This window comes from Rhinopithecus roxellana, chromosome 3 (assembly GCF_007565055.1).
Source record: "Rhinopithecus roxellana isolate Shanxi Qingling chromosome 3, ASM756505v1, whole genome shotgun sequence".
NCBI lineage: Eukaryota > Metazoa > Chordata > Mammalia > Primates > Cercopithecidae > Rhinopithecus > Rhinopithecus roxellana.
In genome coordinates, this window is record NC_044551.1 from 119,978,053 (window position 1) to 120,039,000 (window position 60,948).

The 60,948-nt window shown below is 36.7% G+C and overlaps 1 protein-coding gene and 1 pseudogene across 3 annotated transcripts; one reads left to right on the top strand and one right to left on the bottom strand.

Moving 5' to 3' along the window:
• Window positions 1–4,881: 4,881 nt before the first annotated feature.
• PRRC1 (proline rich coiled-coil 1) lies at window positions 4,882–37,301 on the bottom strand. Of its 3 annotated transcripts, XM_030927419.1 has the most exons (10): window positions 37,098–37,238; window positions 36,552–36,796; window positions 31,312–31,434; window positions 29,971–30,360; window positions 28,113–28,273; window positions 24,474–24,576; window positions 21,277–21,440; window positions 15,752–15,855; window positions 12,088–12,190; window positions 4,882–8,268 (listed from the first exon to the last, which is right to left on the bottom strand). In XM_030927419.1, exons 3-10 carry the CDS (start codon window positions 31,412–31,414, stop codon window positions 8,059–8,061), a joined length of 1,338 nt encoding a protein of 445 aa, XP_030783279.1. In that variant the 5' UTR covers window positions 31,415–31,434; window positions 36,552–36,796; window positions 37,098–37,238; the 3' UTR covers window positions 4,882–8,058. The 3 variants fall into 3 exon arrangements, with proteins under 3 accessions (XP_030783279.1, XP_010358496.1, XP_030783280.1); XM_010360194.2 differs by lacking the exon at window positions 36,552–36,796 and having other exon boundaries at window positions 37,098–37,301; XM_030927420.1 differs by lacking the exon at window positions 36,552–36,796 and having other exon boundaries at window positions 37,210–37,228.
• LOC104659997 lies at window positions 37,250–43,330 on the top strand (annotated as a pseudogene).
• The last annotated feature ends 17,618 nt before the right edge of the window (window positions 43,331–60,948 follow it).

The window sequence follows — 60,948 nt, forward strand, 5'->3', positions numbered from 1 at the left end:
GAAACCAAGAGATGAGAACAGGTAATAGAGAAACTGGGCCACAGGAAATTCGGAAGATACAGTTATCAAACATGGGCTTTACAATAACTAGAATTAACATTTTTCAAGGAATTAAGAAACAAAAATGGAGAATCTCATCAAAGCATGGAAACTATTAAAAAATCCAATGGAAATAAATTCTAGAACTGAAGAATAGACCAAGAATTCAACAGATGAGTTCAATGGGAAAGTAGACACAGGTGAAGCTAGAACTTGTGAAGCAGAGGAGAAACCGAAAGAAAATACTCAGACTGAAGTTCAGAAACAAAAGGATAGAAACAGAAAAGAGGCATATGGGAAAAAGGGAAAACGTCTAGCATATGTATAATTACAGTCTCAAAAGAGAAGTGATACAGAATTTGGCAGCTGAACATTCTAATCACATCACAGCATTACTGATGAAATCCAAAGGCATAGACAGAAAATCTCAAAAGCAGTCACAGAAAAAGGGTGTATCACCCTCAAAGCAACAATAAGACTGATCATTGGTTCATGAAGAGAATCAATAGAAGACAGATATTGATAGGTGGCCAGGCCTGTAATCCCGGAACTTTGAGAGGCCAAGCCGGGCAGATCACTTGAGGTCAGGAGTTCAAGATCAGTCTGGCCAACACGGTAAACCCCGTCTCTACTAAAAATACAAAAAATTAGCCGGGCGCGGTGGCAGGCACCTGTAATCCCAGCTACTTGGGAGGCTGAGGCAGTAGAATCACCTGAACCTGGGAGGCAGAAGTTGCAGTGAACTGAGATCCCACCACTGCACTCCACCCTGGGCAACAAGGGCAAAACTCCATCTCAAAAACAAAAACAGATATTGATAGGCTATATAATGAACTAGAACTCTATATCCAGTGAAAATATCATTCAAAAATGAGTATGAAATAAAAACATTTTCAAATGAAACAAGAAAGCAAGGATGTTCATCACCGTAAGATCCACAGTAAAGGACGTTATAAAGAGGTTTTCTTCAGGGTAAAGGGAAAGTAATCACAAGAGGAAGCTGAGAAACACCGGAATAGAGAGCAATGGGAAGGGTAAAATGTAGGGAAATATAAATCAATGTTGACTCTAAACAAAACCAATATTGTATACTGAGACTTTTAAATACATTTAGAATTATTTAGAGAAGGGTGAAGAGGGAACACACATGGTAGAAGATTGTCAACTCAGTTAATGTGTCCAATAAATCCAAGGATGGTCCTTTCAATAAATGATGTCAAGACAACAGGATATCCACTTTGGAGGGGAACACTTTTAATTGAACCCTTATTTCACACCACACACAGGCATGCAAAATAATTCCAGGAGACTTTCCCATCTCACCTGTGAAAACTAAAACATAATAAAATTTTTTATAAGTCAACATAGAATGTCTTTAAGAACTTGGGGTAAGAAAAGGTGTTTTTAAAACAGGACAAATTGCACTAACCATAAAAAAAGAGAGCGATACCACCTGTATGTTATGATTTTAAACTTTTGCTCGCTGAACGATATCACTACAGAAATAAAAAGTGAAGACATCAGCAACTCATAGTACCTAGAGTATACAAAGAACTTCTAAAAATCAGTTAAGAAATAGAGAAAACTCAAGGGAAAAATGGGCAGGAAACCTGATGCCTCACAAAGGACATCCAAATGGCAAATGTATGAAAAGTTGCTCAACTTTCTCCTTAATGTCAGAGAAAAGCAAATTAAAACCACAATATAATTAATTTTAAGAGACTTCAAGTCTTTTGACAAGGATACAGTGTTTACAAGGATATATAGCAAGTAGAAATAACATCATAGTAATGATGGGAGGGTCAATTTAGGCATAGTTAGAAAATATTTTGGCCATACCTAGTAAAATTGACATATGCATACTTTATGCCCCAGCAATTCATCTTATCTGTATTTCCAACACAAATGTCACATATGTGGATCAAAAGAATTGTACAAGATAACCAGGGCTGTATTCATTACAACCAAAAAAACTGGAAACAATCTAATTGTTCAGCAACAAAAGATAAATACATTGTGGTATATTCAGACAACAGAACACTGTAACTTGCATAACACTATGCAAGACAAATAAGCAAATACCACTATATACAACACAAATGATTTATGCAAACGTAATGTTGAAGAAAAGAAGTCAGGGGTAAAAGAATGCATCTTAGGATTCCATTTATATTGAATTCAACAACCAGCAAGACTATCTCTGTTAGAATTTAAGGTATTGGTTATCTTAGCAGGGAAGGTGGAGACTGTGATTTCAGGAGGTCTAACGGTGCTCTGGGATGCTGGTCTATTTTTTTTTTTATTGGAGCAGTGGTTACCTGAGTGTATCCATGTTGTGATAATTCATTTGTGATTTATGTAGTTGCCTACATGTACATGTCAATAACAAAAGTAATTTTTAAATATTTTAAAAGACATGCGTTCAGTACCTTGCTTGAAGACTAGTTTAAGAAGAAATTTTCTTCAAATACCTTCCTGATGTCACTAGAGAACATTTGTGGCTTTTATCCTAAAAATGATACTCAAACCTAGTTAATGGTTTCTCAAATTGGGGAGGATATCCAAATGTCAAGAACATAGTTTCATACCAGCAGGAAAGCCCAAAGCAGCCCTGTCAAACTCAAAAGAAAAATATGGAGTAGAAATAGTTTTCACTAAACATAATAGTGTAAGATTAAAAGTAAACTAAGGAAAAGTCCTCATGCCATTATTTGAATTCACTTACAATCAACAAATATAGGATTAATTATATACCCATAACTTCCTGAAGTAAATATTCAGGATGGTGGGAAGAGACTGGTTCAGCAAGTCACGTACTGTTTAAATTCTCTGTGATTCATTTGTTTTGTGATATTGGGCAAGTAGTTTAATCTAAGTTTCAGTTACCTTATCTATAAAAACAGGAGTAAAAATATCTGCGGGCTCAATAACATAATGTTGGTTTAAGCTTCTACTCCAGTGCCTAATAGAAACTTACATGTTTGTTTCTCACTCCTTACAGCTTTTTTTAAAGAAAATTTTAAAAAAAATTCTTAAAAACGAGTGTTACCGCTATTCTTAAGAAAATGTGAGATTTTTCTTTTTTTTTTTTTTTTTTTTTTTTTTTGAGACGGAGTCTCGCTCTGTCGCCCAGGCTGGAGTGCAGTGGCCGGATCTCAGCTCACTGCAAGCTCCACCTCCCGGGTCCAAGCCATTCTCCCGCCTCAGCCTCCCGAGTAGCTGGGACTACAGGCGCCCGCCATCTCGCCCGGCTAATTTTTTGTATTTTTTAAGTGGAGACGGGGTTTCACTGTGTTAGCCAGGATGGTCTCGACCTCCTGACCTTGTGATCCGCCCGCCTCGGCCTCCCAAAGTGCTGGGATTACAGGCTTGAGCCACCGCGCCCGGCCGAGATTTTTCTTAAAATAAGCTCACTTTAGTATAATTTATAAGATTTCCTTCCTCTGTAAATTTTTAAACTTCCTTGATATCGTTTTGTCAATTTTGTTTCTATTGCCAACATATTTTTTTTTTCCTCCAGTTAATTCTGAAATTAAATATAAGAAACAGGGTCTTTCCCAGGTCCTGAACTGGTATTCTTCTGGTCTATTTAAAACAATATTATTGTCTTCCGACAACCAACCAAGAAACCCCACCCAGCAGCCCGTTCCCCCAATCAATATTCTGTTGTTTTCTGGTATCTCCTGCTCCCCTGCCCCAAATTTGGCCAAATCAAGACAAAAATCTCTTAGCCTGAGATCATAAACTCAAAATACCAAATATAGTACAAAATAAACGGGGGAGGGGGGAACAATACAGCCACTATACAAGACAGTTTGGTGGCTTCTTACAAAACTAAGCATTCTCTTATCATACATCCAGCAATGGCACTCCTTGGTATTTACTAACCAAATGAGCTAAAAATAGTCCATACAAAAACCTGCACACAGACGTTTGTAGCAGCTTTACTCAAAATTGTCGAAACTTGATACAACCAAGATGTCCTTCAGTAGGCAAACAGGTAAGTAATCTGTGGAACATCTGGATGATAGAATATTATCCAGCACTAAAAAGAAATAAATTACCAAGCCATGACAAGACGTGGAAGAATCTTAAATATGTATTACTAAATGTAAGAAGCCAATCTGAAAAGGTTACATCCTGTATTATTCGACTATATAACATTCTGGAAAAGGCAACACTATAGAGACAGTTAAAAGATTAGTGACAGCCAGGGGTTGGGGGACAGAAAAACATGCAGTGTTTTTAGGACAGTGAAAATCTCCTACAATATTATAATGATGGATACATGTCATTATACACTTGACTAAACCCACAAGAATGTACAACACTAAGAGTGAAGCCTAAGGTAAACAATGGATTATGGGAGATGACAGGTCAATGCAGGTTCATCGATGGTTTATTGTTCATTGATTATGGATCACTCTGGTGGGGAGTGTTGATAATGGGGGAAGAAGCTATGCATATGCAGGGGAAAGAGATATATGGGAAATCTCTGTACTTTCCCTCCTTTTAAATTAATTCTGCTGTGCACTGAAACTACTCTAAGAAATAAAACTACTCGAAAACCCAATACTCAAGAAGTGTCCTCATGACCATAGGCCTTAACTTCTTGCCTATTACCTTTATCTCCAATGTATCCTCTCCTCTAAATATTTTGAGTTCTTGGACCCTGAAGTTAACAACTCTAGTATATGTAAATGTTCCAGTTCCACTAGAAATATGGTGGTTAAGTTGCTGTTGTGTAAGAATTCTTGGCAGCCAGTAACAAATTTAGATAAAAAACAAATACGTGTCCTTTCAATATAAACTAGCATTTTAAAAAAATCACTATACAACTTGGGAAATAAGTCAAAGCATTATTTATTTATGACGTATTTACATACTTACAAAACTGATTTTACCCAATACATCATCCTGTGTAATATCATAAAATGAACACCATATCCAGGGAATAAAAATCCATATTTCTTAATAATTTATGTATAGCTCAACAACTTTTAGAACATAGAATATTATCAATTTGGCTTCACGAATTACAAAGTCCTATTTATAATTTTTTCTAGCCAAGGAACAGAGTAGATTCAAAAGCATATTAAAGTAATTTCGTTAACCCTGAGTAATTACTAACTTGCATAATTTTGAATGGATGTATACAACACACCTTCATCTGCACTTTTACTTATACTATCACACTATCTTTTTGTCTGTATTTATCCACCTCAATTTTCAACTTCTTTAATCTTCAGAAGAAAGAGGAACAAAGAATAGGAAAGTAATAACAACAGAATCGGATGAGGAAACTACTAGCACTGCCTAAACATTCAGAAGTCTGTGACACAGTTTAGGTCTAGGGTTATCTCAAAAACCTAACAAAAGGAAGATCCCGAACTGAATAATCTGAGCACCCTGTCAACTGAGGTTGATATTAAATTACTTTTCCTGCATTCTGTTTCCTTTCACAATAATTAAATATATGTATACAAGCTTATAAAATGCAATAATTTGGATTAAAATACAAAATTTTATATACAAAATATAAAATACAAGAGCTCTTCGGAAGAAAAAAAAATCACAAAACAGCCCCAACAGTGGTGAAGAACTATATTAAAGATGGCTTTTCCTAAGACAGAGGGAGAACAAAAGCAAATAGCACTCCCGCTCCACCAAGGCTAGAGCAGGAGTTACAAGGAAACGGGCAGGAAGAGAACAGAACACTTGGGCTAGATGATGAGTGAAGGAAACTGGCCTCAGATTGATGATCAGCATATCTTATGCCTCCACCACCACCAAGACTATCTGGCTAAGCTGCCATGGTGTGTTAGAGATAATGAGTTACTTTTCTTGCCCCTTTTACAACAGGGAAATCTAAGGACAACAAAATAAACAAAAGGCTGAGAAAGCTGAGCATGTGAAGTCAGTCATTCTCTGCTGCTTTTCAAAAACTCTGGGCCAAAAACAGAACCAGAGAGGCCAGACCAGTTCATGTATTTCTCTCTTCCATGTGCCCGTCTCTCATCTTCCTCACCCACTCACACTGTTCCGAGCAGAAGGCTTACCAAGCCACCACGGGCAGGAAAATTATCTAGCTTCAACCAAGCCATGGTAACTCTGCCACTGCTCTTTGGGGATTCTAGGAAAATAATCATCTAATGAAATGTCAATGTTTGTGATTCTATGAGAACAATTCTCAAAACATCAAAAAGACATTTGTGACTTGGTAAAATAAAAATCAAAAAACTAAGATATTTTTAGAATCTGTAAAATTTCCTTACGATAGGAGGGAAAGCAGCAGAACTATTTTAAGTAAGGACATGCTTCCCTTCAGTTTGTAATGAAAGACTGTTTTGTGATCATGCCACTGCCATGATAAAATAGTACTAGAAAAGGATAGCTTTTAAAATAAAGTATAGAAGCAAATGGTAGAGAAAGCTTCTTGTACTTGAAGGAAGGAAAAGAAACTATTCTGTCCCTGTTACTCCTGGACAAAAGTGCACCAAGGCAACCTGTAACCTCTCTCTGCTGTCTCTGACGACTTTTAATGACACAGAAGTCTGATATTCACTGAATAGTCATTACACAGCGCTTGAAAAGTAACATATATTTAATATTCAAATTTAATATTCATTCTTCTTATCCTCAGGTAAAAAAATAGCAGAAACCAAATAATGACTTGAAGTGGCATTAATACAAAACAAACCTGATACCTAAAAACAGTGCAGGACAAGAGCTTCAATAGCTTTTATAAAACTGCCAGAGACTGTGCTAATTCTTTTACATCTAAAGAACTGTATAGAAGAGTAAAAAAATTAAATTACATTTATATAAGAAACTATCTTTGAAAAAGTTATTTGAACTTGTATATACAAAGTTCAACAGTAATAAGAAAAAAAATTTATTTAATTATGATTTATGTAAGTCCAAAAATGATAAAATATATTTTTTGAGGGGAAAAGGCTTCCACTAAATAGAAACACAATAGACCAAATAAACTAGATTGAATATAAAATAAGTTTCTTTGAAAACATCCATAAAAAGTAAAGGCCAAATGGCACAAAGTTAAAAAAGTAATGCTTAAGGCAAACCAAGTAAGTAACCTTAATTAAAGTAAGAGACATACTATCCCATAAGCAATAAAGTAACCCTCTCTCAAAAATTTCTCTATTAAAATGTTCAGAGAGTATGAGTGGAAGCAGAAACAATGGCTGTTGTCAGAGTTTATTCTTGGAAATACTGAACAGCATTATACAAAAATAACTTGAATACTTCTGATTTAAAATATACTTGAATCATTTGCCCTTTAGCTGTCATATAGCAATGAAAAAATAAAATGTGTTATCCCAATGTTCATAGTATAAATCTGGGAATGCCAAAAGTTATGTTTAAAATTGAAAAAGGTATGATTTTCCAGATTATATGTGTACATGATGGCCAAAAAAGAAAATGACCAATTCCATTATTTTGGCCCATATTACTGAAACACGCACGGAAATGTGGAACATCTCCCTACAAGTAAGTGTCTTATAGTTGACTGTTGAGCAGGCTGCTCAGCACCAGCCCTGAGATCGTGTGCACATACAAAAGGCATCAAAAACTGACAGGAAAAGAGATGAAGCCAAAAGAAATCATGCTTTTATAAACATTCAACCAACATGTTCTTTAATAATGTCTTCTTTAAAGAACAAAATAATCAAGTACATGGCATTAAGTTAAATGTCTTTGCACGTGAATTTCCACCTTATAAATTTGGTATGTTAAACTGTGCTGTAAATATATTTGTATATTTTCTTTTTTGAGAACTACGATAGGTGAAATGATATGACTATAAAAAGGATTTGTTTCTTTTTGTCTACTGGAATGACACAATGCCTTTCTAGAAAAAGAAAAATTGCAGCCTACAGGAAAACGATAAGAACTACTGGATTCATTTAGGCTATTCAATTTAGGAAGGAACAACCGCTTCTTTAACACCAAGCTAAAAGTGGGGGGAAAATCTCAGTCTCCTAAGTAAGTCTCCTCTCACACTGTCCTGGGTGGCAGGCGCTGTTTATACATGCCTGCTATTGCTCTGGCTGCACTGTAGATCATCTGCCGACGAGACATCCCAGTAAACGCCATGTGCCAATCAGTCCGGCTGACATTCAGTAAACTCTTTTCCAGGACTTCACCCACTGTCACCAAAAGGCCTGACCACCTCAGATTGTAGTCCTGGGGAGTTAGACTTTGAGCCTATGGAAAGATGAAATTGATATTACTTATAATACATTTAAAAATATCATTGAACTAGCTATAAGTGACATTTCAAAGTATTTCATGTTATTTTAAATATAGATTATGACAAACTCTGAGAAATACAGCTAGGCTGCCAATTATATCAAGTTACAATGCTAGAACACAATCAATGTAATATTACACACATCTACTTTTTAAAAAATATCCCCATTAATGGGGCTAACAGTCGGAAGGTCTAAGTTCCTATTCTAAATTAAGTGTCACTTCAGGTTAATAGTAAGATTGGTACTAAAATCAGTGCTACAGTTATCTTTTATAGTAATAAAATTTCAACCCGAAAGAAGAAAACTGCAAATTAAGGCTTAAATCCATTCAGAAAAGAGTTGCTCAATTATGGAAATTATCTCTGGAAATGTAATTCACTTATTAATATGTATCAAATAATATCCAGTCCAGGACAACATCAACCACTGATGCAACATTCCTAATTGACTCAACTTATATTTGCTCCTATTCATATCATTTATTCATCTACAAAGGAATGAAAGAAGAATAAACTCATTGCTTGATATCCAAGAATGATATGTTTTTTCTGTTTTAGGGTGTTAGGTATAGTCCAGAGGAGTATAGCCACATCTAGAACGGATCTACACAGTTATACGACTACCAAATGTGCCATGTATTACAATCACCTGAGGAGCTCTTGTTTCTTCTTTTTCTTTTCTTTCTTTCTTTTTTTTTTTTTTTTTTTTTAACAATATCCAGTTTCTCACATCCCACTAAGATAGATAACTGACACACCAAGATAACTGAATTGGAAACTCTACAGCTGGTTTCAAGAGAAACAGTACAGTATTACATACATAAAATAGTTTCCAAGTAAATCTTATGCAAACAGTCCAGCACTTGGGAACCCCTGCTCTAGGTACTCTTTTCCAACGTGTATACCACAGTATCAGGATTTCACTATATTTCAAAGAAGATAAACAGCAGATATACTACTAAGGTCCTCAGAGACACCAGTAAAACTGTGCTTCTCAAACTATGGCATGCATATGAATCCCCTGAATATCTTGTTAAAATGCAGCTCCTGATTCACTAGTCCTGTGTTAGGACCCGAGAATTTGCATTTTAACAAATTCCTAGGTGATGCTTATGATGTTAGGCCAAGGACCACACTTTTTAGAAACAAGGTATTTGATATTATTGGCAAAAATCCAGACGAGCTGGGGTTTTCTACGGGGGTGGGGAATCATTTATACTTAAGTTTAACCAAGTACAAATTGTATGAAATTTATTTCCAGATTTTTACTAATATATACTGATAATTCTAATTACCTGAAGGGCTGATTTCTATTCCCTTAAATTAAAAAATTCCAACAAAAAAGTGTAAAACATTTCAGAATGAATAAAAAGAAACAGGGAGGAGAGTTCAATAGCTGAGGATAAAAAGAAGACATTTCAATGCACACAGTTTTGTATCTTCTAAATTTTAAAACCAAATGACACAAAATAAAACAAACAGAATAAAAAGCAAAGTAAAAAGCAAATAACACCCTAAATACCATTATTCAGAATTAACCACTATTAACAGTTTGCTGTGTATCTTTTCAGGCCTTTTTCCCTATTCTTACTAAAATTTTAAAGCACACACACACACACCCCTGCTAGTAAATGGGATCATACTAGATTGCTGTTTTTGACTTTTACTCAGCAATATGTAATAGCTATCTTTTGGTACTGGTACACACAAGTCCACTTCATTCTTTCATGTCTACTTCTTTCCAGTATATATTCCTAAAAACAAGATAAAAATTGTCCTTTGCAATGGTCAGACATCTAACACAGGAGTCAGCAAACTTTTTCTGAAAAGAGCCAGATGGTAAATATTTTAGGCTTTGTGGGCCAGACATTCTCTGTTGCAACTACTGAGTTCTGCTGCTATAGTACAAAAGCAGCTACAAACAATAAGTAAGCAAACTGGCATGGGCGTGTTCCAATAAATTTACTTACAAAAACAGATGGCAGGCCAGATTTGGCTGTAAGCCGCTGTTTGCTGACCCCAGGTCTACAGCAATGTTAACAGTGGCAGTGATGGGAGCATCCTCATAATTATAACGTTATTTATTAGATCTGAAGTTTGCTTTGATTTTGCAGTACACACATACCCGTCTAATACTAGTTAGCTAAGAGCTATTAGTATGATTATTTCTAACAAATACCTTCAACTTTATCAAAATCTTTTTTCTCCTTTCAATGCAGATGTTCACGTACTGAATTACATAAATTTACTATTGTTGAACCATTCTGCTGTTCTTGGAACAAATCTTTCATGGTCAGGATATAATGTTCTTATACATTTCTGAATTTTATTTATTAATTTTACCAATGGCTTTGACATTTAGTTCTTTGGACTATAATTTCATTTGAAGTTAAAAGAGGCTAGTCTCACAGAATTAACTGGAAAACCCTCTACCTCTATTTTCGATACCTCATACAGCAAGAGAATTATCTCTGAACATTTTGTAGAACTCACTTATAACACCATCGGTACTCAGTGATTTTTTTTTTTTGTTAAAGTTCTTCCATTTTAATGCTTCAATTAAGTGGAATCATATGAAACCGACAATATGTAACGATTTCTGACCCTCAAAGGCAACAATGTATCTGGTTCAACCTAATACTCTTAACTATGGCATAATTTCTATTTTCCTAGAAAATCCACTCTTTCACCTAATTTTTCTAATTTACTGGCATAACAGTATACATAGTATTCACTTACAGTCCTTTAATCACCTTCATAGTGAAATGAGTTTAATGTTAATATCTATAAAAAGGTTTTCTTGAACTTCTGCAATGAAATTATGGAATAAAAGTTTCAGTAAAATTTCAAATTCTAAGCATCAATTCTTAGCCCCCTTTCTAAACTGTAAATGTCTAAGTAGGCCAGAGGTTACTTTTAGGGATTATATGAACACATATGCCAAATTTCCATGAAAGTACACACACATGCATTTTCGTTGGGAAACAGCCCAATAGTTTTCTTAGATCCTCAAATGCCTTCATGTCCCAAATAAGTTTGAAAGGCAGTTTTGAGATGATATTTAACAATGTACAAAGTACAACTGTAACAAAAATTTTATGAAATTAATGACAGAAAGAAGTCAATAGAATACCACTCAAGATCACAGAGATTCCAATGCAAGTATATATTTATCTTCCATTTCGTTCATGAAAGGATTAGAGAAAACATACCAAAAAAAAAAAAAAAAAGAGGAATAAGGATTATCATACACTTACATTCTCCTGGAAACCGTGTGGATAGGTACACTATTAGGTCCATTTTTCAGCCAAAAACCTAAAGACACATGCCTATAAGGTTTCTAATGTTGACCTCACTAAAAACACTAAAGATGAAGAGGAGGACAATCAAATCAAGGAACGGGAAATGGAGATAACAGTGGAAATGAAATGTGAGATAAAAGGGAAAGCAAACGAAAGGTGGACATAAAACAACTAGAAAAGGTAAATCTTTTCCTGAACGCAGAGCAAAAACAAAGAAAAAAATGAGAGAAATAATGATTAACCATGTAATGTACTGCCTTTCAAAGACACCTGGAAAACAAAAGGAGGAAGGTACCAAAACAACATGGAAGAACCAGGAAATTAAAAAGCAAATAAAAATACTAAAGAAAAATGACTGAAACAAAATCAAGAACATTATTTCTAACAAAAAAATGAACACGAATTTTTATTTCGAAAACAATATTGCAAGTTTCTCTGGAGCATAATGAAAAAGCAAAGGAGAAAACCAACCTGCTGTACAAATTCCAAAGGCACTGGTGTGGCTTGTGTAAATGTTTCCAGATGAATGCCATGCACAGGATCTTCAACCACCAAACAACCAATGTCAAACCATCTGCAACAGAAATATGAGTTCAGACGGTTTACATGCCAAATAAAACTTATCGTGAATAGACAAAAAGAGAAAACAAGTACTGTTATTCAGATAGAACAGATTTCAAAAAGGAAATCTTTATCAACTTGCAAAAGGACAACTCATAAAAACAACAGAAAAAATTACTCTGTATTAATTCTAAGAGGAAAAAATAGACAATAACCACAAAGAAAAAATAATTTAAAAATATTTATCATGGAAAGCTTCCTTTCCATGGGAAGGGAGAATAATCAAAGTAAGGGTACTCAAATATGCAACAAGTAAATTTACATACATTGTATATGCAAATTGCTTATAATGAGTAATATCTTCCTATTGTCACTTGCTAAAATATGGGAAATTTTATAATACCAACTCTGTCATGAATATATACCCAACTAAGTTAATAACAAATTAAAAAATAAGTTCGCTCAGAGGAAATACTAACAAATACTCTCTTCATTACTAATAAATCCTTCTAATCACAATTTCTGAATTGTTCACAATGAGTCAGTCTTTGAAAACAGCCTCATGAAATTCAGGACACTTCTCTTCATTTAAAAAGACCTACATATTATACAAAATGATAAATTTTAAAAATGACTTAAGTGAAAACAATTGTAGTACCACCCAAATTTTAGCTAACCCAAATCATGAAACAACCAGATACCCTCAAAACATGAATGTAAACAATAAAAGGATATGAAGCAGGAAAATATTTCATGTCTATTTTTAATGTAAATCTAATAAAATGCAATGAAATATAAAATGGATTAGTAGACTTGCATTTACACATTCAAAAAAACAACCAAGTAAACTATAGAGTAACATAAGTAACTTTGCTGAATACTAAAATGGCACTTTATAATGTCTATAATGTTCGTATCCTAAAACTGTTTAAAATTAAAAACATTAAATAATGACATTTATTTTATTTGGTAGACTAATAGATATTTTGTATTTTACTACAACAACTTTCTCAATGAAGATAATGTATTTGTGAAGCCTCCATAAAGTCAAGCTTAGCTAAATTTTATTTTGCTTTATTTTGCATAATTTGCAGACCGTTGTGTCTATGATGAATAACATACTAACCAAGCTTTCAGGTGTGGACATCCTAAAAAGTGTTACTGAAGGTATGAGGAGAGTTTTTCCTATGATGCCAGTGAATATATCTAAGAACAACGACCTAGCCTTGACTCAGCTCAGACTGACTGAAGTACACTACATTACCCTCCCTTCCTCACAGCCCTACAATTGTGTTTATTATTATAGAGGAAAGGATGAAACTTCTCAAAATCACTTAAAGACTCTAGAGTTTGTTTTGTTTTCTAAACAATGGTTTTCAAAGATTACTATGCGTTCAGAGAGACAGCACCATATATTCAAACCAAAAGGAAAAAGGAGACTAAAACAGACCCACAAGTGACTCTGATATTGGAATTAGTAAATGAGGATTTAAAAGTAACTATGGGTCATATAGTCAAGAAAAGAGAGGTAAAGATAGTCCAACTAAATTAAAAGATATAGGCATTCAAGAGATAAATTGAATCTGTGTTTTAAAAGGTAAGAACTCTATGTAAGAGTTTAACAACACGCTGGAAACAGCAGAAGGCCGGATTAGTGAACCTGAAGACAGGTGAATAGAAAATGTCAAAACTCAAGAACAGAGAGAAAAAAGAGAGTGGGAAAAAAAATCTGACAATGTGATACACTGTCAAAGGTGAATGGGCATGTAATCAAGGTCCTACAAAGAGAAGAGGGAGGAATGGGCCAGAAGCAAGTTTTGAAGACATAACTGTAAAGAATTTCCAAAACTGAAGATACTAATCCACAGAATCAAGAAGCTCAGTGAATCCACAAAAAAATAATTATGAGAGCAAGCAAGCAAGCTAATACATATAATCATACCAGGCTAAAACTGCAAAAAATAAAACAACAGAGAAAATCCTAAAAGCAGCCAGGGAAAACAACATATTATCTTCACAGAGATAATACACAAGAAGATGGAGAGAAGACTTTTTAACAGAAATGACGGAAGCCAGAAAACAATATCATGACATTTTTAAAGTGCTGAAAGAAAATAAACTGCCGACCTAGACTTCTACATCCAGCAAAAATAAAGATGAATTAAAGCACTTTCAGATAAACAAAAGCTGAGAGAACTGGTAGTGAGCAGCTCTGAACTGTAATGTATTATCAAAGGTTTAAGTACTTTAGGCTTCCTTTAGAAGAAAAATGACCCCAGACAGAAAAACAGAAACGCAGGAAAGAATTCAGAGAATAAACAAACAAATACTGACTGCAAAGAACACTACCAGTTATAAGAGCTTAAAATATATGCAGAATTAAAATACTTAACAATGATACCGCAAAAGGTGAAAAGGGAGTGAATAGTATTAATAGTAGTACTAGTATTATCACAAGTTATAATTTTATTATAATACATCGAAAAGGCATATTGTAATTTCTAATGTTAATTATTAAGTGAACAATAACAAGTTAACAGAAAAAGTGACACAATAATCACTGGATGGTTTCTCAGTGCTTACATAGAAAGTTGAAACTTATCAACCTAGAATTCAGAGCTCCATTTAGCCAAGTTTCACTTCTTCTTCAAAATTCGGTTCAAGCCCTAATTATTCATGAATTTCACCTGACACTATCTCCACAGTTACCTCCACTGAAATTTTACATATTTCCTGTCAGCATAAAATTATGTTTCGTTTTATATAATTACTTAAAACTGCTCATCTGTGTACTACATATATCTTCTCTCCCACTGGCCTATAATATGCCTCACAGTTGGAGGATATATTTTGCATATTATAAGCCACAAAATGCTATGCCCATTGTTATTCAACACTGAACAAACAAATAAAAAATAAAAACAACAAAACCACAATGCAATTACCAAAGAAGGTAGATTTCAACAAAGGGAAGTTACTTTAACATAAATCAATTAAGCAAATTAAAAATGTTTCCCATAAAAAGCCACCTATTAAAAATACATAGCCCTCAAAAACAATTATGAATTATGCTGTCTGGCAGTTTTTCTAAACTATGATGAGTACAGGAGAGACAGTGCTCACTAGGAACTCAAACCTCTATGATGAGTACAGGAGAGACAGTGCTCACTAGAAACTCAAACCTAGTGAATGCCATCAGGCCATCAGGCCTTCTTGCCCATACATTCCATGACTTTGAATAACTATGTGAATAATTGTGTTTGCTACTCATGGTCAGTTATATCCACACAAACTCTATCATGTTATACTTACTGCCATTTTAATAAGTAATTATTAGCATGATCTCAGAAAGCAGGCATGACCATCTCCATTTTAGAATTAAAAAAGAGACACAAGGATAGAAATGCCAGCTAAGCCATGCAAGACACACAGCTAGTTAAGTGATATAAGCCAGCATCAAAATATACTTTTCTCTCTGGTAATAAAACAGGAGACACTTTTTGCTAAGTATTCAGTGTCAACTCCCAGACCCAATTATATTTTGCTTCCAAGAGAAACATAATAACCTTCTTACTTGTCAGGCAGCAATTCTGCAATGAAGTTTTCTACTGACACAGCTGTCTGTTTTTCATGGATCACCCCAGTTCGACGCAAGCTATCTATCCGTTCCTGGGCACCCTAAACAGCAATGGCAGAGGTTAGAAACCATTTCAAATTACTAAATATTAAACATACTAATTTATGATTACACAAGTAATACATGCATAATTTATAGGCAAACACATATATACTCACTGTAAACATTCAAACAATACAAAAATATAGAGTGAAAAATGACAAAGTACAATTATATTTCCTCAGTATCAACAGTCTGGGGTACACCTTCCACATTATTCCATATGCATTATGATGTTGGTTGCTATTGTGAAGTGGATTATTTTTATATTACATTTTCTTATTGATTGTTACTATTAAATAATTTAAGAAAACTGTATTGTTTAATGTTGATCTGGCAAGAGGTCATCTTATTACATACAAAGTTTTTATCAGCTCTAGCAGTTCTGCAGTTAACTCGCTCTTGAATTTTTCAGGTAGACAATCATATCAATAATAAATATGGGAGGCGGAGCTTGCAGTGAGCTGAGATCCGGCCACTGCACTCCAGCCCCGGCGACAGAGTGAGACTCCGTCTCAAAAATAAATAAATAAATAAATACGTTTTTCTCTTTCTTCTGATGCCTTTTAAATATACATGCACCAAAATGACCAGTTACTTAAAATAAAAAGCTGCAAATGTATACATTGTATACATTACACCACAGCTTATTCAACAAAATAATTATCATTAAAGAAGCAAAACTGAATGGCTGAGAACACTATACAGACAACTCAAAATCATGAACTGATTATATGTGATAGACAACTAAAAGCTGGATTACTGAGGGAGAAGGTTTCTGTTTTTTGCTTTCATCTGAACCATTTCATAAAAGCTAACCACGAACAATGTGATGAACATGTATTCAAAACACAAGATAAAAAGTCTGAACAAAAGTAGCCATTGATAATTCTTATAAGGACAGCAGAGTTAAACAGAGAATATCAGATTAAATGGTCAATTCTCATGCAAATGAAAATTAAGAAGGCTAGGCTACATCTCGAGAAAACTCCATTTATTTCAGAGACAACTGAAATAAAGAAGAGAAAGTGACAACTGAACGAGAATGTGTAAGACAATTTAAGATACTGGCTTGTAAAGATGAAGATGATAGGATTTAAAGTACAATAAAACCAAGACTGTATATTTTTGCTCACTCTTCTACCTCTAGTTTCCAGCAAAGTGCCTAACTTAATAAGTGTTCTCAGTAAGAACTTACCACATAAAAAAACTGAACAAAGGAAAAAAAAGGCTTCTGCCTATGTGGTCAATGTTAAGAATACAAATAGTGCAAATATGGCATCACGAAATCTAATAACACTTAAAGAGGCAGCTGTTGATTTTGAAAGCAATGTAACAGATAAGATGAACTTAACTATTTATACTGGATGTTACAAATTTGCTTAATTCACTCCTCCCATGAGACAGTTATGGCTAAAGTTTGATTTTTAAAAAGCTTAAGTAAACGTTAATTCAGTAAAACTGTTAAGGGATTAGTAAGATGTAAAGAGATTCATCCCCGAACCCTTTGAAGGTGGTATCTCAGCTATGCACTACAACAAAATATTCCTAGATTTTATGCTTCCAGGGAACAGAGACTCAGTTTGTTCATTTTTCACTATCCTACAGCACAGAGCTTTATATTTCACAGGATTCACAAAACAATTAAAATTAATTAGTTCCTGCAAGAAAACAGGATAATAAGCTAGGTAGACAAGTTTTTTTTTTTTTTTTAATAAAATCCGTAAGAAAATGAAAACAGGGTTATATCTGGCCTTTCTTTTTCCTCTGACCACCACATTAATTAAATGTGGCCTCTTTTGGAGTTCCAAATACAGATATTTTAATATTAGTCCCTACCAATGTTTTGAGAATGAAATTTTATTTTTTAGCAATATAAGAGATCAAGAATCAGGTAGTTTAGAGACCATATTAAAATAATCATTTCAGAAATGAAGAATACTGTAAGAGCTTATACTAAGCAACTTGGTTCAGTGAATAGTTAAAATTTCATATATTTTCATAAATGCTTATAGATACTATATTTGTTGAATATAAAACTATATAAAACAGTAGTCATAACTACAACTGGCTTTTCAATAAAGTTAATAGTCAGCATAAAAGTTCTAGAAGCTTCCTAACTTTAATTTTAGCTGAACTGATTTACATCCTTAAATAATTTCCTATTTCTAAAAGGCAACTTAAGTTTAGTTCAGAAAACCCATTTACTTCAAATAAAATCTGATTGGGGAGAACAAAAACAGGTTAAAATTTTATACTCTTAAGATTCTACATTATTTTTCTTCTCATTAGCTCCCTCTACTGTTTCTGGGGAAAAAAAAGCCGACAAATTTACAAATCACTTTCTTATATATTAGTTTCAATGAATTTTAGTTTTGAGCTTGTACCGAAAATTGTGGGAAAAATTCGTATGTGTAAATTTGAAGGATAAAAATCAGCAGTAAAATAATCTGTCAAATGCTATTATAACAAGATAAATGCAACTACAATAATTTCCATCAAATAAGGTTACCAGCTTCCATATCACATTTATATAATGCTTCACAATTTAGAGAAAACCCTCATTTTAGTCTCTAATTTCAGTGAAATGAACTCACTATTTTGTCTAATAACCTATTTCTATTTAGGATTTTTTTCAGTTTACTCTCTGCAACTAAATCTTGAAAAGTCTTCCTTCTTAGACCTATAAACTCTTTCCAACTTGCAAAACCTCCTGGGAAATCTTGAAACACATTCTCAATCTAAGTATGTGACATGTTCTAGTCTTTCAACTAAAAATCGACCATATAAATGCTTATGGTTTATCATATATATGTCTGTGTATATATATATATGTGTGTATATATACATGACTGGTTTAATGTACAATGATGTATACATACTTATTTTACCCATTTACTGTATTTTTTTTTTCATTTCTAGATTTCATTCAAACCCTACAGCCATCAGTTAGTTTTGCTAAATTTTATTAAGTCTAAACACCTACGACCAAAGAAAATCTTATTGGCAATGTACACTAGGGCTCGAATTCAAGAGAAACCTACTACAGAAAAGAAGCATTTCAAAGTGCATGTGCTTTTGGCAGCTCTGCTGTGTGTGTAAGGACAGACCACTGTCAAAGGTGAAAAGGCAGAAAACACGTAATTTAATTCATATTATATACAATGCATTACATTTACATAGAGTATAACTACTGCCTAATAGACCCTAATACAGAAAAGTGGTTTTGCAGTGAGTACACATATGTGTAAAAGAAAAGGACTTCATATTCTATTTAAATAAAGTACTAAATACAACTCAAAGAGCACCTCAAACCTATGTAGCACTACCTAGTAGAATTAAAAATAATCTAGTGTCAGTGTGGGTTTGTGTTTAGTGACTAATTATAATTAATGCAACAGACTTTTTCCCCAGTGAAATATGCTATGTCAATTACCTCATTCCAATGCTTTATAGGCATTAAATGAATGCAGGTAAAGGGTCTATGTGCCTGGCTCATGGGATGGTCTCAATAAATGCAGGCTATTATAAGCTCCTTTAAGTAACAGAATGTCATATATGAAAATGCATTTATCCTTAAACATAAATACAGTTGATCCTATTATTTTTGTGGATTCTACGTAATTGTGAAGTTGACTACACACTGAAATTTATTTACAACCTCAAAATTGGACATGCACAGAGATATGAGAAATTTGAGTTGCCTGATGCATACATTCCTAGCTGAGGTTGAACAAGGCAGGGCCCTGTCTTCTTCTTTCAGCTGACATAATGTAAACAGGTATCCTTTTTGGGGTCTATTTAGCACCTCTTTTTTGCATCTTTGTGTTTGTCGATGTTAACTGCTGTTTTCAAATGGCCCCCAAGTGTAGTGCTGGAGCGCAGTAGTGTTGCTAAGCAGAAAATTATGATATGCCTTACTGAGAAAACGAGTTGTGTTAAATAAGCTGCATTCAAGCATGAGTTATAGTACTGCTGACTGTGAGAGTTCAATATTAATGAATCAAAAATATGTGCATGTATGTATATAAAAATGTATTTAAACAGAAGGAAGCATAAAACAAAGTTACGTATTGACAGGTTGGCAAAAATGTGACCAGAGGGCCACAGGGACCTAACCATCATATCTCCCCTGGGAGCAATGGCTCAGTATTCATGAATTCAGTGTGTAGCAACCTTATAGAACATAATTATGTTGAAAAACAAGAACTGTCTGTCTTACAAATAAGATTTCTTGATGGATGAGAAGTGGGTAATGACAGAAGTCAGGGCTGACTCCAAGGTTTCTTGCCTGAGAAAACGGAAGGATAGAACTGCCATCAATTAAGTTGGAGAAGGCTAGAGGGAGCAAATGTGGAGGAAAGAAGTTAAGTTCTAGACATATTAAGTTTGAGATATTCAAGTAAAGTTGTCAAAAAGTCAACTTATATATAAATCAAGAATCTACAGAAAGGTCTTAGGTGGAAATTTAAATTTGGTACTGTCAGCACAGAGATGGTACTTAAAGCCACGGGATAGTCTGAGAGTTAACTGATAAGGAGAAGGTGACCGTCAGAAGACTGGAAAGAGGAGGAATCAGCAAAGGAAGTACAGAAGGAGCAAGCAATCAATGAAGGAGGAAAAACTAAAGTGTGGTATCCTGGAAGTCAAGCGAAAAAAGCATTAAAGAGAAGTGCATGATCAACTGTCTCAAAAGCCTCTGATAAGTCAAATAAGATGGAGAACATTAGCATGAGCTTGAGAGCACTATCAGTGGAGTGCTGGACATGAAAGCCTAACTGAGGCAGACTTAACTGAATGTGAAAAGGATATAAGAAAAGTGCTGGCAACTCTTTGGAGTTTAGCTGCAAAAGGAAGCAAAACAGGTCATTAAGCTATAGAGGAAGGGAGGTCAAAGAATTTGTTGGGGTTTCCTTTGGTTTTTTCTTTCTTTTTCAAGGTGGGAAAGATGTTTGTATGCCAATGAACTGTTTATTTGTTCTTGTATGACTATATGCTGGTAATAATACAAAGAGAGGAAAATAAAGTATGAAAGAGAGGATGGAATTCTTAGACCTTACACATTTTTAAGCATTATCAATAGGGATAACAAAAAGCTTATGGGATTCAAGGGATATTATCATCTCAGTAATTGATTTGAATGTTAATGCTGGATTAAGATCTCGTTTAGGACTAACTACTCTCTTTTTGTGCTCTCTCAATGTTTCTTTCGCTCCCACAATAATCAAAACCTATCTTAGATTTCTTTAAATTCAAACTCCACTATATCTTCATAATACAATAGGGCTGTCCACTGAAACCAAAGTTCATCGCTATTTCAGTATGGAAAAGCCTATTAGCTCCATAGGGACAACAGATTATCAGAATTATGAAAAAATTAAATGCCAGTTTCTATGTCCTGAAAATGGTGTTCTATTACTCACTTTTAATCCAGCTGCATAGCCCACTGGTTGTGGGGCAATATTGGACTGTCCAGCTTCCCCTACAACCATAGCTAAGCCAAAGACCTCCTGGAAGGCATCTCGGACAGCAGCAACTTTTACTTCTTTATTTGAGGTCACTACAATATCCAATTCACCTCCAGATTCTACAAAGACCAGAGGAAAATTTAAATTTCAAATTAATGAAATTTTCATAATTACTACCATACCAGGTGCTGACATCTAATTTACATAATTATTACCAGTTTCATAAAACCATGCAAGCTACAGATCATTATCTTTTTTATATAGTTGAGAAAACTGAGGCCAACAAAGTTTTGCCCAAGGTAACATATCTACTTAGTACTAATGTCAGGACTTAAAACTGACATTACATATCACAAGCCAGAAATTACATATCTGGCTTGTTAAGTGTAAGTTACACATTTAGTATACTCTATTTATGGAAAATTAAAATAAAGACTTACTGATAGTAAGTGATTTGTCAAAGAGCTACATAGAAGTTATGCACTAAACAAGGACTACCATGAAATATACTTTTTACCTACAAAATAGTTTAAATATGGGGTCATCCAGCTTTTTATTAAATATTCCCACAATGTTCTGGGCATATACCACAAATAGAAATCTTAACATTTCTGTGATACAATGAATTCAAAGCCCTGGTTCTAAACATGGCACTTTCTGATATTTGGCATTAATAGCAAAAAAGATTTTTCATGAAAATTGTTTATAATGTAAAACATTGTGCCCTAGAAACAAGGCTGTTTTTCTCTAATAAATATCACATGGAACAGTGAAAGGTATTTTCAAATATTTGGGTTTTAAAAACAATGGATCTCTTTTTCCTGACTGACATAATGTTTCACAGATCACATCTTTACTGGAAACTTCAGAAGTTACTAGAGCACAAAAGAAAAGAAGAATATACTTTTTTTTTCACTTTTTTCCTCCACATGGGACACATCTCTTGATCTTAGCTAAGTACTGCTCCATTAAGCTTCAGCTCAAAATGGCTTTTCAGCTTGTGATGAGTAGTCCTGCCATTTCTAATACTTTCTGAGTTTCTTGACACATTTGAAATTGTTACATGAAGTGATTCCTAGAATATCTGTATAAAAATACCTTGAGACGGCTGGGCACGGTGGCTCACGCCTGTAATCCCAGCACTTTGGGAGGCCGAGGTGGGAGGATTGCAAAGTCAAGAAATCAAGACCATCCTGGCCGACATGGTGAAACCCCATCTCTACTAAAAATACAAAAATTAGCTGGGCGTGGTGGCATGCACCTTTAGTTCCAGCTACTCAGGAGGCTGAGGCAGGAGAATCGCTTGAACCCGGGAGGTGGAGGTTGCAGTGAGCTGAGATCTCACCACTGCACACCAGCCTAGCGATAGAGTGAGACTCCATCTCAAAAAAAAAAACAAAAACAGAAACAAAAACAAAAAACCTTAAGATTTACTTTGAGTTGTTTTGTTAGATAAGGATGGTGATGTTCTGCTGTCAGTAAAGGTGTCAGCTTTTTTTAATTCAATTTTATTACTTTTTAAAGCTGATTAAGTTAGGACATTTGCTAATAATAGAAATTTCATTTCTGTACCTTTCTTTTTTCCCCTCAGTGTTACACATTTTTCTTGGTGTCATGAAGACTAGTGTTCTGAGAAACTTTCTTGGGTATGAGCTCTGCTTTTATCATTTACTAGCTTCTTTACCTTGGGGAAGTCACTGAGCTTGTTTCTTTGTAGAAAAATACCTGCCATCCAGCCTGGCCAACATGGAGAAACCCCATCTCTACTAAAAATACAAAAATTAGCTGGACGTGGTGGCACACGACTATGGTCCCAGCTACTCAGAAGACTGAGACACACGAATAGCCTGAACCCAGGAGGCAGAGGTTGTAGTGAGCTGAGATCTTGCCACTGCACTCCAGTCTGAGTGACAGAGTGAGACCCTTTCTCGAAAAAAAAAAAAAAGAAAAGAAGAAGAAAACCACCTGGCACCTCATAGGGTTTGCTCTAAGGATTAAATAAGGTAATTGCTTTCACAGTCTAACACAGTACAGCCATTAAAACAGCAAAAGCTCCAAAAATATTGTTTCCTTCATTCAAAATATGTACTTGCAAAGAAAAGAACATATATGGCAGAGTCCAATTTTGAATCCTTTGGACAGTTACAAACACAAAGAACAACTCAGCTGATTTCATGCTTGATTCAATTTTCTACTACAAGGGAAGCAAAGTGGCTAACTGTAAAAAATTTGAACATAAGTTCAATACAGCTTCACCAAGTTGTGTGATCTAGGGTGATAACTTACATCCCTATAAACCTAGGTTCCTCAACCAAAACTTGAGGAAAATACCTACCTTGCAGAGCTCTTACGAGAAAGTGCCCGGCAGAAGCATTCAATAAAGACACTTAACCATTGCTAGGCCTTCTCCTTTGATATTTACTAGACAGTATACTACCAACATAGTCAAGACTTGTGAAAGCTATTGGCTTTTTATTGCCACTGAAATCTCTGTTCAGGTACCTGCTGAACAATTTTGACTTAAAAGCTATCTTTTACAGAATTACTAATAATTGGTCACTGAGACTTGTAAGTGGTATTTTTTCACATATTGGACATGCACATAAAAATTAAATAACAGACAGTATCTATCAACTGTCTGGAAGATTCTGGATGATTAGTGTTCAGAGGTGGTTAAAAACAGCTTTCCCAATATACCCAGTCATCAGATATTATTAACCAGATTTGCTTACTCCAAAAATATTATTCCTCAATTACATAAACATATTTAATTAAAATAGATAACAGGAGAAATGTAAAAAAAAAGTATGAAACAAGCATCACTTCAAATGTCAGTAGTGAATAAAGTAAAATTCATATAAAGCAATGTTAACCTGTATTTACAATTAAAATCAGCAAGCATACTAATAATTCATGGCTTTTACTCCTTCTAAGATCATTCTGTGAGATTTTCAAAAGTAATTTAATGATGACTTTTAAAAAAGTTGAATTAGTAACACCAAAAACTAAGACTGACAATCAAATTAATGCAAGAACATAATAGGAATTTCCACTGATTACACAATCAGTGGAAACAGAGAATTACAATTAGTGGCTGACATGGACATACACTTTTAAAAAATGGCAGATACTGGTCTAACTTATGTACATACTGATATAGGGAGCCATGCCAGGGTCCAGCGTTGTAATCATGCTTTCTACTGAATGTTTTGTCTTATCAAGCACAGACTTCACCATAGGATTCCCAGCCACGCCCTGCATAAAACAAATTAATATATAAGTATGCACTCTAAGTGAGGAACACCATGACCATGATAGTGAAGAAAACCTTTTTAAGTTTCCAATGCATCCTAAACCAGTACTTTTGTAAGATATATAAGGTCATGACAATATCAAATGGCTATTAAGTTTCTTAATGATACTCTCAATTTTTCTTCCTGACTCATAGCAGTGTGCAGACCAGCAGCAATCTACAGACCACGCTTTGAGTAACACGGGTATGGAAAGGATGCTATACTACATATGTACATATATATGTGTGTATATACATATATTTATTACATATATATATAATTTCATTTCTACTTATTTATATAAAAGATTGGGCAAAACTTGTCCCTCAGGGTCCCAAATAAAGGTCCCAATCAGGTGTCTACATAAGTCCACACTTGTTCCCTAATAAAAAATAAAGAGTAAAAACACCTCTCATCTGGGGGCAGAACAGTTACTTATTACCTTAACACACAACATTTTGCTATCTTCTACTAGATTCTTCTTGTTCTTACTTTTTGTTTCTCATTTTATACATTCCCAAACTCTCCATTTATAGTCAGATCTATTTCTCTGGATTCTTAGAGCCATTATTACCAGACAGAAGGAACCAAGTCTTGAGTATTCCTTCCTGTGCAGTATTTCACAGAGGGTAAAAGACACTCCAGGGAGCAGTGCCTCCTGAGATGGCATCTGACTAACCTGCCATGATTCCCCATCTTCCAATCTGCCATTAAACTAAGGTGACTCAGGAAAAGATTAGTTCATAAAATTGAAATTTAAGACTGCCAACCAACCATATGCTGAAACATCATGACTTACTACTATTTCTAAGACCTATAAAGTTGAACTGGGTATTACGATTCATGACAAACACATTGACACATGCTCCTAACAAGAGACAAAATGTTGTAGTCTGTATGCAAAAAAAAAACTTTTTCAAAGTACAGAGGGATATTAAAAAAAAAAAAAAAAGCTTAGAAAAATGCCACAGTTCTGAAACATGAAGCTCAAATACTATAAATCAGTCAACCATCTATCAATTTTAAATCTTTAATATAATAATAAATTATAACAATAAAATTGCAAACAAATCCTTAGCTGAATATTGGAACTTGGCAGAATGATTTCAAAATTCATTGGAAAAAAAAATTGGGAAAGATGAGTAAGGAAAAATTCAGAAGAAAAGAGAAATCAGCCACTCATACAACTTACACAACTAAATACTGATACACATTTATAAATGCAGACTTGAACTGTCCTTTCTATCTTATCACTGAATGCTCCACATCCCCACGTCAGCAAATATTAGTACAATGAACACAAAGTAAATAATTAAAACAGTGTGCTCTACTACAAGAACAGGGAAACAGCAATGGACTACAATACAGAGGCCAGAAGCTGATTTTAACACACAATTTCCTAAGGAAGATAAAGGAGTCATAAAAAATCAATGGGGATATGATATTGAAAGACTCCATTGAGTAGTTGGAAGAAAATTAAGTTTGATCTCTACCTCATATAGTAAAGAAATATCAACTATATTAAATGCTAAGTGTCTAAAAAATTAAACGTTAAGGGAACTTAGAAAGGGATCATAGAAAAACATTTATCACAGTATCATAGTGGGAAAAGGTCTTTTTTAGCATTAAAAAAGAAAAAAAATGTAAAAACAAGAGAGGCCACCTGCAGTGGCTCACGCCTGTAATCCCAGCACTTTGGGAGGCCGAGGCGGGTGGATCTCGAGGTCAGGAGTTCGAGACCAGCCTGGCCAAAATGGTGAAACCCCATCTCTACTAAAAATACAAAAAAATTAGCCAGGCGTGGTGGCACACACCTGTAATCCCAGCTACTTGGGAAGCTGAGGCAGCAGAATTGCTTGAACCCAGGAGGCAAGGTTGCAGTAAGCCAATATTGCGCCATTGCACTCCAGCCTAGGTGATAAGAGCAAGACTTGATCAAGAAGAGAAGAGAAGAGAAGAGAAGAGAAGAGAAGAGAAGAGAAGAGAAGAGAAGAGAAGAGAAGAGATTGATAGAACTGACTTCTGAAACTGAAGAACTTTTTGTCAAAAAAGGTAATAACATTAAAATGTAAACTAAAAGTTGAGAAAACTGCAACATATGAGAGCATACAGAAAAGTACTCTTACTGTATTAGGAACTCTTACAAATTAACCAAAGAAAATCTTCCCAATTTAAAACTAGGCAAAGAACATAACCAATATTTCACAAAAGAAAAATACAAATGGCTAAAAATCATATGAGAAAATGTTCAAATTCAGTAGCAAAGGAAAGCAAATTAAAATGTGGTATTATTTTTTGCCTGTCAAATCAGAAAATATCCTAGTCCAAATTAATAACTACTGCTGGCAAGTGAAAAATGCTATACCAGTGTATTTTGGTATAAACTTCCAAGAGTGGAATATGTATCAATTTTTTCAAATGTTCACTCAAATGTTCATCAGGAATTAATTCAGAGGAAAAAAAGATGCCCATAAAGATTTACATAAAACAGTGCTCACATAGTTTTTTGGGTTTTTTTTTTTTTGAGACAGGGTCTCACTCTGTCACTCAGACTGGAATGCAGTATCATGATCACAGCTCATGCAGCCTGGACCTCCTGGGCTCAAACAATCCTACCACCTCAGCCTCTGGGTAGATGGGACCACAGGTACATGCTACAATGCCTGGCTAATTGTTTTAAGTTTTTGGTAGAGACTGTGTCTCATTACGTTCCTCAGGCTGGTCTCATATAGAACTCCTGGGCTCAAGCAATTCCCCTGCCCAGGCTTCCCAAAGTGTTAAGATTACAGGCATGAGTCACCATGCCAGACCTATCATTATGATGATTTATTGATAAGAATTACAATTAGAAGAGATCTCTTCTACAACATGGTGACTATAGTTAAGAACAACACATTATATTCTTGAAATATAAAATCTTATATTTAAGGTTTTGTAAGTTTTCTCACCACAAAAAATTGTACATATGTGAGGTACTGCATATGTTAATTAGCTCAATTCAGCCATTCCAGAATGTATACACGCTTCATATATACATCATGTTGTACATAATAATCATACAATTTTTGTCAATTAAAATAAATCAACTAATTTAGAAAAATAATTACAATTAGAAAATGCCAATAGGCAGAATAGCAAAATAAAACATGGGAAATAAATGCAACAGCGTGTATAGTGAAGCAGCCACAAGAAAAACCAAAATACATTTCTGAAAAAAATATTTTATGGCCAGGAAGATGTCCACGATATATGCTCAGTAAAAACCAGAAAACACGAAATAGTATCCATCCGACCAGTCACTACTTCAATTTGATTTTAATTCAAAGGAACGTTTACACAGATATCCATAAGCAAGAGACTGATAGCAGCTACAGAAAACTGCTAATAAAAAAGAATTTTATTTTTCCTTGTGCCATTCTGTATTTTCAAAATTTTCTCTAACGAAAACTATTAGTTTTAAAATTAGAAAATTAAACATAATTTTAAAATACCTCTTACCTTAATAAAACCCCAGATCCCACCAGCAGATGCTTCATCCTGACCTCTATTAATTCTAGGGTCTTCTTGCTCCTCTGGGAAAGTAATGGCTGATGTGGTTCCAGTTCCCTGTGCCAGAGATGTCAAACTGGCTTGCTGAGTAATAGGAGCTGGCAAAAGACCTAGTCAATGGCAAAAATTTCAATATGTATAATTTATTCCAAAAACTTTTTCCTATAAAAAGGAGTAGCTCAAACAACTTTAATATTAATATTCAGGCATTTGAAGACTGAGTTATAAACTCAAGGATTAACACAAACCTTTATAAAATGCAAATTAAACAGAATTTCCAAAGAGAAATGTATTCCCCTTTACATAGGCTTACACCAAGTATCCTGAAAATCGACAAAAAGCATATATCCAAAAGTTCTTCAGGTCTGTCCTATTCAGCACTTGGATATGAACGGCTGTAGTTCAGGTCTCTTTAATCCATAAAATTAATTGAGCACTGAAGTTCATCACAAAAAAGCATGCAATTCTTACATGTACTCTACATACTTCATGTTAACTCAAAAAGAAAATTCATATATACATAGACATAAATATAGTACTTGTACTCTGCAGTAAGTTTCATTTGTAAAGGTAGACAGGGAAAGATAGATAATAAAAATCACAGCAAAGTTGCTTCTTTTCCCTAAAATGAGAAACAACAGGCAGAGGATGACAAGCACAAAGTTTTGATAACTCATTTGCAACAATTATTCCAAAGAAACAAAACAAGTAGATGTAACTGACCTAGGAAAGGAAATGACCTAATATCACAAACTTTTGGCATACATGAGGTTTTATTTGTTTTTGAATTTTTACCTGGCTAAAAAAACACTACTCCCTGGAACAGTCAGTCCTGATAATTTTTTCAGTAAAACTTAAAAAAACTCAGACTTCACCTTCAAATTTCTCTATAAATTAACAAATATTAGGACAAAATTTTGAAATTTTCTGACATCCCATACTAATCATCTACTGAGTTGTATATCACATAAAGAAATCATATACTAAATTATACCAGCCTTATTTTAACAATTTAAATGGCAAAAACATGCGACAAGTAACTGAAAACCAAAGAAAGCAATAAAGAGAACATTAATGCAGAGAAAGTAGGACCCCGCCCAATGCTGATAAAAAAGTAAAATGGTACACCTGCTTTAGAAAATAGTTTGGTGTAGAATTATCATGTAAGTCAGCAATTCCATGCCTAGGTAGACACCCAAGAAAAATAAAAACATGTCCATATAAAAACTTGTAAACAAATATTTATAGCAGCATTATCTAAACAGCCACAAAGTGGAAACAACCCAACATTAACTGATTAACTGAATGAACGAAATGTGGTATACATATTCATACACTGGAATATTATTCAGCCATGAAAGGGAAGGAATGAAGTACTGACAAATGCTATAACATGGATGAACCTTGAAAATATTTAAGTGAAATAGTTAAGTGAAAATATTTAAGTGAAAGTTGCCAGTCACAAAAGACCACATATTATATGATACCATCTATAGGAAATGACCAGGATAAGCAAATCTATATACATAGAAAGTAGATTAGTAGCTGCCTAGAGCTGTGACGATTTGGGGGACAGTCGGGGCTGATGCTAAAAAGTATAGGGTTTCTTTTTTAAAGTGATGAAAAGGTTATAAACTTGTGACAAGGGATGCACAATTCTGTATGTAAACTAACAATGGAACTGTATGCTTAAAGTGGGTGAACTGTAGAGTACATAAATTACATCTCAACAAAGCTATTATTTTAAAAAAGAATAAAACATTAATTAATAGACATGTATTTCAAAGTATTAAGAAGAGAGAATTACCTGTTCCTGAAGGTGCAGAAAATGATGGCATCAGGGGTGTCTGGGGAGCTCTCCCTGCATGTCCCCTTGTAATGTCATAAGTTGAACCAACAGAAAATCCTGATATAGGAGGACCCGAAGGGGGTGCAGGTAAAAGAGCGTTTGGGGCAGAAGTTGAAGGTGGGAAGTGGGATACAGGAGGATTACCAAAGGCAACAGCAGTTGATGGAGAAACAGGAGGTGGCATAGAAGTAACAAGTGGTGGGACAGAAGGAACTGCAGGAGGAGGCACAAAAGGTAATGGCGCTGAAGGCCTCATAGGAGGAAGGGGCGGCTGAGGAGTAGAGTATGCGAGTGGCGGGAAGGACTCCATGGAGGATACGTTTGGAGAAGAAAAAGAACTGGTTGCCGCTAGAAAAAAGTGGAGAGGATAAAACCACAGAATTAGAAATGTTTTTTATTTAGTTTACAAACTGTCTCATTACTTCCTTGCAAAATTTTTAAACTTACCAGAGCATATCATAAGAATTATTTTAAAATGTGTAATTTAAAATATACAACAAATGTAATTGAGTGTAAATGACTTTCAACCCCCATAAGTAAAAGCAGCAGCTGTATGAACCTATGGTATTGTTCGCTTTTGCTTTTTGGTTTGTTTTGGTGTATTTTTAATATAATAAAGCAATTTTTCATCCCTAGTTTGAGCATATAAACCTATGCCCTGAAGGCTCAGATAGGTTAATCACCACAAAGTCATAGATCAGTAGGCCAAGTGCAGTGGCTCACACCTATAATCCCAAGACTTTGGGAGGCCGAGGCAGGTGTATCACCTGAGGTCAGGAGTTTGAGACCAGCCTGGCCAAAATGGTGAAACCCCCTTTCTACTAAAAATACAAAAATTAGCTGAGCATGGTGGCAAGCTTGCCTGTCATCGCAGCTACTCAGGGGGCGGAGGCAGGAGAATCACTTGAACCTGGGAGGTGGAGGTTGCAGTGAGATGAGATCGCACCACTACACTCCAGCCTGGGCGACAAGTGAAACTCCATCTCAAAAAAAAAAAAAGAAAAAGAACAGTAGACAAAGCTAACACATGATTTTTAGGATATTTTTGTCATAATATAAATGATGTTTTATAAAATTATGAACATAAAGAACAAAAGTCTACCTAAAGCAAAACACTGTTTTCTTACTTTAAATACAAAAGTCTTTCTACTCTTTAAATTATAAAGGCTATTTCCTTTCATCCTAAAAATTAATAGAGAAGTTTTAACATATGCATTCTTTTCTTAATTGACTCTGAGAAAAGATGATAGCATCTTCACTATTCTCAAAACACATGAGACATTAGACAACTACGTGTACCTAGTGGAACAGGGGTAGAAGACATAGCAGTAGCAGCCAGTCCTGCAGGATTTGGTGGAGGAGTCCCAGGTGGTGTTGTCTCTATTCCACTCTCTTCCATCATTTTTCTTCAATTATGGTATACTGTAAAAATATAAAAATGTAACAAACATTACACAGTAACCAAAAGTATATTTTTAAAGCTTGAATAGTTAGAGAACGACTAAAAAAAAAATTAAGAGATAGACGTCCACCTTTACTATTTACAATGCGACTTTTTTCCACATGAAGAGTTTGTCCAAACTTCTAAGAAAGCAATCTATATTTAATATCAAACAATCTGTAACATTCCCATGTAGATACTTTATAACTGGGAAATAATCTCGTAATAACAACACAACGAATTATCTACTACATTTCAAACAGTAAACTACTAATTTGATTTCTGCCACATGAATGCATGTTAGAGGTAGTTATGTCTGAGCCAGGTGTGGTGTCTCATGTCTATAATCCCAGTACTTTGGGAGGTCAAGACGGGAGGATCACTTGAGGCTAGGAGTTGGAGACAAGCCTGGGCAACATAGCAAGATCTCATTTCTAAAAAATAAAAACAAGTAAATAAACATAAATTTCAATCATTATTAAATTTAAAATAACAATGAGGCTGGGCACGTTGGTTCACGCCTGAAATCCCAGGACTCTGGGAGGCTGTGGTGGCAGGATGGCTTGAACCCAGGAGTTCAAGGCTGCAGTGAGCTATTACTGCACCACTGCACTCCAGCCTGGGTGACACAGCAAGACCTCATCTCTAAAAATAAGTAATTATTTAATGTATTTTTGAAGCCCATCCTCTTCTCTCATAAAGCACTGTGTACAAGATATCCCCATTAACATTAAAAAAAAAAAAAAAAAAGCCGGGCACAGTGGCTAATGACTGTAACCCTACACTTTGGGAGGTAGGGGCAGGAGGATCCCTTGAGACCAGAGTTTGAGACAAGCCTGGGCACCATAGGAAGACTCCATCTCTACAAAAAATTTAAAAATTAGCCAGGCACGGGTGACACGTGCCTATGGTTCCAGCAACTCAGAATGCTGAGGTGAGAGGATAACCTGATCCCAGGAGGTTGAGGCTGCAGGGAGCAGTGAGAATGCCACTGCACTCCAGCCTGGGCAACAAAGCAGGACCTTGTCTCAATAAAATAAAATAAAATGTGCTTCATTTGATAAAAACATTAATTCACAATTTTCCTGGTTCACATTTTAAAGCATATCCAGTAACAGATAAACTGCGTATCTGAGGTTTTAGAAAAATTAACTATAGCAAAAATGCCATCAGATAGCAGGGTCCTAACAGACGACAATGGATTATAAAATATGAGAAAACTTTCTTTAAAATTACAAATCCTGAAGTGTATCTCAAGTACAGAACCAACTTCTAAATATGCTACATTTGTTTTTAATATTTTTATTCATTTAATAAGATTTTAGCGAAGGCCAACTGCTTGACGAGCACTATACTAGTACCTCTGGAAATAACAATGATTAGTAAAAACAAATAGGATATTCAATCTAGTACAGGAAACAATCAAATAATAAAACCAATTTACAATTAATGGTAGCTGAATTATGTGTTCTGAGGGTAAGTTTTGTTTGAACAGGATTATGACTTTTGACTTGGAGGTAAGGAAAGGGTTCTCCAAAGAAGTCACAGATAAACCAAGATTTGAAGGATAAGAACTTCATTGGGAAAGGGAAGAAAGGCAGAGTTCAGAAAATGTGAACATATAGCAAATATATATACCAACTGAGCTGGGGAGAACAAGATACATTCAAGAAAATCCATGTGAAGGGAGAGAAAGGAAGAATCTGGACTGGAGTGGCAGACAGAAGCCCAGAAGGTGTTCAGCCTTATAAACCAGGTTAAAAAACTTGGGTTTTTAAAGAACAGAATGTCATTGTATTAGAAATAAATTTTCAGTGCTGCAAAATAAATAGCACTCAAGCTTGCCTTTCTCAGCAAGGCAATTTTACTTCTATAGACGGGTTCATCTCACAGATGGAGCAATGTCAAGAACACACCTGAACAATGGAGGGGAAGGGGTTCTTATCCTAATGCAGCTAGTCCGTACTGCTGTGTCTTTCCCCTATGGGCTAGGGTTGGACCACACAGTCTAACCTAATTCCGATTGGCTATTTTAAAGACAGCAAGGGTATGAGCCGGAGCAGCAGGGTAAGTAGTTTGGCAGGAAGAATGGTTACAGAACAGGTGACCCAGGATGACTAAGAACAGAGCAGGTGACCAAGGATTACTAAGGTCAGAGCAGGTGACCAAGGGTGACTAAGGTCAGAGCAGTTGATAGAGGCTAGAAGGGGGTTGTTTACTGAAACTAGGGTCAAGGAGCCATAAAGAACTAGGAATTTAAACTTTAAAATGAAGAACAAAGAACAGGGGATCTGAACATACTGATACATTGGTTCTTTGGAGAAGATCTCAGAACTCATTGTACTTAACAATTTACAGGCTAAAACCTATGAAGAGAAATTTACTATATTCTACAATTGTAAGGTATTCAAGCTGAGGGTAGCATAACTGTCTTTTGTTTTAACTGTTTTGAAGCAATTTTAGATTCACAAAAAATGATGTAAAAACAGCAGAGTTCTTGAGTACCCCAAACCCAGCTTCTCTCAATAACAGCATCTTAAATAACTATACTACAATGATCCAAACCATGAAATTGACAATTGGTACAATACTATTAACTATAGACCTTATTTGTATTTCACATTTTTACATTTACTGTGTGTGTATGTGCACAGTTCTATGAAGTTTCATCATATGCACAATCTCATACAACCACCACCTCAACCAGGATACAGAACTATTCCATCACTAAAAAGAAACTTCCTCAGGCTGTTCCTTTATCTACCTTCCCATCAGCCACAAGCCCTGGCAAACACTGCTCTGTTTTCTATCACTTTCTCATTCCATGAATGTTGCATAAATCGAATCATACAACGTATAACCTTTTGAAGTTGGCTTTTTTCCACTCAACATAATGTTCTTGAGATTCATGCAAGCTGCTGCAAATATCAAGTTGGTTCCTTTTTATTGCTGAATAGTATTCCATTGTATAGATGTACCATAGTTTATCCATTTACCTGTTGAAGGACATTTAGGCTGATTCCAGTCATTAGCAATTCCTATTTATTTTTTGAAAAGATCTGAACAAAGTATGTAGACTGGGCCACTGGGCAGACAGAGCAGATGCAGACAGGCCATTAAGGAAGATACAGAAGTAGTTCAAACAGAAGTATATAACAAGCTAGACCAATGATTTTCATAGTGGGAGGGGCTGATTATGCCCCCAACGGGTCACTTGGCAATGTCCAAGACATTTTTTATTGTCACAACGAGAGGGCTACTACTGGCATATAGCAGGAAGAGGTTAGGAATACTACTGAAAATCCTCCAATGCACAGCCTACATGCAAGAATTAAGTGGCCCCAAACGTCAATAGTGCCAAAGTTGAAAAGCTCTGATCCAGACTCAAGTGATGACAGTGGAGATGGAGAAAAGTAAATAAGTTCAAGACAAGATTAGATGGCAAAATTCAGTGACCGACTGGGTATGGAGGCAGGGAAAGGAGGCATGACTTGCACAACTAGATAGATGGTGGTGCCATGCACAAAGATAGAAAACACTGCAAAAGGCCAATGTGTTTGATGTTCTTTCTGGGGGAGTCAGATGGGGGAAATCATAAAATGTTTAGTCTTTGACATGCTGTTTAAGTTCCTTGAAACAAACATCTAAGTAGAGACACTGACTTGGTCTGGAGCTTAGCAACCACACAAATGTGGGTGTCATCAGTGTACTGATAGTCTAACGTCATGTTTTGAGACGGATTATGCAAGAAAATACCAAGAGATAAGAGAAAATGATGTAAAACCAATTACTGGTTTAGTAAGATGGAAGACAAGCTTGCAGAGAATAAGAGATGAGCAAAAAGAAAGGAAGAAAACCAGGAGACTGTGGTGTCCAAAAGCCAGTGTTTCACAGTATGAATGGGCAACAGTATTAAATGCTGCAGAGAAGCCAAATAGGATACTGAGAAGTTCAATGGATTTGCCAAACTGGAGATGAATTTAGAGAGAGTGGTTTTCACGTAAAGAGTGAAGAAAGATTCCAGTGTAAACTGAATCGAGCAGTGGCAGGCGAGACTAACACGCGTAAGACTTTCAAAAATTTGGCTGTGAACACAGGAAATATCTATGGCACTAAGTAGAGAACAGGGGTCCAGGGAGGCTGAATCCTTTCATTCAGTACCTATACATTGAAGGTAGATAACCTGAGCCAGAAATGCCCCGTTGGAGATTTTATCACTCCTCAACCAAGGCTACCTCTTTTCTTCATTTAATTTTTTACTAATCATTCAACTTTCTACTACAGATGCTCCCCAATCCTTACAACGACTAGTAGAAGTCCTACTGTAAGAGAATACCTAACATTAACAAATGTGTCTGCAAAAGAAACTGTACAACGAATACAAAGCCATTAAGTGGAATCAATAATTTATTTGTCTTTAATGGCTTAAAATATGAAAACTGGCGTAATGGCAATACTGAGGTAAATTTTACATGCATAAACATAGTGCCTCCTACTAAAAAAACCTATTATGATAAAACACCACTGAAGTGTCAGAGTCGGTAACTGTTTTAGGGCTCAAGTCTTGTCACGAAAAGTACTATTTATGTATCAACACTAAAGAACAAGTGAAGAAAACAATTTGGAAAACTGAGCTCTCAGTTAGGCTAGACTCTGTTGTTCCAATTTGCTTGTGCCTTGGTTTTTCTGTTTAAAAAAAAAAAGTGGATGGCTATTTACAAGTTTACAAGAAATGGAATAGTTAAGCTTTGATAAACTTTAAAGCATTAAGAGCAAATATTGCTGACCTACTCGTGCCACAAGATTGCCTCTACTACCAGACAGTGAGCGTTAGCTAGAGCCTAATCTGACCCCAAAATAAAATTTTATAAATTTTCACTGAATTAAATTGAATGCCAAGATGTGTCACGATTGCAGAAATGCACGTTGTCTCTCAAAATAACTACTTCGAATGACAAAAACACTATTGGCTACAAATTCTGTCAATCTAGGAAACGTGCTATCCTGCAAATTTGACTGAAGCAGGTCCCAAGACCAAACAAAGAAACTAAAGAATGCAAAACCCCTCCCAAGTGGCGCTAAGCACCGATGGGGTAACCTCAGGGAAAATAAGCTTCCTTTCATTGCCGGTCCTGGTGTGATGACTCTCGAGCCTCCTGGGCCTCTCCAGGGCCAGGGCGGCCAAAATCCTGTTTCAGGAGACCGCTGCCTCCCCTCAGGCTCTGCCACGTCTCCAGGCCAGACAGGGCCGGGCTAAGGTCCACCGGCGGTCGCCGCCAGTCTCTCCTGAAGTCAGCGCACTGGAACGTGGGGCCTAATGGCCAAGGCGCTCCAGCCTTGGTCCTTGGAGAGGAGCAAAGTGTCGCGAGGCGAGACCCTCGAAACGCGCCCACCGTGCCACCCCCAGCGGAAACTGCTCATCTTGCGACGTGCACTCCTGTCTGCTGCACTCCGCACGCCGCCACAGCTGCGCCCGACCCGCGCGACTAGGGGTCTCGGAAACGACATGGGCGTCCAGTGGCGCCGGCCGGCCCGCCCACCTTCCAGGGACACCGTCCCTCGGGGTCTGCCTCTGGCGCCTGCAAGCCATGCCATGCCATGCCACCCGCCTCATACACGCGCGTCGCAGCCATCTGGCGATCACCTGGGGACCGGGAAAATGCCTGCGTGGTCGCTGAAGAGTGGGGTATGTTAGGCAGGTCGGGACGCAGAACTACAGCTTGAAGCAGACAGCGAAGGTGCGTACTGGAGCTCACCTCGGCGCGTCCCCGCCTACAAGATGGCCACTGGCGGCGCATGCTCCTGCGGCTGCCACGTCGGCCGCGCGCCGCGCCGCGCCGCGCCGCCCCGCCCGCGCCCCGTCGCTCCGCCCCGCACCGCCACGCCCCGCCTGTCCCACGCGCTGTGAACCCGGCCCGGCCGCGGCAAGTTAAACTTAGGTACCCAGACCTTCCTAACCACGGAGACGTGGTTCTGCCCACACCCTCTAGAGACATTCTCCAAAGGGCTGACCTCCTTTCTGCTTCGCAGCCGCCTTACACTAGAGTGGCACTCTTGTTACCACGCGTAGCTCACTCATCCTGTGTCACAGCCGCCCCAGGGATAGAGATGAAGTAGCCAAGGTCATCTAGTTGGTCGTCATCTAACCAAGGTCATCTAGTCCAGTCAGCACCTCCAGGAAGGACCTCGCGGCAGATACAGGGGACTTAGCCTGTATAGCCAAAGATTTCCAGATAACAGTGATTATATCAGGAGAGAGGGATTAGGAGAAGAGGGAGAGGGGAGAAGAATAGCAGTTGCTGTACTGATTTTCCCCCCAAGTACGTGTATGCACTTTTTTTTAAATTGTAAAATAGCAGACAGATTATCAACTTTCTTATCATTATATGGTGCACCTAACACAGTACCTGAAATAGTTGCTGTTCAATAATGTACATTAAATAAATTAATTAATGGAGTACAATAGAGGAAAATAAGGAACCTCAAATCAGAAGTCTTGATTTGAGTCTGAGACTACTTTATTGCCAGTTGTGCAGTTGTCTGAGCTTCTACAGGTCACTTAGTCTCCATAAGTCTCCGTATTTCTACCTGAAAAGTAAGAATAACACTGTCCACCATCCCTGACTCAGGCAGGTGACAGAGTCAAATAAAATAGAGCATATGAGAACTTCTTAAACTTTTCTTTTTTTTGAGACAGAGTCTCGCCCTGTCGCCCAGGCTGGAGTGCAATGGCGCCATCTCAGCTCAATTATCCTGCCTTAGCCTCCCGAGTAGCTGGGATTACAGGTGCACGCCACCACACCCAGTTAATTTTTGTAGTTTTAGTAGAGACGGGATTTCACCATGTTGGCCAGGCTGGTCTCGAACTCCTGACCTCGTGATCTGCCCACCTCAGCCTCCCAAAGTGCTGGGAGGCATGAGCCACCGCACCCGTCGGAAAACATTTTTTAAACTGTTTTTCATCAAAGATATAAAAAATTGTTTTTGTTGTTCTCAATTTTTTTTCAGGAACTCATTTATAGATTTAACATTAATCTATCTCTTGAACTTGACAGTTGTAAGCATTCTAAAACACCTCACTGAAAAGTTAATACTGTGTAGCAATACTCTGACTTCAGATCTCACTGTGCAACTACAATGGGTGGTTTTCTTTGGCGGTGACTCCTAACCTCTAAGACTGTGTGTAGGTGGAGGTCCAGGTTAGTGTCTGGAACGTGCTGTTTGGGGTGGTGCTAAAAACAGATACCATCTTCATCCTCTCTGGTGAACACCCTTAATAGCTATAAGGTATGTTGGTTTCTCCATCTTTTCAGCAAATAGTTATTAGTGGCTGCAATGAGCTGAGCATTGGTACTGGAAATGCAGTAATGAACAAGACAGACAAGGTATTGATACCTAGGGAGCATTCTTTATAATAGGAGAGAGGGTAGGAACAGGAAAATAAAGTAAGTACTGTTTGTGATGTACATTTTGAGGAGTCAACAAAGAGTGATGTAATATTGACAGTAATTGGAGTAGACCACTTCAGATAGGATGAAGGCGCACGGCTTCTCTGAAGAGGTGAGATGTGAGCAGAGATGTGTAATGCAGCAGGCCTGTGCTTATCCGAACAGAAAGAAGAGCATGCAAAGACTCAAGGAGGGAGTGTGCTCGGCACGTGCGCAGAGCAGCAAGGAAGCAGGACTACGAGAGTGTTAAAGAAGAAAGGACAGGGAGTGGGGCCAGATCGTGTCTAGCCTTGTAGGTCATGAGAAAGCCTTTGGTTACATTCTGAGAGAAATGAGAAGCACGTGGAGGGTTTTGAGCAGAGGACTGACAAGATTTGACATCAATTTCTGATCGCACTCTGATTACTGTGTGACTGCAGGGCATGTGAGGATGAATGCAGGATGACCAGTAATGAGATGATGGTGGCTTAGTGTCCCTAATGGAGGTAGAGGTGGCACGCGGTCTGGATGTATTTTGAAGATGGAGCTATCATGGTTTACTGATGGGTTGGGAGTAAGCTGTATTAGTTTCCTAAGACTATCATAACAAATTACCGCAACTAATGTTTCCGTTGGCTAAAAACAACAGAAATTGATTCCTTCACAGTTCTGGGGGCTAGAAGTCCAAAATCAAGGTGTCAGCAGAGCCTCTCCAAAGGCTCGAGTGGAGAATCCTTCCTTGCCCCTTCTAGCTTCTGATGACTCTAGGTGTTCTTTGGCCTGTGCCAGCATACCTCCAATCTCTGCCTCTGTCTCCACATGGCCTTCTCCCCTGTGTCTCTGTGTCTCAAATCTCCTTCTGCCTTTCTCTTATAAGCATACTTCCTTGTAAGTGCATACTCATTCTGCTTAGGGCCCACCCTAAATCCAGAATGATATCATCTCAAGATATTTGTAGGTTTTATGAAGATCCTGTTTCCAAATAAATTCATAGTAGCAAGTTCCAGATGGGCATATCTTTCTTGGGGGGTGGGCACTATTCAACCCACTACATGGACAATGAGGTATAAGATGAGCTTTGAAGTTAACCTTGGTTTACAGTTACTATATTTTATGTTTTACTTACCACTTTTCATTTGAACTTCAAAAAAACTTTATGTGGCAAGTATTATTATTCCAGTGTTAGAAACGTGGAAACTAAGGCTATGAAAATGGTGCATAGAGCTGGAGTTGGAACCTAGAATCCTTAGGCTGTACCTCAGCTGCTTGTCTGCTTTGTGGGTGGTAAGGTAAGAAGATTTCTTCTTAGGTGGCAGACAACGAAGGGAGTCAATGGAAAATTATAGCAGAACAATGAGCTGCTTAGTTTGTTATTTTTTCAGTCATTGCTAACGACTCATCAAATTCTTCCTTACAGGACGTCTCTAACATATGATAGGATTCATTTGTGAGCTATAATGAGTGAGCAAGTGCTATGGTGGAATTTTGCTTTACTTGCTCACAAACATAGGCAAACAAAAAACTCTTTCCCATTTGAGTTGAGGCTTTTCTTCTAGCCCAAATCAGGTTTATTAGGTCTATTCTTAAATATTCTTGGTTTTTTGTTTTTTTCATTTTTGAGATGGAGTCTCACTCTGTCACCAGGCTGGAGGGCAGTGGTGCAGTCTCAACTCACTGCAACCCCTGCCTCCCAGGTTCAAGCGATTCTCCTGCCTAAGCCTCCAGAGTAACTGGGACTACAGGCACCCACCACTACACCCAGCTAATTTTTGTATTTTTAGTAAAGATGGGGATTCACCATGTTGGCCAGGATGTTCTCGATCTCTTGAACTCATGATCCGCCCACCTTGGCCTCCAAAAGTGCTGGGATTACAGGCTGAGCCACCGCACCCGGCCTATTCTTAAATATTCCTAAGATAGTCCTTAATGTTCATAATATTCATATGAATATGCAAGCATTCAAAAATATTCATATGAATATTTCTAGGCGGATAAGAGATGAGGCTTAGACTAGGCATCTGCAGCATAACCAGGAGTAGAGGCAGAGCTGATTCTGACTTGAGAAATGATGGGCTCTGCTGGGAGACTAGGCTGTGAGAATAGTCTGTGAGTTATACAACCAAAAAGAACACTTCAGCAGATAACGCCAAGGGTACTGGCTGAGACATAGAGATCAGAAGCCCACACCCACGCTCAGCACTCAACCATGCTGAGGATAAGTAAGCTCCTTTGGCAACCAAGAAGAAGGAGGAGCCTTGTCTCAAATATTGCATAGGACACATTTGTACTAAAAAAAAAAAAAATTATTGTTCATCTGAAATTCAAATTTAGGAGGCATGTGGGCTGAAGCTTAGAGTGTGAGAGGCAATGTAGCATGGACAAGGACATCAGCTGGCACCAAAAAACCTGGATTGGAATCTTGGCTCTGCTGGGTCACCAGTTAACCTTGGACCTTCCACTAAACAGTCTCTCCATTTCTTCAGCTATAAAGTGGGGCAAATAGTCATATTAATACCTACCTCATAGTTTTTGTATGAAGATTAAATGACTTAATAGGTGTGGAGTGCTTACCACAGTGCCTAACTCACAGTGTTAGCTCTTATTCTTTGAGTTTAAAATTGCTTGAATATTCATCTCATGATAACTATTTTAAACCAAAAGGACTTTTATTTGGTTGAGTCCGAATTGTAATTTCCAAATCAAGGTTTGTTTGCTTGTTTGCTTTCAACTAAAGGAAATTTAATAAGCTATAGTGGGACCCTACCTCTCAATTTGTCTGGGACACTCCCACTTTAGGATTGTTGTCCCAGCATTATTTTTTAAAGTACCCACCTCTTATTCTAAAAAATGTTACAATTTGGACAATAGAACTTATGGGTTATCCTATTACAGAGATATCAAGAAGTCACTCGTTTTTACATGAGTTTAGTGTGAAAATTTCAATACCTCTCCTTTGCCCCCACACACATAATCGTCACTAGAATCTATTTTAATTTTCCTTAAAGGAGCAAACTCGGCCTGTGTCCCACTTATTCGTGGCCTATAGCTTGGTGTGTCCCTTTAATACAAGTGGAAACTGTACAGCCAGAAGAAACCTTCCCTAACACTGAAACCAACGGTGAATTTGGTAAACGCCCTGCAGAAGATATGGAATAGGAACAAGCATTGAAAAGATCTAGAAACACTGATGAGATGGTTGAATTACGCATTCTGCTTCAGAGCAAGATTGCTGGGGCAGTGATTGGAGAAGGAGGCAAGAATATCGAGGCTCTCTGTACGGACTACAATGCTAGTGTTTCAGTCTCAGACAGCAGTGGCCCCGAGTGCATACTGAGTATCAGTGCTGATATTGAAACAATTGGAGAAATTCTGAAGAAAATCATCCCTACCTTGGAAGAGGACCTGAAGTTGCCATTACTCACTGCAACCAGCCAGCTCCCGCTGGAATCTGATGCTGTTGAGTGCTTAAATTACCAACACTATAAAGGAAGTGACTTTGACTGCGAGTTGAGGCTGTTATTTCATCAGAGTCTAGCAGGAGGAATATCGGGGTCAAAGGTGCTAAAATCAAAGAACTATGAGAGAACTCTCAAACAACCATCAAGCTTTTCTAGGAATGCTGTTCTCATCCCACTGACAGAGCTGTTCTTATTGGAGGAAAACCCAATAGGGTTGTAGAGTGCATAAAGATCATCCTTGATCTTACATCTGAGTCTCCCATCAAAGGACCTGTATAGCCTTATGATTCTAATTTTTACAATGAAACCTATGATTATGGTGGTTTTGCAATGATGTTTGATGACCACCCTGGATGCCCAGTGGGATTTCCGATGTGGGGAAGAGGTGGTTTTGACAGAATGCCTCCTGGTTGGGGTGGGCGTCCCATGCCTCCATCTAGAAGAGATATGAGCCCTCGTCGAGGATCACCTCCTCCTCCTCCTGGACAAGATGGCCGGGGTGGTAGCAGAGCTTGGAATCTTCCTCTTCCTCCACCACTACCACCCCCTAGAGTGGGGAGATCTAATGACCTGTGACAGAAGAGGGAGACCTAGAGACTGTTAGAACGGCATGGTTGGTTTCAGTCCTGATGAAACTTGGAACTGTACAATAGATACATGGAGCCCATCAGAATGGCAGATGGCTTATGAACCACAGAGTGGCTCCATATATGATTATTCCCATGCAGGGGGTCGTGGCTCATATGGTGATCTTGGTGGACCTATTATTACTATACAAGTAACTATTCCCAAAGATTTGACTGGATCTATTATTGGCAAAAGTGGTCAGCGGATTAAACCCGTCATGAGTTGGGAACTATGATCAAAACTGATGAGCCTTTAAAAGGATCCGAAAATCGGATCATTACCATTACAGGAACACAGGACCAGATACAGAATGCACAGTATAGATGCAGAACAATGTGAAGCAGTATTCCAGAAAGTTTTTTTAAGACTAGTGAAGAACTGAAGGAGTCCTGCATCTTTTTTGTTTTGTTTTGTTTTTTTATCTGCTTCTGTTTAGAAAGCCAACATTCCTCTGCTTCGTTGGTGTTCTGCATTTGAGGTGTAGTGAAATCTTTGCTGTTCACCGATTGTAATGTTTTAGTTCCTTACAAACAGGGTTGGGGGGAAGGGCATCCAAAAACTAACTTTGAAATTTTGAAACAGCAGCAGAGTGAATGGATTTTATTTTTTGTTATTGTTGGTGATTTTTTTAAAATTTCCCCCATGTAATTATTGCGAACACCTTGTTTTGTGGCCACTGTAACATTTGGGAGTGGGACAGGGAGGAAAAGTAACGATAGTCCACATGTCCCTGGCATCTGTTCAGAGCAGTGGGCAGGATGTAATGCTCTTTTTAAAGAAACATTTTATGATTTTTAAAATAAATTTAGTGAACCTATTTTGGGTGGTCATTTTTTTAAGACGGTCATTTTAAAATTGTGGCTGAATTTCCCACCTCACCCTGAAACTGAACACTAAGTTTGATTTTCAGCTCCTCTGTTGGATATACAAGTGCATCTCCTCTTGGACGTAGGCAAAATAACTTGGCAAACTTAGTTCTGGTGATTTCTTGATGGTTTGAAAGCCTACTGCTGGGAAGAAATTCCATCATACATGTTCATGCTTACAATAAGCTGGCGATTTTTTTGTTTGTTTTTGCAAATGCTTGCCCCTACTTTTCAACAATTTTCTATGTTAGTGGTTGTGAAGAACTAAAGTAGGGAGCAGTACTACAAGTTGAGTAATGGTATGAGTATATACCAGAATTCTGATAGGCAGCAAGTTTTATTAATCAGAATAACACTTGGTTATGGAAGTGACTGATGCTGAAAAAAATTGATATTTTTATTACATAATTTCTCAATGATAAACTGTCAACTTGCTCTAGTGTCTTATTACACTTTGTAAAATAGATATATATATACTTGTTTTTCCATTATATGTAAATTGAAAGAAAAAGATGTACCATTTCTGTTGTATATTGGATTATGTAGGAAATGTTTGTGTACAATTCAAAAAAAGATGAAAAAAGTTCCTGTGGATGTTTTGTGTAGTATATTGACATTTGTAATGATAGTTAAAATTCACTTGCAAATAAATAAAACACTCACGATGCTAGATTTGATATGTGCCCAATTTGAACGAGTGTTGATTGACACCTGTTAAATTTGTTGAAACGTTCCTCTTACAAGGAAATACAGTAATATTAAATTGTAAAAAAAGAAAAAAAAAAGAAGAGCAAACTCAATTATTTTTCTCAAATACATATTTATAAAAAGATCTATGATTCCTTCTTGCTCACGTGGTAAAATCTTAAAAATTCAACTTACCCTTGCTTTCCAGACTCTTCTCCTTTTCCTACATCCTGCTCCATATTTCCCAGGCACCCACTGCAAGAATCTGCCCTACCCAAGCCTGAAGCCATGCACCTTTGCCCCTATCAGTCCTTTTACCTGAAGCATGTTTTTCCCTTTCCACCTTCTACTAATAGGTATTCTTCAGTTTTCAAGGACTTGCTCAAAGTTTTCTTCTACCATAAAATCTTTTTACATTGTAGTATTGTTGGCTGTACATGCTTATATTCTCTATTCATTTGAGTTCCTTGATGGTAGTAACTTGGGGATTAGAATACCACTACATTCAAATTTTTACATGAGTGAATACTACAAACATGTTTTGAATTGAGGTGAATTTTCTATTAAGATTCATGTGCAGTACACACATTGCAAAACATCCTCATAATCATCTTTTTTCTTCTCCAAATATGAGTTCACTAAAAATATTATTGTAGGAGACAGAACAAATGTTTCTTTTAGAAAATTTGAAATTTCCTTTGAATAAGAAACCATGCCACTAAAATTAGTTCTCTGGCCAAGGAATCCCTGTTAATATGCAATAACATATTACAAAGTATTCTAATTATTTTCTAGAATTTTGTGTTTTTACAAAATTAAAAGTTGGCATAACTTCAAGCAATAACTCTCAATGCATGATAACTCCTAAATATTAATATCTGTAGTAGTGTTTCTCAAGACTTTTAATTTACAGAACATTCCACTTTTCCCTTTTAATTTTTATGATAGTTTAGAAAGGGAAACATAACACAATTGTTCCTACAGGCACCTTCATTTTCAAGCAATATTTAAAGCTCAGGGCCATGTGCTTTTTCTTTTGGCAATTCAGCATTTCTTTAACGCTTAGAAGTGAAATTTTGACAAGAGAGCCTGTGAGGTGAATGAGTCCAATTTATGTAACTCACCAATCAAACCAACTGCATGGGAACAGCCATTTGGTGTCCTTCTGCTTCCTATCTCATAGACCTGCTTCTAAGCAGGTCAGCAGGGTCAGGTGGAAAATACACTAGATTAGGAATCTAGCACAGCTTCTGCCACTAATTAACAAAGCAACTCTTGTCTGAGGGTTACCTTCTCTGAGCTTTAATTTCCTCCCCTGATGAGTGAGGGATAGTTAAATGATTTCTGTAGTGAGTATTCATTATGGTTAGCTTCCTAACTAGACAAAAGAAAATAAGACATTCTTCCTTATCAACATAGATTAAAAGGCTGACTCTGGGCACACTACCTTAGAGCTAGCCCTGCAAACAAAAAGAAAAGAAAATAAAAATTATAGATGAAATGTTAGAAAATTGAATTGGGGGATAGATGATAATGGTGACGACGAGGATGATTGATGACACACATTGTGACTAAGTAGCGTTGTTTTCCCCACAGGAATAGAAGGGTGGTCCCACTTCAGAAAAATGTATTGGTGATTTAACAAATGTATAAAGAAAAGGAATCTGATAATACTAGTAGATGCAGGTAAAAAATTTGATAAAATTGAACTCCTGTTCATAACTCTTGTTAAACTAGGAATAGAAGCAATCATTAACCTGATAATGGACATGTAAAAAATAACATAGCCAACACACTTAAGTAGTGAGATAGAAGCCTTTCATTTGAAGTAACAATGTAAAAAGAGCTAAAAAAAATTTAAACATGGAAAAAACACAACTATCCTTATTTGCAGTAAAAATTCCTGTTGAAATGATCCAGTAGGTAGCACTTGTATTCCTTTTCAAGCTCCCAGTGATCTTCACCAGTCCACAGCCTTAAACAACATCTGTATGCTAATGACTTGCATCTCTATATGTCCAACCGTAACTTCTCTCCTAAACTCTATAACTGTTTAATAGCTTTACTTTGGTGTCTAAGCAGGAGACTAATTAAAACTCTCAGTGTTTCCCCAAACTATCCTGCCCCTCTTGTACTCTTCCTACTTGGTAAATGGCAACTATACTTTTCCAGTTGCTCTGATAAAAAACACCTTGGGTCAAGTCCAACATCACCAGTAATAAGTCACGTTGAGAGAATGTTTCATTACTTTTGATAAAAAGTAATGAAAATGACACTTTTCCTCGGTGGTCTTCCTCCTTCAAAACCATAATCCCAGTGTAATCATGAGAATAAAGGGATATTCTATAGTATATCTGGCCAGTATTCCTAAAAACTGTCATGGTCATCAAAAACAAGAGAAGCCTGAGAAACTCTCATAGCCAAGAGGAGCCTAAGGAGACAATGACAGCTAAATGTACTGTGCCATGGGAAGAAACAAAGAGTACCCAAATTAGAGCTAAAAAAGGCTATTTGGAGCTTGCTATGGCAGAGGAGTAGCCACCATCACTTGCGTTTGGTGGAAACCCAAAGGAAGAGACTCAGAGCACTGGAAAAGCTTCAGAGTGGGAAAAAGAGAAGCTTCAGATTGGAGGCTTTTATCATGGGGAAGCTGTAGGTGGGCCAAACAGAAGCAGGGTTAGGAGTACAGTCATTCATTCAACAGAGATTGGTCAACCACTCAAGTGCCTCCTAAGTACCTGGGACTTAAATGGCTTTCTTTAGTTTTTCCTCAGTTGGAAGCTGCAGCAAAAATTAGGGAAGCTGTTTGTTATTAGGTTCTGGCCATGTGGGGCCAATTGCTATAGGGCTTGTTGTTTAGCTTCCTAGACCGGTTGCTACAGGTTTGGGGTCAGAGCTCTGTTTTTATATACGGTCTGTCATTACCCACTGGGTATTCAGTCTCTCCATGGTATCCTGCATGAGATCCTGGAACAGAAAAAGGCATTAGGTAAAAACTAAGGAAACTGAATTCAAGTATGGGCTTTAATTAATACAAATATAGCAACATTGGCTCATTACTTGTAACAAATGTGCCATACTTATGTAAGATGTTATTAATAATAAGCAAACTGGGTATGGGGTATATGGGAACTCTGTACTATCCTTTCCATTCTTCTGTGAATCTGAAACTGTTCCAATAATAAATTTATTATACACACACACACACACACACACACACACACACACACACACACCTTGGAGACCTCCTTGACTCCTCACTTTCTCTCTCACTCCACATCCAGTACTTTAGCAAATTCTGTCAGTTCCACAGAGGAAACAGTGTTTGACCACCGCCCCTGCCATGCTTCTGCTCCCACTTAGCCCCGACTTCACCCAGTGTCACTTGGAAATCTCACTAGCATTGTAACGGCCCACTTGCTCCACGTCTGCCTGTCTATGGTGCTTTTCTGCAGAGCTTTACCGTGGCCTGCAAGGCCCACATGACCCAATCCCTGGCCCCCACTCTGCCCTCACTTCCCACTGCCCTTTCCCTCACTCCCTCTGTTCCATCGCCCTGGCCTAGTGCTGTTTCCAGCCCCTCACACCTTGGGCTCTTTGCAGTTGCTCCCTCTTGCTGAATTGAGTCCTGTTTCCTCATATCAACCCTGCTTCATTTTTCTTCATAACACTGAGCACTTCCTGATATTACAATATAAATCTATTTGTTTACTGTCCATCTTCCATAAATACAAGCTTATTAACTCAAGGGCAAGTTTGTCCGTTTCATTCACCACTGTATCCCCAATGTTAGCCCCAAGTACTTAGTAGGCACTCAGCCAATCTTCGTTAAGTGAATAAATAAATGAATGCACCTAGGATCATAAAGTTTCATCAGTGCACTGCAGTTGCTGATGCTGCAGAGTGCTCTTACCATTCTTTTCCAAAAGACTCATAATTTTGCTCCCATCATATCAAAAATATTATTCCAGAGATAATTTAGTTCTTCGTTTCCTTCACACACATAAAATTCATTTTACTTAGTGTGAGTCAATTAAACTTGACCTCCAAATATGATCTAAGATAGGAACTAAGATTCCTTCCATAATTTATATGCATGGGCATGTGGCATTGCCCACAGCTTAAATTTCTAGAAGCTACAATTCCTGGAAATATTTCAAAGTATTCACACAACCAACATTTATTGAGTAAAACACTATGCTAGAAGCCATAGACCAGAAATAACAGGAACTAATTCCTTCCCTAAAGGAGATTACAGGCAGTAGGAAATATATGTATCAAAACACAAAAAATGCAAGAATAAAACATGCCAGATACTATAACAGAAGTACACAGAAAATGATGGGGAGAACACAAACTGTATGGCATAACTATACAGTGTTGTATGAAAGGAGAAGGGTAATTGGGAGAAGAGTCATTGTAACTGGCAGTCAGGAAACAGATCTGTGTCGGTTTTGTTATTCTCTATATTTGTTCATACACTATTACTTTTTTTTTGAGAAGGAGTCTCACTCTGTTACTCAGGCTTGAGTGCAGTGGCATGATCTCGGCTCACTGCAACCTCCGCCTCCTGGGTTCAAGGGATTCTCCTGCCTCAGCTTCCGGAGTAACTGGGATTACAGATGCCTGTCACCATGCCTGGCTAATTTTTTGTATTTTTAGTAGAGACGGGGTTTCACCATGTTGGCCAGGCTGGTCTCGAACTCCTGACCTCAGGTGATCCACCCACCTTGGCCTCCCAAAGTGCTAGGATTACAGGGGTGAACCACTGCACCTGGCCTGGCTATTACTTTTATGGAAAAAAAAGGCCATTCCTTTTCAAGACTCTCTCTTCCCCTGGGTTCTTGATGCTGCATTAATCTGTTCTCCAACTTCCTTTTAACTTCTGCTTATCTCTTCCAAAATGTATTTTATTTTAGGACTCCCTATCTTCTTATTTGAGAAATACTTATTTCACGTGGGTATCAGGCACTCGAATCATTTAACAAGGGATGGCTGTGTCACATTTTATTTCTGCTGTCCCCAGACGCACGCTTATGAGAGCTAACACCAGGGCTTAAACCATGTTCCTCCGCACCAGTCGAGAATGGCAGGAACCAGTACATAGTCAACTAACTTTTAGCATTTGGCTCACAAGAGATTATCACCAGCCAGTACCCAACTGCCCCCATCTATCTCCCTTCGCCCCACCACTACATTAGACAGAATGGGTCTGTATTAGTCCGTTTTCATGCCACTGATAAAGACATACCTGAGACTGGGCAATTTACAAAAGAAAGAGGTTTAATGGACTCACAGTTCCGTGTGCCTAGGGAGGCCTCACAGTCATGGCAGAAGGCAAAAGGCACATCTCACATGGCGGCAGACAAGAGAAGAGCATGAGAGCCAAGCAAAAAAAGGTTTCCTCTTATAAAACCATTAGATCTCATGAGACTTTTTCACTACCATGAGAACAGTATGGGGGAAACTGCCCCTCATGATTCAATTATCTCCCACTGGGTCCCTCCCACAACATGAGGGAACTATGGGAGCTACAATTCAAGATGAGATTTAGGTGGGGACACAGCCAAACCATATCAGGGTCATACTCTTGGTATATCTCTTTACAAGATGGCAAAGCCAATTGTACATTCTCTGCTTATACACAAGAGAAAGAATCTACATTCAAAGCTTTAACAGAAACACTTGATTCTACATCTCCCTCTCTAATTTTTCTCTAGAATGCCAGTTCCAGTTTCTAACCACATAGAAAGCTCACTATCTTCTCAAATGCAATCAGCTAAAAGATAAATTAATTACCTTATCCATGAAACTATTTTCAGATTTTGCCTTTTTAATTTTACTAATACTGTTACTATTATGCAGTAATTAGAAATAATACTCCACAGCTCTCCCTCCTCCACCAACTACAGTCATCAAAATTCCGAAACTGTAAAGCTTTCTATGGCCTCTTGCATCAGTGGCTTTACTCTCCCTACAGCTCTGGTGCAAATTTAAGGCCTGTGCTGGAACTCTTGACCCCAACTCAGATTTCTGCATACCACCACCAGGCTGACCACATGATCCTTGCTTGAAAACTTTGATTTCCCTCACTTGACTACCGGATAAAGTCCAAATCCTTTAGCTTAGATTTCAGATTATACTAACATGGTCCCATTCAACTTTCAACTCTACTACCTCCTTACCTAAACCTTCCATGGATAGAGTAGATTGCCAATTATTTAACTTGTATTAATTCTGAATATTTAGTTCATTTTAATCTTTTGCTAATCCCAGCAATGCTATATTGATTCTACTTAGATATGTCTCACTTTACACATGTGCAAGTATTATCTGTAGAATACGTTCTTAAAAGTAGAGTTGTTTGATCAAATGATATGTGTCTTTGGAATTTCAGTGGATATCGCCAAATCATTCTGCATTGATGTCATACCAGTTTATACTCTCACCAGTGAAGTATGAGTGCCTGCTTCCCTACTTCTCCAACTACAGTTTGTTATCAAATATTTGAATCTTTGCTAATTTACAGGTGTATTTATCATATTAAGAGTAAAATTATTTGATGTGTTTAAGGTTATTTGTGCTTCTTTTTCTGTGATCTCCATCTTACATTATCTTATTGATTTTTAAAAATTAGTTCATGGGAGATCTTCACACCATAAGAAAATTAGACCTATATATGCAATGCATGTTGCAAATATTTTGCCTTCTTTGAGATATGAATTCTGTCTTTGTGTGTGTGTGTGTGTGCGTGTTGCCATATATAATTTTTTTCTAGAGCAAAATTTATTGTATCTTTAAAATCAGCTCATCTATATTAAAATAAAACTCAGATGTTATTTTTATGAGGATCCTATATTTTAAAATACAGATTAAAAAGATTCATTTTAATTTATATTGTCTTATAGATAGGATCTCACTACATTGACTAGGCTGGTTTGGGACTTTTGGACTCAAGTCATCCTCCCACCTCAGCCCCCGAGTAGCTGGAACTACTGGCACATGCCATTGTGCCTGGCAAAAATATAGACAAATATTTTTCATAAGCTTTTCTTAGGTGTTTAATCTTTTTTACTTGCCATTATTGATAGAGTCTTTTATTAAATTTTCTAATTGATTATTGCTTGTGTATAGGAAGGCTATTTATTTAATATTAATTTTGTAACCAGTCACCTTACTGAACTGGCTTGATTCCAATAGCTTATGAATTGATTTGCTTTTATTTACTCTCCCTTTACAATATTTTTACTTCTTATTCGTTCATATTTTCATCTTCTAATTTTGAAAAATTGACTAAGGTTTTATTTGTAGTCTAAAATATGGTCAATTTACTCCAATGCTTTGTGGGTAAGTGAAAAGAATGTGAAGTCATGGAATTTTAATTCCATGCAAAGCAATTAGTTAGCAAACTTAACTTACTACTTACATTATTTATGTGTTCCATTTACAAACTTATTTTTTATTCACTTGCTATGTCATGAACTGAGATATGGGCATTAAAACTGCCTGTACCTAATGTATTTCTATTTCCTCTTGTGTTTCGTGTGATTTTTGCTTTAAGTATGTTGATACAAGGTTATTTTATTCATAGATATACATAATGATGAGATCATTGATGTGGATTGTATCCTTTACTATTTTCTTTTTTTGAGGCAGAGTGTCGCTCTGTGGCCCAGACTGGAGTACAGTGGCCGATCTCAGCTCACTGCAAGCTCCGCCTCCCGGGTTCACGCCATTCTCCTGCCTCAGCCTCCCGAGTAAGCTGGGACTACAGGCGCCTGCCACCTCGCTCGGCTAGTTTTTTGTATTTTTTAGTAGAGACGGGGTATAACAGTGTTAGCCAGGATGGTCTCGATCTCCTGACCTCGTGATCCACCCGTCTCGGCCTCCCAAAGTGCTGCGATTACAGGCTTGAGCCACCGCACCCGGCTCCTTTACTGTTTTCTTTACATTTGTCTGATAGGCCTTTACTCATTCTTTTGTTTTCATTTTTTTCTGAGTTATTTTATCTTAGATACATATCTTGAATTTGAAAATATAATTACATTTTGCTTTATGATTTGAGACTTTTTAAAATGAGGAATTAATCAACTTACCTATATTTATATGGCGTATATGTTTACTTTTTATCTGATATATTTCATATTATATTTCATATTGTGGCTTCAGTTTTTTCTTTTTATAATTGTTATATCATCTATAATATTTTGTATATGTGTATATTGTCTGGTAATTTGGAGAGTTCATGTTTTTGTACTAATGGTTATATTTACAACTACTACTTTATGTTGTATATTTGACCTTATATATTAGCATCTATTGATTCCCTACTATGAGAAAAGTTGAAACCAGTATACACTCATGGTTCTCCTGACTGCTACCATCTCACTTCAGTTGATTATGTATTTTTGGTAGTATCTACCTTTTCTCTTTTTTGAGACAGGGTCTCACTCTGTCACCCAGGCTGGAGTTCAGTGTTGCGATCATGGCTCACTTCAGTCTCAACCTCTCTGGGTTCAGGTGATCCTCCCACCTCAGGCTCCCAAGTAGCTGGGACTACAGGTGCACCCCATCACACCTGGTTAATTTCTTTGTATTTTTTGTAGAGACAGGGGTTTCACTATGTTGCCCATGTTGGTCTTGAAATCCTGAGCTCAAGCCATCTACCCACCTCATCCTTCCAAAGTGCTGGGATTACAGGTGTGAGCTACCTCCCTCAGTGGTAGTATTTACCTTTAAATTTCAAAATGAGACACTTGTGTTACTTGACCTGCAGGCTTAATATGATTCCCAAGACCCTTCCTAGTCTTCTGGTCTGTATCTCCAATCTAAACATCTAATCTGAGAGTCAAAATCAGAGTCTAGGACAAACTGAAAACTAAGTCACTGTGACAGAAAATCTGAGCAGGGCATTATAAAAATTAGCAGCCATGGGCAAATCTGGGATCTATATTTTTAGAAATTTTGGTGAAGAGAAGCAAGGAAGCATTCTAGGAAGCAATGATTTTCAATTACATTTGTAGGAGCAAAATAAAATAGACTTTGTAAGAATACTCTTGGAAATGAACATGGAGTTTGTGAAGTTGGAATCTATGAAGGGGTCAGTGAAGCGAAGTTCATGTTCTGAATGGGGGATTTCTGCTGTCCTATCTAATGAAGACAGGTCATTCTTGTTGTAAAGCTAAATATACGGCCCAGTGTGGTGGCTCACGCCTGTAATCCCAGCACTTTGGGAGGCAGAGGCAGGCGGATCACCTGAGGCCAGGAGTACGAGACCAGCCTGCCCAACATGGTGAAACCCCATCTCTACTAAACATACAAGAATTAGCAGGGCATAGTTGCAAATGCCTGTAATCCCAGCTATTCGGGAAGCTAAGGCAAGAGAATGGCTTGAACCCGGGAGCCGGAGGTTGCAGTGAGCCAAGATTGCGCCATTGCACTCCAGCTTGGGGGACAAGAGCGGGACTTCATCTCAAAAAAAAAAAAAAAAGAGAGAGAGATAATGTGGGCCTTCTTCATTTATGAATATCAGAACCCTTCTACCTGAATATAGGCAAGGTAAAGCTCTATATAACTAGAAACATCTATCAGAAAGAACAATAGACAGGAATGGTGTGCTCACTGGAACGTATATAGATCAAACATGAATAAGGTGTTAGGACTGATTACCATTTCACTGCAGAGAGGAACAGTGCTTGAGGGAAGGAAAAACAAATTTCTTACATTACTCACCAACAACTGGTTTTGGCTGGAAAAACACATCAAGCAGCCAAAGATGTAAGAATATAAAACTACAATATTAAGGGTAATTGTTCTGGTTTTCAGACGTAAAAAGATCTTGGCAACTGTTGTAACTACTCCTGCCAGATACTCCAGTAGTCTGATTTTGCCATGAGATTTTATTTCTCCTTAAAGAATCAACTAAAAATCAGAAAAAAAAAAATCCTACTTGTACAAAATTCTAACATAAAACCTTGACTGTGTAAGCATTTTGAAAAGTCAAAACAAATTTAAAAAATGAAATTTTGCGTCCATGTTATCTTTGGAAGAATAATGATCAAATCAAAACTTCAACTGTACCAGCACGTTATTATGATCATCAAATCCAAATTTGACAAAACGTTAAGCAATGTGAATTTAATTTCAGCAGTAGAAAATAGAAATTTTTTTCCTCAAAATGAAAAAAGTATTGACTGTTTCATGAGACTCCATATGCAGGTTCAATTCCTGTATGCTTATATGGTTGAGGGTGAGATTAGGTTGAAGGTTAGTAGGAAATTAACAAAGTGGAATTGGGCTGGCCCAAGGAAACCTGGAAACTTTATTATGAACACATGGTGTTGGGTTTTCTAGGAACCCCAGAAACAAAGCACAACCACCTCTACTGAAGCTACAGTTTTGTAAATTGTTGTGCCTAAAGTATTGCTCCCTCCACTTTGCTTGTTCTTTTTTTAAAATTACAGCTATAAGATGTACAGTTGACATACAACTCATCCATTTAAAGTATACAATCCAATGGCTTTAGTATATTCAGAGTTGTGCATCCATCACCGTAATCAATTTTAGAACATTTTCACCACCCATAAAAGGAATCCCTATTCCCCTTAGTCATCACCTGTCCATACCCCTAGCAGACCTAACCTCTAGTCCTAGGCAACTATTAATCTGCTTTCCATTGCTACAGATTTGCCTTTCCAATTTACGCATTTCAAATGAATGGAATCAGACAATATGGGGCCCTTTATGACTGGCATCTATCACTTAACATATTTTCAAAATGTATTCGTGTATCAGTACTTTATTTCTTATTATTGATGAAAAATATCCTATTGTATGAATGACACACATTTTACTCATCCATTCATCAACTGATGGGCATTTGCATTGTTTCTACTTTTTGGTTATTATGAATAAGGGTGTTGTGAACATTCATGTACAAGTTTTTATGTGGACATGTGTTTTCATTTCTCTTGTGTATACACTTCAGAGTCTAATTGTTGGATCATAGAGCACTCAATGTCAAATCTTTTGAGCAACTGTCGGTCTGTTTTCATAAATGGCTACAACGTTTTATGTTTCCACCAGCAATATGAGAGTTCCAATTACTCTAAATCCTTGTTAACACTTGTTATTATCTGTTCATAGTATTCCTTCATAATCCTTTTTATTTATGTAAGGTAATGTCCTCTGTTTCATTTCTGATTTTAGTAAGTTAAGTTTCCTCTCTTTTTCTTTGGTAAGTTTAGCTAAAGGTTTGTCAATATTGTCTGTTCTTTCAAAAAATAAAGTTCTGGTTTTGCTGATTTTCTTCATTGTTTTTCTAGGCCCTGTTTCATTAATTTCTGCTCTAATCCTAATTTTCTTCCATGTTTGCACTGCATTTAGTTTTCTTTTCTACTGTCTTAGGTGAAATGTTAAGTTGTTGATTTGAGGCCTTTCTTCTTTCTTAATATAGGTATTTACAGCTATATATTTCCTTCTAAGCACCGCTTTAGCTACATCCTGTGAGTTTCATTATGTTGTGTCCTCAATTTTCTTTCATGTCAAGTTATTTTCTGATTTTCCTTTCTATGTGCTTATCAATCTTTTGAAGACTGTCCAGTTTGACAGCTACCAGCCCCATATGACTACTTAAATTTAAATTAAAACATAATACAATAAAATAAATTTGTTCTTCAGTCATACTAGCCACATTTCAAGTGCTAATTAGCTACATTTAGTGAATGCCTGCTATATTGGACAGTGGACAAAAACTTTTCCACCATTTTACAGCATTCTGTTGGGCAGCACTGCATAAGTACGCTCAGAGAGGGGAATATTCAAAGATGAAGTGTCAGTTCACGATGTACCTGCCTGCTGTTTTTCAAATGCCACATAGTGTATAAATGTCAATGCAGTTCAATGCCTCATTTGCTCAATATATTCTCTTATTCACAGTAGTCTCTCGACAGGAATGTTTTTTGTGTTATGCAGCCCCAAGAGTTGATCTTGTTAGATCATCTCCGACATCTTCAACTACACTTTTGCTTCTGCTACTGCTCCTGGCGATTTCTTGCTCATCTTCTCCTACATTGTTTAGTAACTATCAAGCACTAATGTTCATAAAGAAAGGGAAAGCTGGAAGAGTTAATAAATGCTGAGTATCTACCGTGTACCAGGCTCTCTCGGGAGCTTCTCATGTATTAGCTCACTCAAATCCAAAATAATTCTCAGAGGTAAATATTTTTATCTTTATTTTTTGATGAGAAAAAAAATCAATGTCTAAAATGTAAGGGCAGAAGCCCACACAAATTATAAATGACAGAATCAGGATTTGAATCTTTGTTAGATTCCAAAACTCTCTCTCTCTTGCTTATTTAATTAATAAACTTCATTTTTTTTAGAGCTGTTTTAGGTTTACAGAAAAAATAATCAGAAGATACAGAGGGTTTCTGTTTATCACCCCAATCACAGTTTCTCATATTATTAACATCTTGCATTAGTGTAGTAAATTTGTTACAATTAATGAACTAATGTTGACGCATTATTATTAACTAAAATACATAGTTTACATTAAGTTTCCCTCTGTGTATTGTACAATTCTGTGGGTTTTTGCAAAGGTATGATTCATATATCCACCATTATAATATGGTACAAAATAGTTTCACTGCCCCCAAATTTCCCTATATTCCAACCATTCATTCCTCCTTCCCTCACCCTGAATACCTGGAAACCACTGCTCTTTTTATTGTCTCCATAGTTTCGCCTTTTCCAGAATGTCGTATACTTGGCATTATACACTATGTAGTCTTTTCAGGCTGGTTTCCTTCACTTGGTAGTATGCATTTCATGTTCCTCTATGTCTTCTCATGACATGATGGCTCGTTTTTTATATCACTGGAAAATAGTCCATTGCTTAACTCTGTAACAGTTTGCTTATGCATTAGCCTATTGAAGGACATCTTGGTTGCTTCCAAGTTTTAACAATTATGAATAAAGCTGCTATAAACATTAATTTACACATTTTTGTGTATATATAAGTATTCGGTTCCTCTGGGCAAATATCAAAGAGCATGACTGTTGGATTGAAAGGTAAGAGCATGTTTAGCTTTGGAAGAAGCTACCCAGCTGTCTTCCAAAGCAGTTGTGCCATTTTGCATTCTCACCAACTTTGAATGAGGGTTCCTGTTGCCCCCACATCCTTGCTGGCATTTGGTGTTGTCAATGTCATGAATTTTAGCCATTCTGTAGGTGGTAGTGATATCTCAATATTGTTTTAGTTTGCAATTCCCTAATAACATATGATGTTGAGCATCTTTTCAGATGTTTATTTGCCACCTATATATCTTCTTTGATGATGTGTCTGTTCAGACATTTTGCCTATTTTTTAATTTGGTTGTGTATTTTCTCAGTGTTGAATCCTGAGAGTTACACTTTTAAGAAGTAGACTGTGTCTTTCAAGGAACTGGTCCATTTCATCTAGGTTATCCAATTTGTGGTCATGGAGTTGTTCCTAATATTCCTTTATTATCTTTTAATGCCCATGAAATCAGGAATGATGCCCTATCTTTCATTTCTGTGTTAGTAATTTGTATCTTCTCTCATTTTTCCTTAGTTAGCCTGGCTAGAGCTTTATCATTCTATTGATCTTTTCAAAAAACAAGCTTTTAATTTCATCATTTTTCTTTATTGATTTCCCATTTTGAATTCCAAAATGCTCTTTGTTATTAATAATTTCTGCTCTTATGTTTATTATTTCTTTTCCTCTGCTTAATTTGGATTAAATTTGCTCTTCTTTTGCTACTTTCTTAAGGTGGAAGCCTTGTCTTGATTTCAGATCTTCTTTTCTGATGTTTGCATTCAATACTACAAATTTCCTTGAGTACTTCCTTTGCTGCATTCCCCAAATTTTTATAACTTGTATTTTTATTTTATTTCGTTCAAAATACTTTCAGTATTCCTTAGGACTTCTGTGGCCCTCATATTATTTAGAAATATATTGTTTAATCTCAAGCATTTTGAGATTTTCTCAGTATTTTTCTGTTATTAATTTCTAATTTAATTCCATTGTGGTCTGAGAGTATACTTTTAATAACTTCTATTCTTCTAAATTTGTTAAGGTGTATTTTATGGCCCAGAATGTGGGTTTTCTTGGTAAATGTTCCATGTGAGCTTGAGAAGAATCTGTATTCTGCTGTTGCTGAAATATTCTATAAATGTAAATTTAGATTCAGTTGATTGATGGTGCTGTTCTGTTCAACTATGTCCTTAACGATTTTCTGCTTGCTGGATCTGCCAATTACTAATAGAGGGATGTTGAGTCTCTAATTGCAATAGTAGATCTATTTATTTCTCCTTGCAGTTCTGTCAGTTTTTGGCTCACGTATTTTGATGTTGCGTTGTTAGGTGCATATACATTAAGAATTGTTATGTCTTCTTGGACATATGACCCCTTTATCATTATGTAATGTATCTCTTTATCCCTGACAACATTTCTTGCTCTTAAAAATCTGCTTTGAATGACATTAATATAGCTACTTCGGCTTTCTTATGATTAGTATTAGCATGGTTATCTTTCTCTATTTCTTTATTTTTAATCTATCTGAATCTTTAAGTAGGTTTCTTGTAGACAACATATAGTTGGGTCTTGTTTTTAATTTGTTGTGATACTCTGTAAATTAAATGGTTATTTATTTATTCATTCATTCATTTTTCCTCCCACATGTTTTATTTGTTATTATTTGTGTGTGTGTGTGTGTGTGTGTGTGTGTGTGCGTGCGCGCACACGCAATTAGAACAGTTAACATAATACAGTATTAACTATAGGCACTATATTTTACAGTAGATCTCTAGGACTTAGTCATCTTGCATAACTGAAACTTGCATCCTTTAATGAATACCTCACCAGAGCCCAACCCTACCCCAAACCAGCCCCTGGCAACCATCATTCTACTTTTAGCTTCTATGAGTTGGACTGTTTTAGATTCCTCATACAAGTAGGACCAAATGGTTTTTGCCTTTCTTCTTTCTTTCTTTCTTTCTTTTTTTTTTTTTTTTTTGAGACGGAGTCTTGCTCTGTTGCCCAGGCTGGAGTGCAGTGGTGCGATCTTGGCTCACTGCAAGCTCCGCCTTCCGGGTTTATGCTATTCTCCTGCCTCAGCCTCCCGAGCAGCTGGTACTATAGGTGCCTGCCACCGCACCTGACTAATTTTTTGTATTTTTAGTAGAGACGGAGTTTCACCATGGTCTTGATCTCCTGACCTCGTGATTCACCCGCCTCAGCCTCCCAAAGTGCTGGGATTACAGGCATGAGCCACCGCTCCCGGCCTGATTTTTGTCTTTCTAGCCAGCTTATTTCTAAATGATATATTTAGACAATAATGTTTCATATGGTTATTGGTATAATTGGATTAATATCTACCATAACTGTTACTGTTTTCTATTTGTTGCCCTTATTTTTTGTTAAGTGTTCTTATTTTTTGTTTCCTTTTTTTGTCTTCCACTCTTTTTCTGTCTTATGTGATTTTAGATAAACATTTTATACAATTCCATTTCTCTCCTGTCTTTGCAAATAAATTATGCTTTCATTTTTTATTTTTTAGTGGTTATCCTAGAGTTAATGATTTACAATTACAAGTAACCCATGTACACTTTCAAATAACACTACACCACTTCACAAGTAATGCAAATTCCCAATGTTTTCCTCCCATCCCTTACAACATTACTATTATTCATTTCCCTATCCCCAAACTGAGTACAATATTGCTGTTATTCTTTAGAATAAACTGTTATCTGTTAAATCAACTAAGAAAATTAAAATATTTTATTTTGCTTTCATTTATTTCTTCTCTAATGCTCTTCCTTTCTTTATGTAAATCAGAGTTACTGACCTATATGATTTTCCTTCTTTCTGAAAGACCTTCAAAATATTTCATGCTCAACAGGTCTACTGGATACAAATTCCCCATTTTTTTTTAATTTGTTGAGAAATTATTTATTTGTACTTCACTTTTGAAAAATAATTTTGCTGGGTACAGAATTCTAGGTTGGTTTTTCTTATTTCAACACTTTAAATATTATGCACCACTGTCTTCTCACTTATGTGATTTCTCTTTCTTTCTTTCTCTATCTCTTACTTTCTCTCTTTCTTTCTCTCTCCCTTTCTTTCTTTCTTTCTTTCTTTCTTTCTTTCTTTCTTTCTTTCTTTCTTTCTTTCTTTCTTTCTTTCTTTCTTTCTTTCTTTCTTTCTTTCTTTCTTTCTTTCTTTCTTTCTCTTTCTTTCTCCCTCCCCTCCCCTTCCCTTCCCTTCACCTTCCTTCCTTCCTTTCTTCCTTTCTTCTTCTCTTTCTCTTTCTCTCTCTTTTTTTCTTTCTTTCTTTCCTTCCTTCCTTCCTTCCTTCCTTCTTCTCTTTCTTTCTTTCTTTCCTTCTTTCTTTCTTTCTTTCTTTCTG

What these genes read in the sequence shown, in the direction of transcription:
- PRRC1 (XM_010360194.2), bottom strand. Translation starts at nt 31,414, where the DNA reads ATGATGGAAGAGAGTGGAATAGAGACAACACCACCTGGGACTCCTCCA. An exon ending in TGGCATGGCTCCCTATATCA is followed by an intron (nt 21,441 to 24,473) that starts GTATGTACATAA and finishes TGGTCTTTGTAG; the next exon opens with AATCTGGAGGTGAATTGGAT. An exon ending in GCAGAATTGCTGCCTGACAA is followed by an intron (nt 12,191 to 15,751) that starts GTAAGAAGGTTA and finishes TTTCTGTTGCAG; the next exon opens with ATGGTTTGACATTGGTTGTT.